At 41.1% G+C, this 72,089-nt stretch overlaps 1 protein-coding gene across 1 annotated transcript; it reads right to left on the reverse strand.

Annotated features, from left to right (window-relative positions):
- Positions 1–5,341: 5,341 nt before the first annotated feature.
- ARGLU1 (arginine and glutamate rich 1) lies at positions 5,342–35,015 on the reverse strand. Its single transcript, XM_049867375.1, has 4 exons — positions 34,442–35,015; positions 24,912–25,137; positions 22,527–22,610; positions 5,342–6,170 (listed from the first exon to the last, which is right to left on the reverse strand). The coding sequence occupies exons 1-4, from the start codon at positions 34,786–34,788 to the stop codon at positions 6,006–6,008; spliced, it is 822 nt and encodes a 273-aa protein (XP_049723332.1). The 5' UTR covers positions 34,789–35,015; the 3' UTR covers positions 5,342–6,005.
- Positions 35,016–72,089: the final 37,074 nt, after the last annotated feature.

Consider the following 72,089-nt stretch of genomic DNA (forward strand, 5'->3'; position numbering starts at 1 on the left):
ACATTTAAGGAATTCATTTGAAATGTAACCAAGTTAGCTTAATGATCTTTTGAAAGAACTGAGTATCTCAATACAGATTTGTGACCTCTTAGCTCGCTACATCCTCTCAAGTAAAAGAGGAAGTAAAGGTTATCTGCCTTGTCTGAAAATAGCCGTGGCTTCCAAAACTATAATTTTCACTAAATCAGGTAATCTCACATCCAAAGCATTTTATCTTGAGAAAAATGTAAACGTACATTTTAAAATCGCTTCCTTTTAAAAGTGTGTATTTGACCCAAAAGAATCCTACACGGTGACTCCTATTGTATAACTCCAGTGTGTGAATATGCATGACTTACTTTCAGTAAATAAGAAGGAGTAATTAGGAACCAGTGGTAGAGACTATCCGAGGGGCATTAGCAAGCAACTCAAATTTCCACTGCTGTTTAACTATTAATTTGGGTAATTAAAAGCATTATTGTACATGTATCATGCCAGGCCAAAAAAAAACCCCAAAACATCATATTGGACGTGTACAAAGGACCATGTAAAGCAGAAATTCTAAAGCACCCCAAAAGGAAGCAGCAATCACATCGGTGTAATACTCCCCAGATTTGGACTTTATTCACAATTCTAGAAGTTTGGTTACTTTTGAAAACCTGTAATTTTACCAGGATGTATTTAACCCCACATCAAAAAATATTTTACTTCAGCATAATTATTTATTCCAGTTCAGGAGCAAGTTTCTAAATGTCAAATTCATAAAAAGGTTGGAAATTTCAGATAAAGTTGATATAATGTTGAATGGGGTGGTAAATATAAAAGTTAGATAATTCTAGTTAAAGAAAAAATAGGAGGGCAATATATTTTGCATAAGAAAATGCCCGATTATGGTCCTGCCCCTTTTGAATTCCTAAGCATGTTTTGGTCTTTAGAACTTAGGGTTATGGATTCTAATATTATTCCTTGTAGTATTCCATTCTAAGGTGTTTAAGAAACATACTTAATGTAACTTCTGTAAGTTTTATCTAAATGTAAAGCTGCAGAGAAATTACTGAAATCTGATATATGTTGATTAAATGTTGTCAAAGATAATGAATGTTCTATGTGGCTATAAGCCTCTCCTAAAATCGTATTCTTTCGCTTTCTGGCACTGTAGTTGATTTCATAAGTCACTGAAGTTTTTAGAACTCTTTGGTCTATCACATTTTGCCCAAATTACTCCCGAGGGAAGACCTTTCTGACTCAAAGTAAAATAAGACTTTTTCTTAAAATTAACTTTGCTGCACACCCCTCCCCTACTTATCTGCTTTAAAATGTAGATGACACATTGAAGTATCTTTAATTGTAGCCTACATATTTATGAATTTGTCAGGAAAATTATTAGTTATTACATCAGGCTCTTGGTCAAAAGAATCCTTTTTCCTTGTAAGAACAGTGACAACGCATTACTCATGGACCATAACACCATGTTTTCCACTGGTCGTTTTAATTTTGCTCAGTCTGCCTTTTACAGCATTATCAGGTGCAAAACCAGCATGTTGGGTAAAGAATCAAGGAATGGGTTCAACTGCACCGGGCAAGAAGTCCTCTTTCCTTATTCGCAAACCAAGAGCTTTGGAGGACCAAATTCCAGTCATCCCATTCCAAGCTGAATTAGGGTGGTAGAGGTAAGCCAGCTACCTGTGCATTTTTCTGATTTTTATCACTTATTAATTCCAATACTTCAGCCTCTCTAAACATGATTCCCACCTTAAGGGCTGATACGATACAGAAATGAAATAATGTATATGAAAATAAAAATGGTTAAAGTCCTACTTGCTCTCCACATGTAAGGGCAGGCATAAGGAAATGACTTTATTCTGGGTCTATAAAACCGTTTTTTTTGCCCATTTATTGAGCTTTTATAGTAAGGTATTCACCAGCACTTAGAACCAACTGCAATTATGTATCCTTTGCTAATTCCTTATTTTGTCATTTGTTTCATCTGAAGTGAAAGCCTAGAAAATGAGGAAGGGAAAAACCATCCAAAGGTATAGAGAACAAACCCATTTTATTCTTATCCTAATAACCCAGGGTTAGTAACTGACGGTTGTACCAATCTTGGAAAGCACACACACACACACGCCCCCCCCCCCCAAGTGATTCTGAAACCGAGTCACCTGAAGATACTAAGTTTTAATTTACTAGCTTTAGACACAGAAGGAAACCCTGATGGTTAAAAGCTCGGCTGCCAGCTACAAGTTCAGTTCAGATCCACCGGGCACTCCTTGGAAACCCGTGGGGCAGTTCTAGTCTGTCCTACAGGGTCACTATGAGTCGGAATCGACTTGACAGCAGCGGGTTTGGTCATGAACTAAAATTGCAACATCCTCTGACCAAGCCCTGGAGGCTTGGAAAAATAGCAATCTTCTTTCCCAAAGTGACTGCCAATGAAGTGTTTAATTTAAAAATCCAGTAACTTCTGTGCAAGGCACATATCACACAACTGAATTTGCAGAGCATTCAGACAGATATAAAAGCCTTCTGATTTGTATTACTTTGTAAAATCAAAGTTCTGAGGAAATAACTTGGAGAGCAGAGACTAGGCTACTACACACACACACACACACACACACACAAACGGTGCTCAGCATTCCCCTCCCACTGTTCCCTAGCCCATACCACCCAGTGCTCTCAGGCAGTGCAATCTGATCACCTTAAACAAACGGCAAGTTCACCACAAAACGGGTGGTGCAGTGTATTAGCAAAGATCTTCTGTTACTGCACCATTGGTCCTCCATCATGGACAATGTTTAAAAAAGAAAAAAAATGCTAGTAATAATAAAGGCAAAAGTGCAGGAATCACCACCACTATAAAAAGGCAATTCCAAGAAGTAGGGCCTATTGCTTGGGCTTCAGCACCAACCCTAGATTTCTAGACCAACTACCCTCCTCCTCCTGCCCCTTTTTAATCTTCAGTGATGATTTAGGTCTTTTTACAGCTTAAGGGAGGCTCCTCAGTGGCACAAACGGCTTGAACCTGGCCAGAGGCTCTCAGAAGGCCTAGCAGTGATCCACTTCCAGAAGGTCACTGAAAACCCTAGGGAGTGAGGTTCTCCTCAGAAACACAGGGTGGCCCTAAGCCGGGACAGACTCTGCGGCCAATGGTTTGGTTTGTGGAACTGCTCTGAGCACTCCAGTTCTCCAGTGTTCATGAGACTCTTGGGGAAAGGGAGCATTCGGAACCTCAGAAATTAAGATAATCACGTCTTCAGAATTTCTCATGGCTAGTGATGCAAAATCGATAGGAGGTTCCGGGTGTAAAGGAAGGGAAAAAATGAAACTAAAAGCAGAAAGTCTAGTTGACAGCTTCCAAGAAAATTACTGACAAACTGAGCATCTTCAGTGTAAGATGAGGTGCCAGAAACTGTACCTAGAGTCCAGTCAGTCAGGACTCCATGCTCGTTTTACTTCAGAGAATTAAATACAAAGCCACAGAAAATTCTTATCTAAGGAAGGGTGGCAATACAAAAAAGCTGTGGACGTACACTAGGACAACAAAATGATTAAGTAGGTAAGAAGAGAACTGAATTTGCTACATCCTCATAAAGAAAATGCAAGTGATAAATCTTCAAACTACAAATCCTTTCCCCTGTGTGCAAGCAGTAAAGAGTCCTCACACCAAGCTAATTTAAAGGTTTAGTTTATACAACTGGTAATTCTGCAAACTCCACAATATAAATGGCAATGACTACATATTTTAAGTACTGTAGTAAAAATAAACAGTCATTAGAATTACTTCTATAATGCATTAAGAGTAATCTAAAAAAACAAATTATGAATAAAGGCATATTTAATAAATTAGGGAACATCTCAACTGCTAATAAACTGGGATAGAATTTGAACTTTTATAGTATGTACACAAAGGCAGTGGAAACAAAGGAAAGAAAGCCAATTACTACACATTGTTGCAGCACAGAAAAAAAAAAGACTGGGGTGTACATGAACAATTACACCCTCTTCCTGCAGCCTGGCGGAGAAGAGCAGTCAGTTCCCAAGCACAGGAACAATTTCAGTATCTGCAGTCAATCTTCAAGTAGATGCTGCAATGTCACTATGCAACTTCTGTGGTTTGACACGTATGTGGAAGTACGAAAATTAAAAAAATTAAAAGGCATACACAAGCTGATTTCAGACATTTTAAGTCCAGGCAACTTTTTTTAGATACAATGTTTAGAAAATACGTATAGCAAAACAATTTTTAAATAAACATTTTTTCAAAATTTGAATACAGAACTTCAGAATAATGAATCTGCACCAAAAAAGTTACATTAAAAAAAAAAAAGTTAAGAATCATGAAATAATTAGAGCTAACTTATATTTAGAGATAAAAAAGATTTATAGACCACTTATACTCTTTAGGAAAATAAAGTGAAGGTTTGATTTTAGAGTAATAGACATCATATTTACTAAAAGCCAGTTGTCACTACAGTTCATGCTTATTTAAAATTCTATCTTTAAAGATACTTAAACTGATCATTTTGTTCCTTACTACAGGACTCACTGAAGAGCTCAAACTAAAGCGACAGCATTTTTTCCTAGCATGCACACACAAAATCATCTACCAGTTAGTCATCTCATTAACTTGTTCTCAATTTTAAAGACTGATCAGCCAAACTGATGTCTCAAAAATACCGGGAAACATTTTCTCCACTCTGAGGACATGTTTATCATCTCTGGTAGCACTTCTATATCCATATCCTTTCCTTAAATAATGTTTTGATACCAGCAGATTTAAACACACGAGAGGATAAATGAAGCAGATTCTAATGTATAAAAAGAAAAATTCATCCATAAAATACCACATGCAAACCCTTGTAAAAAGTTTAAATGTGCCTATCCCCAAAATAAACGTGCAAGTACCCTATACTGAAGACGATTTGACTAGGCTAGCCTTCTTTAAAAGCACAAAGCTCTTTCTGACGGCCTACCCTGAAAATAATCTAAGAGTCCGTAAATTTTTAGAAGCATTTTTTTCTACTCTTTACTAAGCATCATTTATGGTGTAATACTTATAAACCCTAACACAGAGGCACAGGTTTGAGGATTTAACTCTTCTTCTCTGGGTGCTGTTAGTCTGTCTTAAAGGTAATACTGCTGTCATAATTGCTTTATCAGCATGAAGGAGTATTTGTAAAAATAGCCATTAAATTCTAATTCACAAGTATATTTAATGTACATATAAACCCTATGTTAAAAGTATAAACCAGAAGAAAGGAAACAGAGCAGAGTTCTAAGACTTCTCAATTGCTGACCATCAAAAAGGAAACCACCCTCTTTTAAGACTTAACAGAACTTTAAAAAAAATTGCTTAAACATATGAATTTAAGACTTTGACTTTATTCAGCAAAATCATTTATTTACACAATGGGGAATGCTGGTTTGATTTTGTCAATGAAATAAAAGCAAACTGAACAGAGACAATGCTGAACTGTGTATACAGATCCTGCATCGAGGTGACCAACTGTTTCCTTACCTGTATCAGGAGCAACCGTGTCACAAGGACACTGGGTTCACAATACACCACACAGGTCCAGTAATACCCTGGGAATTTTCCAATGCAATTACCAACTTTTCCTTTTTTTATAAATATATAAAAAAACAAAAAGTCAGCAAAACCAGCATTATGGTGTAATAAACAGAGTATAACTCTGAAGTCAGTGAGCCAGTAAAAACCTTATCAGACCATCTGTAGTTTACACACAGTGATCTGCTCTTCTTCAGACCACTAATACAGAATCCAAACAGGTGAAAATACCTCACTCTTCAGAAGATGACGACGATCTGATAAGGATTTGACTTAATGGAAATTAAGGGGGAAAAGGAATTGCAGAGCATAGCCCCTATTAGAACAAGCTAATTTTCCATATTTTCCAAATTAAAATAACAAAAAACAAAACAAAAAAAACCACTTCAACATGAAGCTACCATACAAAGTTTTTCCATTTTTTTTTTTTTTTTGTAAAAAGTTCAGAGTTTGAAATTTAATCCTGGGTTTTTAATGAGAAGGACAGTTTTGGCCTGGACTTCCCCTTGCCCAGGATAATTTTTTGTTCTTCCTTTTGTTGACGTTGTCGCTCTTGTTCTAGTTTCATCCTTTCCTCATGAATCTTTCTTTGTTCTTCGACAATTCTCAATTGTTCTTCAGCCTGGAAGATAAAAGTAAAAATCAGACCTTTCTATGAATTCCGTGTCTTCTACTAGTAATATTTGAGAAATCAGGTTGTAACTTACAATCAAAATATGAAATACAATATAGCACATTTCTTTAAATTGCTGAAGGTCACACAGTAAACAAAAGTATCAAAGTCTCTCAAAAGTGAAGAAATTAGGCAAAAACCATTTATTTTCATTGTTCCTGCACATTTTCTGCATTTTGGTTTTCACAAAAAATGAGTATACTGTAGGAAAAGGATATATACATTTTAAAAACAGAAAGCAATGTCCATAACTTTGAGATCAGTGTAACTTTTGTTCTACTACCTGTCTGTATCTATACCTTCAGCACATGCAGAGAACACACTGTCAATTATCAACAAGGTATGGGTTTATTCAGAGTATGTCATCTAGCACACTGTATGTATAATTAGAAGGGACTAAAAAAGCTCAGGAAAAGCCCATTAGGGCTGCACTGTAATGACCACACATAATCAAGAATCACCAAAGATCTCTTTCCCTGCACAGAAAAAATTAGGAAGCCCTCTGACGGGCTATCTCATTTCAAATGGACACGTATTGATACAATTAACTCCCTTAGTACTTTCATCTACTTCAGCCTCTAGCAAACGACTTCCTTCCCGCATTCTCCACAGGTGATTTCCTCTCTTTACCAGAAAATTCAGGCCATTCTTAGGAGCCCCTCCTTCAGGCCTCTCCCTCTTCTTCCTGCCTTCCAAAGATACCATGCCCACTTCCTCAATTCGGCAATGTGTAGAGATGATTTTAGCTGTCATAACAGGGCGAGAGGAGTGGATGGGGCGGGGGGGGGGCGGGGAGGTTGCTAATGGCATCCACTAGGAAGAATACAGGGACATCACTGGACATCCTACAACGCACAGTACAGCCTCCCATAGCTAAGATTCATCCAGCCCCAAATCTCAACAGTGCCAAGGGTGAGAAACCCTATTCTTACTCTTGCCTTTTCAACCCGTTATCACTGAATTGGCCCCACTCTCCCCTTCATTTGACCTTGATCACTTCATCCTATGAGCTGCCTTCCTGTTTCCAAAAGTCAAACTTTAAGAAGTTGTTGCTTCCATGCCCATGATTCTACTGAAATTACTTTCTAGATGGTCAAACACAAACAAATGTAGTACCTTTCTCTTTATTCATTCTCATGTTCACATAGTCTTTTTACAGTTCTCTCTCTTCCTACATATTCTCTAACACTCTAAGGTTCTCGACCTGATCAATTCTGCTTGTCTCCAATATTTTTTGGTTCAAGGAACAGTAATTCCATGTGACTGGATTACAAGCTTATGAAAGAAGGTGGGAAAGGTAATGGACCTTGGTAAGCAACACAAAAAGTTTAGATTTTATCTTGTGGACAACAAAAAGGGAAGAAAAACCCAACAATCTTTAAATAAAGATTTAAATAAAATCTTTGTTTTACTCTAAGACAGCAGTGTGGGGGTAGACTAAAAGCCTTAGAAGATGGGTGGAAGGGCAAATCCATTATCATCAAATAAGACCAGAGATAATCAAGATCAGAATTAAAAATAGTGGGAATCTGATAGGTAACTGAGGTAGAAAAGGTAATTTCAGTATCTCTAGCTCTTTATATTCCCACAAGATGGAAAATCCAGAGAGCTGAACTACATCTTTTCTCCTAAGCTATATTTCCAGCTGTCTACTGGTATCCCACCTGGGAGACGACCACCTAGGGATACTTCAAAATTGAACATGTTCAGTATTTCAATTCTTCCACCTTACCAGTCCTTTCTACCTTCTTTAAACACACACACACACACCCATTGAGTGAATGCCAAGCATTTTATAAGACACCAAATAAACAGTTCTACTTTTAAACTGTAGCTGTAGCTGGGTACCGTCGAGTCTATTCTGACTCACAGAGACCCTATGGGACACAGTAGAACTGCCCTATAGGGTTTCCAAGGCTGTAATCTTTATGGAAGCAGACTGCTACGTCTTCCCACCTACTTTCCTTACGGTCGCCTAAATTCTACAGCTTAGTGTTTGCCTTCTCCCTCTTGCTCTGACACGTTCAAAGACGTACGTAGTCACCAAGTTTGTTAATTCTTCTTTTATATTCTCTCTCCTCTAGACTTTCTTTTTCCATTTCTACTGCCACCATGCCAGTTCAGGGCCACGTTATCTCTTGCAGGCCTCAAATGATTCCCGTTTCCAGTCTCTGTCCTTCAATCTATCCTATACCATGCTGCTAATCGTTTTTGAGCACTACTATTTCCTGTCCTCAAACATGCAATCATTTCAACTGTCCAATGAATACGGCTTAACTTTGTAACTTAGCATGCTATTTATCACTTTCTATAATCTGGTGCCAAAGTGTTTCTATTACTCTCAAATTATTTTTTCTTTCTACCCTGCCTCCTCTATCCTCTGTTCATGCTATTCTTCCCTCCTACTGACATTCTACCTGTATATTAAAATCCATGTTGCATTGCCACCCTCTTCATAAGACTTTCACTGATAGCTATAACAGAAAGTTATTTTCTTCTTAATGTCAATTACTTTATACAATCATAATTAATAATCACACATTTGGGATAAGAGCTTAGTAGGTGCCACTGAATCAAAACACAGTAACGGCTTTTCAAAGGGTGTGTGCCATGTACTAAAATCATTTGGGAAGCCTTTAGCAATATCCAACACTGACTCACATTTCCTTAAGGTTCTAACTCAGCATAAAAGAATCTTGACAACATATCGTAAAGCAGAGCCTCAATCCTTAAGAGAAATCTAATTAAAATTGCGCAGATGCTATGTTTTACACCTGCCAGACTAAGAGAAATTCAAAAGTGTGAACAGCATAGGCTCTTGGCTAGTCTGAGAGGAAAAAGACACTCCCATGTACTGCTGGTTGGATGGCAAAATAGTAAAATTCCTAAGAACTTGGTAATACCTATCTAAAATTACATCTTTATAATGCTTTTACCCAGCAATTTCATTTTCTAGAATTTATTCTAGAAACATACTTAGACACATGTAGAATTGATATATTTACAAGGTTATCTATTGCAACACCATTTGTAAAAACGAAAGACTGAAAAAAACCCAAATATCCACCAATACGGGACAGGTTAAAGAAATTATGGAATATCTATAAAACAGAATACTGCCTAGTTGTTTTATTAAAAAAAAAAAAGGAAAACCAAAACAGGAACTCTCTATGTACTCAAATAGAAAAACCTCCAAGTTGTACTGTTAAATGAGAAAAGCAAAGTACCAAATACCATATACTGTAGCAAAAAGGGGAGAATAAGAATATATATATATTTGCCTGCCTGAATATACATTTAAAAAAATCCTGAAAAAATAAAAAACATAACTCAGTATACGTTCTGAAAATAGAGATAAGAACTGGGAGAACAGGGGAAAAAGGCAGAGGCGTTACTGTTTTATTTCCTAAGAAATATCTGAACCATGTGGTCACATTACTTAACCAAAGAATTAAAAACAAACAAGGTTTTTTAAGTTAAAGCATTAAATGTAGAAATACCACTAGACTTAAAAGGCAAATAAAGGGTTTCCTCTGAAAGACATGGAGCATCTCGGGAAAACGGCATGGAGAGAAAAACCCGGGAAGTTCATTTCTCTTTACCTCCCCCTCCCGCCCCCACCCGTAAATCAAGCCAAGAAAGGACATTTTAGACAAACCAGTAGTTCAAAGTATTCCATTAATAATATATGACAAGCCTAGAAAGGTACATTAAATAAAGGGGGCTGCACTTGGCTTTGAGGCTTAGAGGAAAGGTGAGAGGGAAGGAAAAGAGGCTGCTCCAAGTAAAAACCCTGACATAGGCAACAAAGTCTACTTTGGCACCTCCTACCATCCAAGCTTAAATTTAAAACTAAGTTCAAGTAAATGACAGATTTCACTCCCCCTTGCTAAGTGCCCAATTAGCAGAAAAGAGTTGTGAGCCCAAAGCAATAATAAGTGGTCGTTCAAAAACCCAGCGCCGTCGACATTACTGAATATATATTTTAAGTCTTTAAATGTACAGGAGAAGTCAGATACTAATTTCATAATATAAATATCTTACTTGTAGACCCATATTAATATGTCAACAACAAATGTTAATACTCTTCCCGATCCAGGTAATTCTTTGCCTTTCCGGATATATTCACCTTCTCTTTGTTCCCAAGTAAATATTTTCAGATAACCTCTTTTCAAATGGGAGAATCTTATTTCTGGTGCCAAAGACCGAGAGTCTTAAAAGGCTGCTTAAGGTTCATCTGATCTAAAACGGCTTAGAAAAGTACGACTGCCCTTCCCAGAGACAAACTTCCTTCACACACAGAAAGTACCAATTCTACTGCACTGAGATTACATTGGGTAAAGAACCAGGGGAAGTTTCATTTTTATTAAAGTCTAAAATATAGAAGTGATAAAGTTTACGTGTGCAGAAGGGGAAATGCAATTTCTCTGAGACTATAGCTCAACAGTGTTACCCCAGCGCTAACCACACAGTGCCTATTAGAAGTACTCGGTAACAAAATGATTTAAGAAGTGAACGGAGCAGGTGAAAACCCTGCCTTTACATACAGATACTTGTATTTCGTTCATTGTAGCTTTAAACTATACATAAATGTTATTCAACTCCATCTTGGGAAAAGCAAAAACAAAAAAAGCCTAGTCCAAGAGACACGGATCACCTTTCCTATTAATATAGTGGCTCTCAGTTGATAGTTATTTGTCCTGTTTATCTGCCTGTCGAGTGTGGTATGGCCACACACCTTCTCACTTGCTGTCTTTTTTCTAAACGCCAGCCTCCCTCTGTAGTCGCTGTTTTGGATCCCCTGCTTCCTTCCTGCTAACCCTACTAGCCAGAGAGTATCCGTCCAGCACTATTCTGCCCTCTCCCTTTTATTCTAAAGTTATGCAAAAGAAAGCATTATTGCCACGATAGTGTCTCTCTGTGCACAGAAGAACACCACTAAACTCACCACAGGGTCATGTGGTGGACAGACATGGAGGTTAGGAAGAAAGCCAACAACGCCAGGGCCATGAAGGCAGGCCCTCCTGGTGGTTATGCTCAGGACCCTGTTCCTCAGTCTCACGAAGGTGGTTTTCAGCCCTGCACCCCACCCATCCCAAAGAGTGACTGCCAAGACAGAATATAAAGACAAAACCGAAATACCATTACAGGTGAAAGACCCATTTACCCCATCACCTTACACAGAGGGCTTACCGCTTAGAAACAACAAAAAAACAATCTCTTTTCAAAGCATCCCCCCCTCCCCCCTTGCTCTTTGGCAGGTAAGGATACTGAAATCTACTAAACTCAACTTGGAATATATATGTAATTTTACAAAGAAAAAACCACTCAAAGATAGAAATACTTGTTGGGAGTGGTTATGAGAATGATAGGAAACAATGAAAAATAAAACAATTAGAAACCATGCCACTACTTAGAGAAGAAATTTGGATCTCTGCCATTCTTAACCTTTTAAGACGCACTTTACCATTTGCAATTTTAGTTCCTTGGCTCATCTTAGTAACTCATATAATGGGATGTTCCACTTTAGATAAACAATGAATATTAAAAAGAAATTTTCTGCAACTAGTCTCAACCCATAGCAAACTACATTAATAAAATTTTAAAAATGCACAAGATTAAAAACAACTTCAAAATCAAACAGGATAAAATACAGGGAGCTCTCTCTGCCCCATGGCAATGTAATTATTCTGTTACCTACTTAAGGTACATAACGTGTCACATCTTTCATTATGGAATATCCTTAGCCACCACCTAAAAGAGAATTGAGAGCGCCATCCACTCTCCCTACTCCTTTTCCCTCTCAATTAATTCCTCTTTCTGTTACCTTTATAACCTTAAATATGGTTTTGAAACTTCAACTTTAGATAGTATCTCCTGAGATTCCATATTATCTAAAAGGAAGAAAATGGCTTCAAAAAGAAACCATTAAGAGCTGAGCTTGGTATGAGATATTGGGTACACAAATCACTGCCTCCCAGAACTTTAGAAAGAATGCTCTATAATATTGCCAAAAGACAAATGTAATGCCTTCAGGATTTTCTTTATCGTTCACATTCTAAAATTTAACCAAAAACCAAACCACCCAACTAAACGTGCGCCTTTTAAAATTTCTGTGTCCTAATTATCTCTTTCCTTTAGGGTCAGTTCTTTTGGTTCTCTTTATTATTCATCCTCCTTCCTCTTTTTTAATTAAACAAACAAAAAAATTGGCTATGACAAAATATACAAAATGTACCATTTTAAGAATACTTTTCAATGGTATACATTACGTTCACAAGTTGGGTAACCATCACCACTTTTTCCAAAACTTTGTCACTACCCTCAACGGAAACTCTGGGCCCATTCATCGGTAACTCCCCCGTCCCTCCTCCCCTCAGCCTCTGCCAGCCTCTCCTCTACCTCCTGTCTCCATGAATTTGACTATCTAAAAAAAAGAAAAAAAAAATTTTTTTTTTTTTTTTAGATGGTTTATGTAAGCGGACTCTCACAGTCTGTGCCCTTCTGCAGAAGTCTGCTTTACTTCGCCTGGTGTAACATTCTCATGGGTCATCCACGTTGAGGCATGTACCAGAACTTCTATGGCTGAAAACATTCCTGTGTTTACATATCACATTTTGCCTGTTGACGGACCCTTGGGTTGTTTTCACCTTCTGGCTACTGCGAATAAAGCTGTTACGTATATTAGGGTAAAAGTATCCGTTTAAGCCCCTGTTTTCAATTCTCTCCGGGTAAAAACCCAGGAGTGGAATTGCCAGGTGGTGGTTCAGTGGTAAAATTCTTGCCTTCCATGTGGGACACCCCGGTTCGATTCCCAGGCAATGGACTCACGCTCAACCACCACCCACATATCAATGGAGACTTGCGTACTGCTCTGATGCTGGGCAGGTTTCAGCAGAGCTTGCAAACCAGGGTTGACTAGGAAGAAAGGCCTTCTGAAAAAAGCGCCAACGAAAGCCCTATGAATCACAACGGTTTGATCCGCAGCCAGTCGTGGGCAGCATTTCATCCCATCGTTCATGGGCTAGCCATGAGTTGGGGACCCCCGACGGCTGTTTTCCACAGCAGCTGCACCACTTGACATTCATACCAGCAATGAACCAGAGTTCCAATTTCTTCAAATCCTTGCCTACACTTGTTTTTGTTTTTTTTTTCAGTAACTGATGAGAGCCACCACAGCAGGTCTGAGGTAATGTCTCACTGCAGTTTTGATTTGCACTTTCCTAATGACTGATGATGTTGAACATCTTTTCATGTTCAATGGGCCATTGGTATGTCTTCTCTGGAGAAATGCCTATTCAGATACTTTGCCCATTTTTAATTGGGATTTTTGTCGTTAATTGTAGTAGTTTTTAAGATATTCTGGTTAAGCCTTTACCAGATATATGACCAGCAAACATTTTCCCCCATTCTGTAGATTCTTTTTCTCAGTAATCTCTTTGACCCACAAGTTTTTAATTTTGATGAAGTCCAATTTATCTGTTTTTTTCTTTTGCTATTTGTGCTTTTGGTGTGTTGTGCCTACGAATCCATTGCCAAATCCAATGTCATGAAAATGACCTTTATGCCTGTAGTTTTAGGATTTTAGCTCTTGTCTTTATGCCACTGATCTAATTGGAGTTAATTTTTGTATATGGTGTGAGGGTGGGGTAGGAGTCCAGCTTTTTTCTTTCAGGTGTGGAAATCAAGTTGTCTCAGCACCAATTGCTGAAAGACTATTCTTTCCCCCATAAGATGGGCTTGGCACTGCTGTTGAAAAATCAACTGGCTATAGACACGTGGGTTTATCTCTGACAATTCTATCTCATTGGTCTGTAATGTTTATCCTAAGCCAGGTAACACACTGTTTTGATTACCATAGTAGTAACTTTGTACTAAGTTTTGAGATCAGAAGGGTGAGTCATTCATTCAGCCTTTTCTTCTCTCAAAATTGTTTTGGCTACTCAGAGCCCCTTATAATTCCATATTAATTTGAAGGTCAGCTTTCCTCTTCTGCAAAAAAGGCTGTTGGAATTATGGTAGGGATTACTTTGAACCTGTACATCACTTTGGGCAGTACTGCCATTTTAGCAATATTGTCTTCCAATCCATAAACACGGCACTGTCTTTCCACTTATTTAGGTCTTTAACTTCTTTCAACAATGTTTTGTAGTTATCAGTGTATAAGTCTTTCAACCTACTACTTGGTTAAATTACTCCTAAGCACATTTTATTCTTTTAGATGTTATTGTAAATGGAGTTATTTTCTTAATTCCCTCTTCAGATTGTTCATTGCTGGTGTATAAAACACAACTGATCTTTGTGTGTTGATCTTATATTGCAACTTTGCTGAATTCATGTATCGGTTTTAGTAGCTTTCTTGCAGGCTCTGGGATCTCCTATAAGGATCACATCATCTGTGAATGGAGATAGTTTTATTTCTTCCTTTCCAATTAGAATGCCATTTAATTCTTTTTCTGGCCTAACTGCTCTGGCTAGTACCTTCAATATAACGAGAGCAGCACTTATGAAAAGCGGGCATCCTTGTCTTGTTCTTAAGGGGAAGGCTTTCTGTCTTTCACCATTAAGATGTTAACTGTGGGCTGCTCATTATCATGCTGAGAAAGTTCCTTCTGTTCCTAACTTTCTAGCAAGTATTTTTATCATGAAAGGGTGTGGGATTTGAGATGATCATGTGTTTTTTTCCTTTGTTCTATTACGTTGCTTTTCTCATGATGAACCACCCTTGCATTCCTGGAATAAATTTTACTTGGCCACGGTGTATAACCTGTTTAACATGCTGCTGGAAAGATTTTACTAGCTCAGTAAAACCTGTGAAAACCAGAACCTGTGTATGGTGGAAACCTGCCAGAGAAGGAAGATTCAAATATTTTCCACGAAAATGAGCAATTAGAAAAATGGTAAAACCTGTCAAAGGCAGACCACTTGTAAGACCCGGAAGAAACAAGGCAGTCTCGTTGAGTTTGAGCTCTTAAAGGTTTCACTGTATTTCATTCCCTTTTGTGAGCTGAAGTTTTCCTCAAATGGCTGGTGATGCTTGTTAATTCATTATGAAGGATTACACCAGAAAGGTTTTTCTTCCTTCTCCTTTTTCTCCTCTTCCTTCCTCTACGTGTTCTATCACTCACCATGTTTATCAATTTTTCATATACTCTTTCTAATGCCGCCTTACCAATTCAAGCCCCCATCTTTTGACAGGCCTTCAGTGGCTTCCTTGTTTCCAGTCTCTGTTCTTCCAGCCATTCTACACAATGCCACTACACTAATGTCCAAAATGCGTGTTTTTTAATTGTTGCCCTTCATCTTAAGGCCTGACATGAAGTCTTAAACCAACTTACCATACTGCTAACTGGGACCAAGTCTCTCATACTCTGAAAATCTTTACCTAACTTCCCCATTACTTCATTTCAAATTAAAGAATCTAGTTGACACTTCCCTTTGGTGCCATTTTTTCTTAAAATATGTGATATGTATAAATACACCACTGTCAAACTCCTAAATACTGTGCGACTTCTCTAAGTGCTACACTCTACCATAAATGCTATACTCTTCCCAACACTACTAGGCTCCTGTGGTCGCTGTAACAAATGATCACAACAGAGATTTATTCTGGAGGCCAGAAGTCTGAAATCAGTACCAATGGGCCAAAACTGAGGTGCTGGCAGGGCTGCACTCTCTTTGGAGGCTTTAGGGATTGATAAGTTCCTTGCCTCTTCCAGCTTCTGGTGGCTGCCAGCTTCACTTGGCCAGTGGCCACATCATTCCAATCTTCAAGGCCAGTATCTTTGAATCTCTCTCTGCTCTGTCTTCACATCACCTTCACTTCTATGTGTGGAGCCCGTGAGCCTTCCTTTACTTTGTCCGCTGTTCATTTTAGTCCAAGCTGGCAGTCTTCCGGCTGATGAAACATGCTCAAAAGCCCTACAGGTCTGTCAAAAAGGGGATGTCATGGGGATTCACATAATTAGACCAGACAGGCTTCTCCACAGATATTCCCTGAATACAATCTCATCTCTATTCCTGGCCGCTGCTGAGATGGCAGACAGGATTCACGAGTCGCACGTGCAACCTCTTCAGCACTCACGAATGGTCCGGACATGCAGCTGGCCTTTTCTACGGGGCAAGCTTTCATAACAGTGAATCTCCCAATTTTACAGCATCTTGTGCAATTTGGATAGGATGAAATTTTCCCCAAATCATCAAGTGACGGTTTCTTTTTGCTTTAACAGTTCTGTTTTCCATTTGTCTCTTTTTTGTCTCTCATACTTTACTATAAACAGCAAAAAGAAACGAGGTCACACCTTTAACACTCAGAAATCTCTTGTAGGACACAATTCAGCCAAGTTTTCTGCTGCTATATATAACACAAATCACCTTTCCTCCCGTTTGCAATAGCACGTCTCTCATGTCCTTCTGAGCCTTCACCAGAAACACCTTTAACATGCATATTCCGCTCAACAACTGAAGGCAATCTAGGCAATTTCTATTATATGTCTCAAAATTCTTCCGGCCTCTTACTCATTACTCAATTCCAAAGCCACTTCCACATTTTTATGTACTTGTTACAGCAGCACCCAACCTTCTGGTATCGAAATCTTCACTGATTTCCTGGGGCTGCTATAACAAAATTACCACAAACTGGGGGGCTCAAAATAGCAGACTTATTCTGGAGGTCAGGAGTCAAACATCACTATCACTGGGGTTAGCAGGATAATCCTTGAGGAGCCCTAAGGGCGCAGTGGTTAAGGCACCTGACTGCTAACTGAAAGGTCGCCAGTTCAAAACCAAGAGCTGCTCTGCAGGATAAAGATGTGGCAGTCTGCTTTTGTAGAGATTTACAGTCTTTGAAACCCTATGGTGTTACCAGGAGTCACAATCAATTCGACGGCAGTTGGTTTGGTTTAGTTTGGCAGGATAACTCAGGATAAACTTGCCATTCTAAGATTCTTACCTTAACCACATCTTCAAAGACCTTTCTGGTAGCCACATACAGTAGCACAGGTTTTAACAAACAGGATGTGGGTATCTTTCGAGGGACAATTTTTCAGCCTACTGCACCAATTCATTTTTACATTTCTCTGAGAACAGTTTTCAAAGCTACCTCTTAATTGCCAAAATGAAGTTCTGGTTTACTTTAAACTTAAGAATGTGAAACACATCCCACATATAATCAACTTTGTAGCATGGTACTCTTTTCCCTCAAGCTGGAGAGGTGCAAAGCGGGACAGCGTGATGAACACCGTAAATCTCCCCACCTGGCGGGGGGGGGGATTATTTCAATACTAAAAGGAGGAAATGGGAGTCCACGGGTGGCGTGAACTATTGAGCGCTTGGCTGCTAACTGAAAGGCTTGGAGGTTTGAGTTCATCCAGGGAGAAGGAAGGGCTATAGGACACATCTGTACCCTCACCTTTAACACTTCAGGAAGTTCATGAAACACAGAGGAATATACTATAGGTTTAGGACTCACAATTCCCGTATGTTTTTAAAACTCCAAGGAAGTCAGTTAAAATTACCTGTTCCCTCCTCTGACATGGCATGTCATTTTAAATTTTATTAGAAATGATCAGTCTGACTCCTATTATTGTTAGGTGTTTACATGCAGATCAAGAACTTTCTGTTCTTTTTTGTTTTTACACCATTTTCACCAGGAGATAGTTTTGAGTGTCACTCTTCTTACTGACACAACCTCATAGATGTTATCATTGAGCGACATCTAATTAATCTCTCCACAGTCTGCTTCCATTTCTAAATAAGACGTAAAAATTTCAGAGTATCTGGGATTCTCCCAGATACATCACAAAAGAACTGTGGAATAGAGGATTACAAAAAATTTCAAGTGACATTTAAAAAACCAAAATCCTACATTGTGACGACAGCCCCTCCAATATTTGAAGATAATCGTGCATTGTCAACACTAACTCAAAAACTAGGAACTAATCTGCCAGAAAGCCAAGTCAAGTCAACCAACGTTTAGATTAATTCTTGTTTCATACTATAAAGTATGCTGGTTAGTATTTTTTGCCTCCTCGTGGGCAGAGAAAGCCAAATTTCTTGATAAACAATTTAGAATGAAAATGAACAAGAACTACCATTCAACTAAAGCACCAAAAGTATGATTTTCTTTTATGAGTGGGCCCACCTGGCTCCGTTAATCCATTTTTTATGAAAGTCATTACTGGATCCAATCTTTGAACTTTTGTCAGAAAAGCCTCCTTAGAAGTGGGCCTGAAGTGTGACTTAAATTTACCTCTTTGCTAATTTAATTATTTTTATGTGCTTGAAAGTAATACGCATTATTGTTGAAAACAGGGAAACTGGAGAAAAGTATTGTTACACACAGTACAGCCAATTAGATATCTCGAAGCACTTTTTTCTCTTAAAACGAATAAATATACTTTTTCAAAATAGCAAAATCATACTGTGTATACGCGTTTTGTGTTTACTATTTCGCTTACATTTTATCAGCTTTTTGGCTACGGAAAAGGCAGTGTGTATGTGTTATAATTTCTCTAACATCCTTATTTTTGAACCTTCACTATTCTAAGTGATCTGGGAGAACATCTTTATACATCTGTTTGCATCTGATCCAATTTTCAGGAGAGAAATTCTTAGAAGCATAAAGTGACAGGGTACGGCCATTTTAAAGTTTTCTGATGTTTACTGTTAGGTCTTTTCTAAAATGGTTATACCCATTTAAACTCCCAGGATCACCACATTTGAAACAACAAACAAAAACCTTAATTTAGTATCAGCGAAAAAGAAAGAAGGGGGCGATTCTTTGCTTCCTGAGGTTGGGATATATTTTCAGCAATTTATTGTTACAGATACTTTTCATTCTACTTGTGTGAATAGCATCTCCTGCATCTCTCAGGCTTCTTCTTTCTATAGGGGAGTTGGTTTTCTTTATTGACTTGTAAGAGATCTTTGTATCATTCACTCACGCTTATAATGTTTAAGAAATCTCCCCCTGCACACCTCCTCCCTTCCCAGCGTACTTTCTTCTCCCTCCAACTTGTCTTTTCTCTAATCTGCTTTTAGAACCTCATCTCCCATTACTTTCCACACACTTCTCACTATACGTAAAGCTGGATTACTACAGTCACCGCTACTTTTCCTGCTACCCCGGGAGACCTCACACATTCTTGCCTTTCCTTCTTCCATTCTGCTTCCCAAAAGGTGCTAACCCTACTCCATTTCCTCTCATACTTCTGTCCTGTTCCTTAATTGAATTTTTAACTATCCATTGGAGGCTCACCTCAAGGGGTACCCTCTTCTAGGAAGGTTTCGCAGGCCACCCCAGGGCAACATAGCCTATGTCAATAACCTCATATTGCTCACATCACTCACCAAATATTTCCATATTATTAGTTAACTTCTCTTGGAGTTGCCCTTTTCTCCCAATTGATACATTAAGAGAACTGAATGCCATGTCTATTTTTATCCTCAAATTGCTCCAAAATAGGGATTATATGAAGAGTTAAGTTTGGTCACATCCTTCCCTCCCCTTCTAGGGGCTAGGGTGCTTCACATTCTTCTTGCTTTTTCTAGTATATAGAACAGTAAACTGTACATATTACTAGCATATGTATTATGTCATGAAGCAAACAGAATAGCTGCTTAAACTAGAAAAAACTACCACCACTGAAATACCCAGTAAAGTCCCAAGCCACCTGTAAGTGTGGCTCACAGATAAGGAGACAAGGCTGTCAGAGGAATATAAGGAGGCCCAAGCTGTCCCTAGGCACCCAGCCATCCACACCAGGGTCACAAACGATCAAGATCTTAGCAGGGCATACCAAGTTGAGGAGCTCTGCTCCAGAAGTCACCATCTGCCATTCCAAGCCACCCACAAACTGAATCCTGTACACCTATCTCGTTTGGTCCTAAAAAGAATGCGAGTCTAACCTGCTTGGCAATTATGCTTCACTGTTTAAAATTATCAATCATATTGGTCCTCTCTTCTGGAATGTCCATGCCTCACAAACAAGACTGTATTTACCCTTCAAAGCTCAAAACAAGATTCACTTTCCCTCTTGCCTCCTCCTACCTGCACTAAGACGCTCTCCTCACATGGAACACTAATGAAGCATTACCACATACTTAGGAACATGCATTTCACATCCTTACCGCTTTTTCTACCTAAGCAGATTGTAAAGTCTTATCAGGAAAGCAGGATTTCATCTTCTCCTCCTACTGCAGCCTTCAGAACAACCAGGACAGTGATGTTCACAAAGAACGGATCGTGCCACGTGCTCACTGAACTGCCTGGGGTACTTCCAGCATCGTCTCTAATCTGCAGCGCACTGTTTTTCAAAGACCACCCCCTAGAACCAAATGCCCCGTTTTTATCTTTCCATAATCAATTATGGGGCACATCACTCATGCTCCTCCTTTACCCGCAGCACCCCTAGCAGTATGCACCGTCAATAAATCAAATCCACTCATATCTTTTTCTGTGCATTCATGAAGCAGTTCGAAGCAGTGCCATCATGGCCGACGAAAGTGAAGCTGCAAGAGGCCCAAAGCTTTAAAACTTGGGTGATCTGGAGTGATACCAGGAACGGGAAACTTAGGGACCAAAGCCCTGGAATGAGACTCAGAAGAGGCACAGTGAGGAGTGAGACTCAAGAGAGGCGCAGTGAGACTCAGAAGAGGCGCAGTGAGCCCTTTCAGGAGCCTAATGTGTAAGGCTGCTTACTGGTGGTGAACACCACACACTCAAAGCGACGTTGTCAGCTGCCATCTCCGAGCGGGGCGCCGTTTCCGACTCTGCTCAGAATCTGAAGCGCAACACAACTGGCCGCTATGCAATGCGTTTGCTGCCCTTGCATTCTAAGAGGGAGATTAAGTGGGGCTTTGATCTGTGATTTTTCCCCTTCTAGTTCCCCAAATTTTCAAAATTCGGGTCTGTTCTGGTTTCGCTTCCTTGGCCATGATTAAACAGCGAAGAACTGGTTCGAAGTCCTGTTATAAACATAGCCACACAATTTTTTTTTTTTTTTAAAAACCACGTAAGTGGATCTTATTTACAAGTTATTTTCACAGTCCACAATAACAACTTATAGGAAATGTTTTCTTTTTTTAAAAGCTGTATTTAACACATTATTGAACACCAGTGAAAACTTTTCTAGACATCTCTCTAGAAACAACAGTCTGTCCTGGATAAAGTGTTCATTCCTGAGCACCAAGTATCACTAACTTTCTACCCAAAAAGCTTTTCCTTATAATTCTTAGCCATTCCCTTGGATTTTTTTTGCAACATTTATATCCATAGTCTAATTCTAGCTTTCATCTTCCTCATACTGAGACTGCTTCAAAGAAATCTCACATTCTTAAAGGCAAGAACCCTTCGGACTCCAAAAATGTTACGTGTGCTAATAAATACTGAGAAATACTATTATATACAAGAACTGATTTGGAAGAAAAACAAATGCACTATGGGTCAGTCCTAAACGTTACCTCAGTGTTCTTGTATTACCTTATTACAATTTAAAACTGCTCTGTATGTAACCTCTCATATCACTCTTCATCATTTTATAATTACTTCAGTCTCTGTATTCCTTGCTAGACTATAAACTAGAACTAAGAAACAGAATTTATTAAATCTGGTGCCCTTACTGTCAAAAATATACTATCTAGTTATTCTGCCCGTGGATGGCTGTTAACTGAAAGGATGAAGGTTTGAGCCCACCCAGAGGTGCCTCGAAAGAAAGGCCTGGCAATCCATTTCCAGAAGTCAGCCATTGAAGACCTATGGAGCACGGTTCTACTGACTGACACATGTGGAGTCGCCATGAGTCAGAATCGACTTGACAGCAACTGGGCTTTTTTTTTTTAACTGGTACTTTTTTCTGTCTAGTGGTTGGTAACAATTCAAGTAATGTGAAATGAAATGAAATGAAATGTTACCTATTAGCTGGTTTAAATCCGTCCTAGCTTTTGTTGTTATTGTCTCGTTTTGTTTCTGCTTTCTAGCAGAGGAGAAGTATGAACGGAGTTAAAAGAAATTTGGGATAAGGGACGAGGAAATAAGGCGTATTACAATTTCTCCTCAGGAAACCTGTTTTAAACCACAGCAAATTTTGGCTTTCTCTCTGGATTAGAGATAAGGAAATTTCTGGATGCCCCCCAAGTAGACTTTTCCGGTAGGCAGCAGCTAAAACCCATTCAACTACTCCTCCTCTTGCCCCAAGCCTTTAAAGTAGCCCTGAAAATTAAGTTAAATTACAGAGCACAAAATCATCCCAGAAAATCTAAAAAAGAATAAAGCCAGCAGAAAATACTTTTGGACTTGACACTTACCAGTCTGGCTTGAGCTTCTGCGATTTTGCGGTTATTCTCTTCCAGTATTCGCTCCAGCTCCTCACGTTTTGCACGTTCTTCCTCCTAAAGGGGAGGACATGTTAAGATGTTAGAAAAATAAAATGTTTATTTTTATTCATAAATATTAACTAATCTTCCTCTGAACTTTTTTGATCTGACTTACAGGGTAGCTTTATAGCTACCTCTGTCTGACAAATGATAAACTGTGCAGCCACTAAAATTGGTTTCTAGGACTAAATTTAAATCATCCCTCCCAGTCCAAACAGCAACCAACTAAACCCTCCCTAATGATAGTTTCCTGGCAATTATTACTAATACTTTAATATCACACAAATCAACAAGGACAACTACAAAACTGGATAGTATTTACCAAATTAAAAAAATAATACATAAAATATAAATAAAGTGAATATTTGTCTCACCAATTATGTATACCTACGTATTCTTTACCTATACTCCTTTAATCAGCATTAAAAGTTGAATATTTACTGTCTTGTCCAGTGTCCTGCAGAGTGTGCTCCTCGGCTGCCATACGCGCCAGCTTCCTCTTTAAAATGATTTGTACTGTTAGCTTGGCAATACCTGCATCAGCAGCTCAACCATTTATAAAGAAACAACATACAAGGAAGGCTGAGCTGAGGAATGCAGATGTTTATGGTAAGAAGGAACAAAAAAATGTAATTCATCATTCCTAAGGCAAACAATTAATAAGAAAAATACATTTACTGTTAGTGAAAAATACAAATGGTAATCCATACTTCATGGAACTAAGGGCTTCTTCCATGGGGAAAATGGACTTAACATTCAGATGTTGACAATTTCAATTTCTAAAGGCAGCTTATATTGTCATCTACAGTCTGAACTGAAATTCAGGAATCCAGGGGACGCATAGGTCAGGAAATAAAATTCTGTAATTTATTTTTTCTTGGAGAATTTAATGAGGTTTTATAATGCAAACTACATGAAGACTGCGTGCTGGTTTGGGCAGTGTTCAGATCACAGCATACAAGTTCAAATGATTTTAGTATTTGGAAAGACTGTCAGAGGGCTGTGTCCGTGTTAAAAAAAAATTGTTAATATGAAACAAAAAGCAAACCAAGAGAAAAAAATCTTACTATGATTAATAACTCGCTACAAGACAGCACCATTACTCCAAAAATATCTTCATTATTAAGCACTGATATAAATAAAAATTTCACACATTCAATTTTACAGAGCCTGTGAAATCCACTATAAACAAAGACATGTATATCTAGTTAGAGACAGCACAAGGAAAAATGCATTTTAAAAGCTAAGCTTACTGGAAAGCAAAGAGATTTAATATTATATCAACTTGTCCACAACAATGCCAAGGTTAAAAATGACAATGAGTCATATATTTTGAGTCAAAATATTTAAGCTCAAGAACACGTAACTATAGGATTTCCTACAGCACACACCAATAGAATTCATATTCACTTATGCCAACTATGCTGAGGGACACTCAGTGCTGTAAAATAATTTGCCTTGAGTGTTTCAATGACTTTCAGCAAGTTTTAGGATCCTGGAGTAATTAGTGCAAATAAGCCATAAAGCTTCAGTAGCAAATTACTGTCTCACAGAAAGACATTTTCAACTTCTGCTCCAGCTGCTGATAAAACAAATCATGTGTTTAGCTTGACTCCAGACAAGGACAACCTGTTCCTTCAAAACTCTCTAGAGAAAAAAAGGAGTTGTTAGTAGATACTAAAAAACTGGATAAATAATCTGGACATTTTTCCTAAAAAGATTTTTTGAAACACATTAGGAAAATTGAGGGCCTTGGTCAGAGTGCTAGAATTAGTCCATTGTGTTGAAGCAGGATTTAAGGAAGGAGGTGAGGGATAAAAGGAAAAAAAGAAGAGTAAGAAAACCTATTTATCAAAGGCAGGTGCTGTCACTCAGTGTTAGGCCCTGCTCTTTTTAATCTGACTGAAGGCAAAGAGCCTCTCACAGTCTAAGTAACAGAGTGATAAACAGAAAAGAATACATAACCACAGGTGGATTTTAACTGGTCCCCTTGACCACTCCCTGTCTCCCCCACCCTCCCAAAAAAGAAATGTAAGTCCTGCAGCCATGGCAAAAGTTTCAAACACTTCTCAAATATGTAGGCCAGTTCCATTAAATCAAAGTGTTCCTTGAATATGTTTTATGAAAATAACTTTTAAGCATCAGCCAGCACTTCTGAATAGGCTAGAAAATTAACTTTCGCAGCAACGTAAGTTTAGATGAGAAAGGAATTAGATAGTCTGTATTCCATCTCTTTCTGAACTGAGCAGGAGGCACAACCCGACACTGAAAGTTTTGCCATGGACTGTCTCTACTTTCCAAACGACCGAGCGTTACCTCTCTAGCTTTTTGTGCTGCAAGCTCAGCTTGTCTCTGTCGCTCGAGTTCTTCGAGCAACTGCTTTTCCATGATGCGCTTGGCTTCCTCCACCCTCCGGAGAACTTCGCGCTCAATTTCATCCTTCCTTTTCTCCAATTCTTCCTCTACCCTCTTTGCCACCAATTCTTCCACTCTTCGTGCTGTCTCTTCCTCGATGAGTTTTTCTTCTATCTCCTGCTGCCGACTGGCAAATGAAGTTAAAAAAAAAAAAATAGCTTAGATACTACAGAAAATAAATCTAAGAATTCAACCAAAACTAGTTATAAGTTTATAAAATCACTGAGCCTACAAAACCACTGATTATACATTTTAATGATTCTAGAATTCATATTCATACAACGTTTTAAGGAGATAATAGATACGAAAATGTAAGTGACACAAAAATTCAAATAAATATGAACTCGTGTTTCTTTTTTATCTATTGTTTTCTAAACATACGAAGAGCTTGATTCTAAAGTTCTGATTTAGAAACTGTAGGTAAATCTAAAATAGAAAATCTACTCGTTATTAATTTCATGAGAGGTTAAGCTGTTAAAATACGTGATTTGCTCATGTGCCACTCCGCTCAATCTAAAAGTTGAGCTGCAGAGCAGTCAGACATTATCAAAAAGCAGGCAGTTCAGACTAGCTACACTTAGGTTTTTTCTCCCCCTGAAGCAATGATGTAGACCTGGTGATGCGGTGGTTAAGAACGTGGCTGCTAACCAAAAGATTAGCAGTCCAAATCCACCAGCTGCTCCCCAGAAACCCTATGGGGCAGTTCTATGCTATCCTATAGGGTCTTTATGAGTTTGAACTGACACAACGGCAACAGGTTAAGCAATGCTATGACAGTCACAGTAGACTTGGAGAGATTCAGACTGCTTTTAGTGAAAACACAGACCAACTCACTCAAGCTCTGAACCCTATACCCTTTGCTATACCTTCTTTTCCTTCTGTTAATTGATTTTCATTTAAACTCTCCTCCAGAGATAAGAAACTGGGTGAAAAAAAAATTTTTTTTATTACCAGTTCTATTATAAAACTCAATGAAATGTGGTACTATTAATTTGATTATGACTCACTTGACATACACATATATGAGACAGTCACCTATCTATCTATTTAGTAAAGACTACATAGTTCCTAAACCTTGGTGACGTAGTGGTTAAGTGCTACAGCTGCTAACCAAAAGATCGGCAGTTCGAGTCCACCAGGCACCCCTTAGAAACTCTACGGGGCAGTTCTACGCAGTCCTATAGGGTTGCTATGAGTCAGAATCAACTTGATGGCAACGGGTAATAGTTTCTAAGTGACCTTTAAATACTCCATTTCAGCTCAACTCTATTTTTTGGGGTGGGATCCAATTCCAACAACTGCATTCATTCTCAACTCCTGTTACCCACATTTTGATTCATTTCGGTTTCTACATTTATCCTGTCTATACTCTCCTGTCAAGTACAGTAGCTTCTTGACAAAGCCTATTTTCATCACTCTTTCGGGCTCATGGGTACCCCTAGGGTCCAAGTACCTTTTCTGCCTCTGAACGTTTATTGGCAAGTTGCTGCATCAGTGACAGTGTGTGCTCCTGCAAGGCATGGGGGCCTTTATAACTCCTGAACCCAAATAAATAGGTGTGTGCTGCAAATTATTGTTTTTACAGGGTACTGTACAAGGTGTCTGAGTTTTTGGTAGGAAAAACAAATTCTGAAAATTTTTACTTGTTACACATACATACCAACAGACCCATACTTCACATGTACCACTTAACACGGTAGGCTTGTGGGAGGAGCAAGGAAAAAAAAAAAACCCGTACTACCTACCAAAAATTCTGACACACTCAATGATTCAGCACGCTACCATTAATGAGAACACATGGTACAAACAAAAAATTTAGAGCAGAAAATACTTGATTCACAAAAGACTATAGAGAACTTTACAGAAAGTTTTATATAGTTCCAATATCCATTCTAAGGATCCTACTGCTTGTTCCTTAAATATTTCTTCGATTCATTAATGATTTTTATTTAAAAAAAAAAAAGGAGGGGGGATCTGAAACCCTAAATTTACTCTAAATGTGCTCCTTTTCCTTTTCAACTTCTAGTCAAATATAGTATTAAAGTAGTTTCAAGAAGCCTTTATCTATAGACCAAAAACCAAACCCAAATCTGCTGCCCTTGGGTCACTCTGGACTCACAGTGTCCAACAGGACAGAGAAGAACTGTTCCATAGGGTTTCCAAGGCTGTAAATCCTAACACAAGCAGAATGCCCATCTTTCTCCCATGGAGGACTGGTGGGCTGGAACCGCCAACTTTTCATTTAGCAACCAAGTGCTTAACCACCGCACCACCCGGGTTCCTTTTACATACAGCAGCCGTTATTTATAGGAGCCCTGTAAGAGCAGATACTCACCCCAACACTAAAGGTAAATCACCAAGATTACATCTAAAGGAAATCAAGCAGCAATTTCAATGGAAATTAAACTACAGGTCTAATGAACATTTAAAATGTAAAAATGCTGCTTCTCACTAGGGTCACATAGCAACGTGTGTATAAATTTTTGTATGTGAAACTAACGTAATGGTAAACTTTCACTTAAAGCACAATAAAAAATAAACAAACAAATAAATAAAAATGTTGCTTCTTGGCTTAGCCCCAAGAGAAAAGTGACAGCTGAAATAAGTAAGGCCAAGTTTGGTTGATGAGTATGTAAGGACTTCTTATAGTGCTCTCTCTATACTTTTGTAGGAAACCCTGATGGTATAGTGGTTAAGAGTTTGGCTGCTAACCAAATGGTGGGCAGTTCGAATTCACCAGGCATTACTTGGGAACCCTATGGAGCAGTTCTACTCTGTCCTATAGGGTCGCTATGAGTTGGAACCGACTCAACAGCAATGGATTTTTTTTTGGTTTTCTACTTTCGTATGTGTTGGAAGGTTTTCATAATAAAAAAAATTTTAGAGTATACATACACACCCCCTACATACTTCTGCTAGTTGGTTTTCATGGAATCAGTAAATATAGAGAAGCCTAAGAAGAAACTAAAATTTTCTAAAACAGTACAATTCAACTCTTATCAATGCTAAGTGGAGCACAGTACTGACTATTCAAAAAGAGGAGAATGTGAAACAATTCCAATTAAAAATTTCCACATAAAATGGAAAAAGGAGGGTAAAGATTGGGATAAAGCCTTAGGTTAGCTTATCAGTAGAAAAGCTGCCAAATTAACTCAAGAATCTGTTAAAGGTAGAAGTTTTTGTCAAGCAGTCCCTAAGCACCATCAACAGCGGACCAGCTAGCAGGACCACAGGTATCATCATCACAGCCGTTATCACACTTCCGTAAGATCTGGTCAGTAAGGAGACAAGTCTACATGAATTCATAGCTTCTAGCTTACAGCACCAGCCAGGTCCGCATGGTGTCAGCTCCCTGTGTCCCCAGTCCCACAGACCACCACCAAACCACAGGGGTCAGGTGACATGCAGCCTAGGCAGTGAGGTGCTCTACTAAGGAGCCAATTCTAACTGCAGCTCAGAGCTTTTATAGCCCAAAGGGGAGGCAGGTAGAAAACCCCATGCTCAAATGAAAATAGGAAAAATGAGAAATGGCCTCATGGAGTTTCTCACAAGGCTACTTATCTCCCTTCGTTCCTGGAGGAACCAGAGAGCATCCCACCGTGACTCCTGCCAGACTGCAATTAAGCCTTGCTGATGTGTCCTATGTGGAGACACACAAGGTCAGGGCGGTACGACAGATCTCCTCCCCTACAAGGACAAGCAAGAATGTAATATTGTCATTGCTGCTACTCTCGGCAAGGTTAAAAACTGCTACTCCATTTTTAAAGCCAGTGCTCAAAAGTCAAAGCTCATTACTACCACTCTACCACGTGTATACCTTGGAAGAACAGTGGGCAACACGTACAGCAGAATTAAGAATGAGTTCATCTTCACAGACAACCTCTCATCATAATCAACGATAAAGCAACTGTTAGGCTAACTGCTGTAAGATGCATTGAAACTTCCTCGAGAAAAGAAAAAGCTTCGGGTCACTGCTGTTGTACAAAAGACCTATCACCTCATATTGTTGTCTCTCCGCTCCTTAAAACGACCGTAAGACCTGCCACCCTCATAACGTTCTTTTATTTCTCTGATATTTTCCTCAGGCTCCTTTGCCAAGAATCTGTAGTACCGTTAAAAGGGTTGACTGAAAATCTTCAAGTTTTTCAATGAAAACAGTGTAACACTATTAGTGGCTGTTGAGTCAATTCTGACTCGTGGTGACCCTATTTGTGTCAGAGTAGAACTGCACTCTAGAGTTTTCAACGGGTGTTTTCAGAAGCAGAGTGCCAGCTCTGTCTTCCAAGCCACCTCTGAGTGGACTTGAACCACCAACCTTTTGGTTAGCGACGAGCACTTAACTGTTTTCAACACTGAGGGACTCTGGTTTAACAGTTGTTGTTAGGTGCCGTCAAGTCTGTTCTGACTCATAATGACCCTATAGGTCAGAGTAGAACTGTCCCCTAGGGTTTCCAGGGAGCAACTGGTGGGTTCCAACCGCCAACATTTTTGGTTAGCAGCTGTAGCTCGCCTTGGTTCTCAACTACTATGCCACCAGGGCTCCCTGGTGTAGCAGCAGGACCCATTTTCTCCCTGCTCCCAGGTATTTTTAGTAACACATAAATCTTAACTTTAAAAATGGTGACTACTAAAATGAAACAGCAAAGGTATGACACTACATCATTGCTAATTGAGAATACGACTTGGTACGGGGCAATTGCTGATTAATTTTAATCTCTTAAAAATGTACAAACTCTTAATCCCAAGGACTTCTAGGAGTCACTTAATAACACTAGCAAACGACATTCACATAGTTAAGAGCTCAGCTGCTAACCAAAAGGTTGGCAGTTCGAAACCACCAGCTGCTACTCAGTAACCCTATGGGGCAGTTCTTCTGTCCTATAGCGTCGCCAAGAGTCAGAATCAACTCGATGGCAAAGTTTTTTTTTTGGTTGTTGCGTGCCAGTATTGTTGTTGTGTGCCCTCAGGTCGATTCCAACTCACAGCAACCCTCCTGGACAGAGCAGAACTGCCCCACAGGGTTTCCAAGGCCGTAATCTTTGCAGATCGCTTGGTCTTTTCTCCTGTGGAGTCACTGGTAGGTCCAAACCATTGACCTTTCAGTTAGCAACAAAGCACTTAACCACTGTACCACCAGGGCTCCTCTGTACCACTCCTGTGGAGTCACTGGTAGGTCCAAACCACTGACCTTTCAGTTAGCAACAAAGCACTTAACCCTGTACCACCAGGGCTCCTTTCAGTTAGCAACAAAGCACTTAACCACTGTACCACCAGGGCTCCTCTGCATAGTATTACTAGTTACAAATACTATGCCATGAGTATATTACATCTCATTTAAATCTCAGGACAGTCTTACAAGGTGAGTATTAATATGCTCACTTTTAATGAAGAAACTGGGTTCAAGCCTAGTGCATACTGCTGAGGTTTGACTCGGAATTCAGATAAACTCAAAAGCTAAGATTTTAAGTACTACGCTACCCAACACTGTTTCTCCATGACAAACGTGTGAGGCAGAAGACAGGCACAAAGGTTTAACTACAAAAATAATTATTTAAAAATACATAAAATTATGATTTAGTGTCAGCTAGGATCTTATGCCCCAGTGCTGTCTCAAAGCCATAACCTACAAAAAGTAGTTTAATACACTGAATTTGCTCAGAAAAGCTCCTTTGCCCACAATGAGTTCTTCAAGTATTACTGAAGAATCACTCATATAGATGCCGCAGACACTGTAATTTAGTTATTTAGATAGCTACAGCACTGCTCCCTTTGTAGCTTTAGAAGGCTCTCAATCTGTCATGTGACTGAACACAAAGGATAATAGTTACTCTGCCATTAACATTTTTCTGATTTGCCTCCTCACAAGTCATTTTCAGCTGACCATTTTCTCAAAAGTTAACACAACATGTACACAGCATCTCAGAAGTATACTTAAGAAAAAGATAACACTCGTGACAGGAGCCACTAGTATTAAGAGAAAGACTTTTTACAAAGGCATGTCTCTTAATGCATTACTGTAATATCTCATAGGGCCACTTCTTAAAGTCACTAGGCTCAGTCTGGCTGTACTATATAAATTATACCAAATAACATTACTTAATGAGACCCAATACGTGTCAAGCACCTTGTAGGTACTTTAAGTGCACAATCTCTAACCCTCACAATAAACAATACAGGCATGATCTCCATTTCAGACAAGAAAATAAGCTCAGAGGTAGGTAAATTATTCAAGGCCTCAAAATCACCAAGTGGCAAAGCAATCTGGTTTCTGATTTTGCCAGATTTCCTAAATGGTTAAATCCAATAAGTGATTCTTGTTTCACTGCCTCTCCACCTAACACTGGGTTTCCTGAAACGACATGCGGCACTCTGCATTCTTCTAATACCACTTGTCTACTTCCACCCTGGGCTTTTCTTCCTTCTCTCAATTATGCACATAGACGCTCCATAAGAGTTAGATCCTTAAACTCAACTGCTCTTCTTTCACCTCGCCCTGGGTCATTCCATCTATTCTCAAGGTTTCACTGACACACATTAAGACTGCCCTCCCCTAGCCTTCAATCCCCCGTATCAACTCTGGATAAACTCAGTATATACCCAAAACTAGCACCAACAGTGGAAGTGCCAAGTGGAAACTCCCTTTGATTTCTCTCTCTCCCTTATCCACTACTTATTAAGTTTCTAACATTTTAACCAGCTTAACACACAGTAGTTACTTAAACATCTGGTGGGTGAGCTGCTATAGTCACACTACATAAATACTACAGTCAACATCAATGCTTTCTTTGCCCTAATGTCCCAAGTCCCATTTAATTTACCCTATTTCTTAAATCTGTCTCCCCTTTCCATTCCAACAACTGCCCTTACTACTCTTAGAGATTTACTGCACATGTGTCTTAGTTTCTATCCTGTATACAGCAGGGAGCTGTTTAAAAAAAAAAAAAAAAAAAAAAAGCTGCCATGCCATTTACTTCCTTAAAATCTTTCCCTGCTTTTATAACACCAGAGGATGAAATCCAAGCTTAATATGGCACACAAGCCAGTCCAGTACTTCCAACCTCTATGTACCTCTCCAGTCACCATGTGACTTTAGTACTTTAGAGCTCCATGTGCCAGTCCACTTTCCCCCTCTCCTTTATTCTGGTGGAGCTAAAGAGAAAAGAAAGACTTTAGTCCACAGTGGTCAAGAGCTACAGCTGCTAACCAAGAAGTCAGCAGTTCAAATCCACATGGCACTCCTTGAAAACTTTATGCGGCAGTTCTACTCTGTCCTATAGGATCATGATTCAGAATCAACTTGATGGCAATGATTTTTTATATCTAGCCTGATGGTCTCATATTCTTATATGCTGCACTTATTTTTCATGACAACTAAGTTATTTACTCATCCAGGATGCTTTCTTTATCCAATCACATCACTACCGATGGATTTACTATACTGTATTATTACCTACCTAATTACCTGTCTTTAAGCTAGCTACCTCAAGGGCCCAAACATCTTTATATTAACAGCACCTAGCACCTGTATTGCACTAATACCTGCTGACTGGATGAACTAACCAACAGAAAGACCGACAACTACTTCACCCCAACCTATCCCCATGGCTCCAAAGCCTATCTTTTCCCTTGTTCTCCCCCTGCCCCAATTATTCCAAGGCATTAGAATATGTTAAGGGCACAAAAAAATTCACCTTACAGGTGGCTACTAGCCCTTCCCCCACCAAGGTATGAATGCTAATGACCATGTGCTTCTCCCACCCTAACTGTATTGTGTTCTATTTCCCATAATTTCATCCCTGGATTTCTTCTCTTGCTGTTCATGTGTAGCTTGCTACACGCTTCTAATTGTTCTTTGCATAGTAAGTTTCCTCTTCTACACATCGCCACTTTCTAGCGACAAGCAGAATCCGCTGGAGGGCTTTGTTGTTTCCACATGGAAAAGTTACCTCAGAGATGTGTTAGGTAATTTTTCAAATGTTTTTCTCTTGATAGTTATTTGAGAGCTGCATTTTTACACTTGAGCTTCTTGTTCCAGACCAAAAAGCTGGATTCTGCAATCAACGTTAACTGAGAAACAATTACGTGTACTTGTTTAAATACACATTACTGCCAGTTCTCCGAAGTACAACAAACATGAATGAGGAGCGCGTTTTAAAATCATACAACGTCAGCAAAAATATCGCTGGGTAATGATTCTTCTATATTATTTGTGTTCCAGTCCTCCACTTCTTAATACTTTTCCTTTTAGAAACAAGTTGTGCTGGAAATTCTACATAACACAAATCACACTGCAGAAAAATTTAAACCCCCCCAAAATTCAATACACATGAATTCCTTCCAGGAAAACCCTAAATTCAGTTAACTTCCCGGCCTCAAGAGGAGTTTCTAAAAATGCACTGAAGAAACCAACAAGGCTGGCTGGTTCAACTGGGAGAGCTAGCACATCTGCCTAACTCTTCTTTTCAGTCTGGCTTTTGGGAGATGAATATCCAGAGCATCACGGTACCATGTCCTTAAAGTTTAGAGCCAAACCAAACCCTGCGTTTGAAAACCAAAAGTCGGTTTATTTGGGGATCATCCAGATACTTGAAAGTTGACTCTTTTTTAGAAATACATTTCTTTTTTACACCCAAACAAGAGAACCTTACTGCCACTCTAATTCTAGTTCTATGCATGAAAAACCAGGTGCCGTCGAGAGCAACGCAAAAATTAAAAGCAAATACTGAAGTGTCTTTTAAACAAGCATACTGAACAGGGCGGACACGAACACGCAGGGCTGCACATAAACCTGCTACAGAGAAGTACGAGGCAAAATAAAAAAAAGAAGGGCTGTGCTTTGATTGGCATGGTGCTTACGCGGGAGACACTAAGTGTCAAAACTCACTTCAGCTTCGTACACCCTGTTTTTAAATCTCAAAAAAAGAAAAAAAAAACAGGGGGGGCCACGGGTAAGCCAGAGCAGAGTAACCTCCCACACTTTTTAACAACACGAATACACCAAAGTAAAAAGTTGTTTTCTGTGTGTGTGTGTGCCAACTGTTGGGCCACAGAAAAGCGTTGTCTTCCAGCATATTAAGTCCTGCCCCAAATTTAAACTTTCAGGTGAGGATGCTGCTGGTCGCCCGGAGCTCCCGCCGGCTAGCTGAGCGGTACCTCCTTTCTGCTATCCCCCCGCGGGGTCTGCACGGCGCTCGGCGCCCACACCTCGAGGCTGGCCCGTCCCCGGCCTTTCCCCGCCGACGGGGCTCCCCGACCTCACGCTGAACCCCACCCCCCGCCACTTCCTGCTCTCGCCGCCTCGCGCGCCAAAACCGCCCTCTCCCCGGGCGCCCGGTCCTGCTCGCGCCCCGCCGCGTGGGCCCCCCGCGACCCCCAGGGCCCCCCGGCCTCCCCGGAGCCCCCCGGCCTCCCCGCCGCCGGCACGCGCTCACATTTTTCGCTGTCGCTCGAACTCGGCTTTCTTCTCCTCCTCCTCGCGTTTCTGCTTCTCGTCCAGGCTGCTCCGCTTGCTGACCGTGCGCCCGAAGATGTCGATGCGGTCGGGCGGGGACGAGGCGCGCTCCCGGTCCCGCTCGCGCCGAGACACGGCCGTGTTGGTGGAGCGCGAGCGGGACCGCGACTCCCGCCGCCGGTTCCGCTTACTCTCCCGGGACTTGGAACGCTTCCGGACTCGCTCCTTGTCCCGGGACCGCGACCGCGACCGGCTGCGCTTCTTGTTGTGTTTGCTGCTCTTGGTGTGTTTGGAGCGGGACGAACTCCGGCTCCGAGACCGGCCCATCCTTCCAGGCGACGCTGGCTCCGGCCTCCAAACGCTCCCGGCTTCGCTCGCCTCAGCCTTCGAGCGTGCGCTGACCGTTCTGTCGGGCCCCGAGGAAGAAGAGCCACCGGTCAGATGCCTTTTTACCGTCGTCTTCGGTCGACGGACGCCACGAAGGCCGCCTCAAGCGAGAAGGCCGCAGCGAGAGACTTCCCTAAAATGGCAGCTGTGGCCGCACCGGCTACCTTTCCCACAATGCCCAGCGTGAACGTGCCGTCGCGCGGGCCCCGCCCCCTGACGATTGTTGCCGAAGACGCAGCGAGGATTTCCGAGCCCCTTCGGCTCTTTCCGCGTGTCCTGGCGGAAGCCTAAGAGGCCACGCTCAGAAACTCACATCTTTGCTTTAGCGTATTTATGTTTTTTGGTAAAATTCTTGTAGAATGAATTAATCATGTTTTGGCGCGAGTTAAATCATTCCTTGGTGTGAATTAAATTTCGCCTGGTGGCACAGTGGTTAAGAACTTGGCTGCTAACTAAAAGGTCGTCAGTTCGAATCCACCAGCTGCTCTTTCGAAAACCTATGGGGCGGTTCTACTCTGTCCTATAGGGTCTCTGTGAGTCAGAATGACTCAAAGGCAATGGGTTTGGTATGAACTGATTAATTGCGTTATTTTCTAGGAGATGGCTTTGTCATACAGCCCTGAATTGTATCAGAGTGACCCTGGGCAGATGACTTGCTTCCCTGAGCTTAGTCTCCTTGTTCGTGGACTGTAGATAACCACATTTCCTAAAGTGGTTGTGAGACTGAGGGCGGTATGTATTCAGCGGGTTTTCATAAACGAATGCTGATGCTTAATGGAGGGTTTAATGTGCCTGCCAGGGCACTGTACTAAATGTTTTGCGTTTATCAACTAGTGTTTAATTCGTACAACGGTCCCCGAGGCTAGTAAGTGGGGATGTGTACTGAGGTAAACGCATAACCAGTAAGCCAACCACCCCCACCCCAAGCCCTAAAAAAAAAAAGAAGCCCTAGCCAAGGTTAAGCAAGTTTCTGGATTTTACAATAAATGTGTCACTGTTGAGTCCCAATTAGAAAAGGCAAAATTATTATTTACGGATGATAGGACACCTTGAAAATCCATGTGCCTGAATTTTAAAACTGAGTTCTAGATAGCTAGACAAATTAAAAAATGAGCAATTTTCCTTTGAATATGCAATTACCTATTAAAAATGAAATAAAAAGATTTTCTCCACCAAAGAAATAAAACCTGTAAAATATGTAGTAATAATTTTTAAAAGTTACAAAATCTTAATGGTGAAATCCTTAAACCTTTGTTGGAAGGCAGAAACCAGACCTGAATAAATGGAAAACATATACCATATTTTTGAATAGGAAGTCAATATCAAAATACATGCCAGTTCTTCTGAAGTCAAATTACAAAATTAATGCAATTCCCATCAGAATTCCAAATTCACCTGGGGCTGTGTAGGTTAGAACTAGATACTTTTAAAATCTTATATGGAAGTCACATAGCTGGGAATTACCGAGAAAACCTTGAAAGAGAACAATAGTGTTTGCCCTATCAAAAATTAAAATGAAACAAACACCAAGATATTAGGAAAATAATCAGATACATTCAAATAGAATAGTATTTTAGTATTAAAGATAGTTTTTCTTTTTTTAAAATTAGCTGGTGTATTAGTTTCCTAGGGCTGTGTGATAGTTAAGGTTGTGTGTCAACTTGGCTGGGCCACGATTCTCAGTGATTTGAGAGTTATGATCTAGTTTGGCAGCTATATACTGATGTAATCACCTCCATAATGAGATCTGATATACCGTAATCACCTCCATAATGAGATCTGATATACTGTAATCACCTCCATAATGAGATCTGATATAATATAATCACCTCCATGATGAGATCTGCTGTGAGTAGCCAGTCAGTTGAAAGGGAGTTTCCTTGGGGCTGTGGCCTGCATCCATTATAGGTGGACTTTCTGGAAAGGCTCTCAGGCTTTTGCGTGATCTAGATCCTGCATCTGGCTACTGTTCATCTGACGTCTGGTTCTTGGGACTTGAGCTAGCAGCTTACCTGTCAATCTTAGGATTTGTCAGCCTCCATAGTCTGTGAGCCAGTGGCCTGCCATCTTACCTGAGGATCTTGGATTCGTCAGCCCCTGAAGCCACTTGACTCAGGAGAAGCCTCCAGCCTAACCCACAGACTTGGTACTTTTCAGCCTCTACAACCGTGTGAGCCATTTCCTTGATATAAATCTCTCTCTCTATATATATATTCATGCTTCAATTGTTTTGCTTCTCTAGAGGACCCAGCCTAAGACAGGCTGCCACAATAAATTACTACACACTGGTGGCTTAAAACAACGAATTAATTCACTCACAGTTCTGGAGGCCAGAAGTCCAAAATCAAGGGTTGGTTCCCTCTGAAGACTTTGAGGGAGAATCTGTTCTGAGCCTCCCTTTTAGCTTTTGGTAGTGGATGGCAATCCTTGGTGTTCGTTGGCTTGGCTTCTTAGAAGGACAATAGTGATAGGATTTAGGGCCTAACATAATCCAGTATGAGCTCATCTTACCTTAATTATATCTGCAAAGACCTTATTTCCAAATTCACATTCTGACTTTCCAGGTGGCCATGAATATTGAGGGGAACATTATTCAACCCACTACAGCTGGATTTTTAAATTTATTTTGTATTTTTCTGCATGTCGTGAATTCTTTATAATGATTATATGATATTTTACAGAAAGAATAAAGGAATGTTTCTTTTTACAAGGCACAAGAATATGACTCCACAATCTAATATATGATAAGGGTGAGGCTTTAGTGGATAAAGAATGGTTTATTTAATAACTGATGTTGAGATAATTAAAATAAAGGCATTAAAAATAAAAGAGTTAATATTAGACCTCTGTATTATAACAGGAACAAAAATAAATTTTAGATGGGTTGAAATGTAAATATGTTCAAAACCATATAAATCATTAAAGAGACTATGAAACGATGGTTCTGCCGCCTTAAAATTGTATTTTAAATGCACAATCCTCGTTCTTGCCTCCAGAAGTATTACATACAGTGTGGGATTCCAGAACCTCCATTTTTAACAAGCATCCCACATGATTTTGTTGTAGGTATTTCATCAACTATACTTTGAGAAACACTGATATAAGTGAATAGGGTAACATACTTGTCTACATACATAAAAAACAAGAATCTGGGAAAAATGTTTGCAATATTTGGCAAGCAAGGCATTAATATCTCTAGTATACAAAGAGCTCCTGCTAATCAATAAGAGAAAGCCAACTCAATATAAAAATGAGCAAACAGTACAAACAGGCAATTCAGAGAGTAAATACAACTGATTAAAATAATGACGTTGTTGTTGTTAGGTGCCGTCGAGTTGGTTCTGACTCAGTGAAATCCTGGACAACTTCAACATTTTCTCCATTTATCATGTCTTTCTGCTGCTGATTGAAGATCAAACCTTTTTTCTGCTGCTAACTGAAAATCAAACCTGGAAAAAAGTGCATCGAAATTCCCCAGATTACTGGGATTATCTTTGTGGGTGCAGTGAAGGAATGAAGGGCACACACATTTCACACTTTATAGTCTAATTATCAGAATCTTGGACCTTCATACTCCCCTGAACATATCTTGTGCTCTTGTGTATTTACTTATTTTCAGCTATCTTCTGCCACTGGAATCCAAATTCTAGGGGCCTTGACTACTTTGGGTTCACTGAAACTTCATAGTCTGGCACGCTGACCTCAATAAATGTACACTGAATACATGTTAAGTGAATAAGATGTGAGTGACTCTGACTTTGAGCGTGAGTTTGGTTTTTTTTGTTTGTTTTTTAGACTCTCTATTTCCAGTTGTCTCCCCTCCTCCATTCCTTCTCCCGATAAAAACGTTTCCTCAATTCAGCTTTGTTAATTAAAATAAAAATTAAAAAAAAAAAAAAGTTGCCAGGGAGTCAATTCCAACTCATGGCAACCCAGTGTGTGTGTGTCAGAGTAGAACTGTGCTCTGTAAGGTTTTCAGGGGCTGATTTTCAGAAGTAGATCACCAGGCCTTCTTTCCAAGTCAACTCTAGGTGGTCTTAAACCTCCAACCTTTAGGCTAGCAGCCAAGTGCTATAACCGTTTTCACCACCCAGACTAAATAGCCAAATATAAATATCAGATCGTTCAAAAACAGATCATTCTAAAAAGCGATCTTCAAAAACAAAAATTAAATGCCAGAGAAATGTGCCACCAGGGCTTCTCAGCTAGTCAGTAATTTAAATCCAAGTTCTTCAGATTACAAAACAAATAATATAACGGCTGTCCACTCTTAATTGTCGTTTCTTCCCCACGAGCATAGCCTATTAATTTGATCTTTATTTAGGGCACTGTCTTAGTCATCTAGTGCTGCTATAACAAAAGTACCGCAAGTGGATGGCTTAAACAACAGAAAGAAATTTGTTCTCTCACAGTCTAGTAGACTAGAAGTCCTAATTCAGGGCATCAGCTCCAGGGCAAGGCTTTCTCTTCTCGGCTTTGGAGGAAGGTCCTTGTCATCAATCTTCCCCTGGTCGAGGAGCTTCTCAGCGTCCAAAGGACCTGAGTTCCTGCTCTTCATTCTTGGTGGTATGAGGTCCTCTGTCTCTCTGCTTGCTTCGCTCTTTTATATCTCAAAAGAGATTAGCTTAAGACACTGTCTAATCTTGTAGATCTCATCAATGTAACTGCCACTAATCTACCTATTACTATCATGGCAATAGGATCTAAAACATGTAGGGAAATCATATCAGGTGACAAAATGGTAGATAAACATACAATACTGGGAATCATGACCTAGCCAAGTTGATGGATATTTTGGGGGGACACAATTCAATCCATGATGATGTCCCATACTGTCTGGCACGGGGATAGTGACAGGCCAGGACAGACCCTTATAGGCACCCAGTGGCCCTGCCCTGTCACACAACTCAGCTGTGGTGCTCTGGTTGAGGGCTGGAAACGGAGGCATAGAGAGGAGGGGGCAGAGGGGGCACCCGCCCCTCCCCTTCCCTGCTTAAGTTCAAGAGTGTGCCAGACATGGCCAGAGTACCATTCCAAGGTGCCACAAATATGAAAGGCACCTGATTGAGGCAGCTGGACAAGAGGCAAGAATGCCTGTCTGCTGACTAGTCGTCGCTATCAATGTCTATTCATCTGGAAATGGGGGGGGGGGGCGCAATTTAGAGTCTGCCCTGGGTGCTCAAACTGGGAGGGGGGGCATAATTTAGAGATCGCCCCTGGCGCTATCACCCTTGCTTGCCCCTGCCTAGAAGCCTGAATGGGGTCTCACCACCATGGAGAGTCATCAGCGGAAAACGCCACGCTGCTAGCTGGAGCTGGGGCTGGGGCTGGGGCTGGGATGGCCACCCCTGTGGCCTACCTGAAAATGCTGCAGAGTGCACCTGCCTGACCCCAACCCTCTTTGGCCCGTGCCCAGGCCACTGCTGAGGGTGGAGGGCAGGAGGATTGCTGGGCAGGGCTGGAGAACCAGGGGACGGGTGGGGCCCAGCCATACTGACAAAGGGCAGGGGAGGCAGGCACTGAGCTGAGAATCTGTAGTGGGGAGTCGGTGAGGGGGCAGGATGTGGCCTCTCCACTTCTCCACCAATGCATGCTCTATTTCCCATCAAACTTCACTTATGAGCCACAGATTCAAACATAAAATTTATTAAGAATTTCAAGAGTGTCCCAGCAGAGCTGTAAATCAAACGGCGGTTCCTTCTGAGCACAGGCGACTGCACTTGTCTCATGTCTGTGAATCTGGCCCTGGTCCTCCTCATTCTTTCTTCAAAAGGTTTTTCTCATTTATTTTTCTCAGCACCCTCCTAGTCTTCATCCACACCCATGACGTCATTTCTCCTTTCTGAAACTGTCAATGGCACCCATGCTTCTACCACTTTGGATCCCAGCTTGTCAACCTGACATAAAGTGACCTTCCTAATCGGGATTCATGTACCTGTCCAGACTCACCCAACGTGTCCAGAACGATCTTACTATGCTCCCATCTCTCCTTCATCAGGGTGAAGTGCTCTCTATTCTACAAACATACCCAGTGCCCTGCTCTTGCTTGACTTCATTGTGCTTGCCTCAACTCCCTCATTCCTTGGGTGGGACAGTCCCCAGGTATGCCCTACACTATTTCCCAGAGTTGCCCCTGCAGTATTAAGCTGAAGTTGCCCAGAGTGGTAGCAGGCTCGATAGTGTACCACTTATTGGTTGCTTTCTCTTCTGTTCCTCACTTCTCATCTACCAGGCTACTCCCCAACATCGGCTTACACTTGGATCCTTCTTTTAGGGCTTTATTTTGCTGTACATATACACATGACCCAATGCCACCTGGCTTGGGACCACTTTGTCTTTGCATATTCGTATGTGTGCCCACGCTCCCAAGAAGTTAAGTGTTGGACAGTTTTAATTTAGACAAACCTCACAATTAGCCCACGGGCAAGCAACCCCTGATCATTGTCACCACAGAAATTTGAGGACTTTATTTCCATTTTTGCTTTGCGCTGTTAATGTATGTATCAATGGCATGTGCCATGTTAAAATCCGGAGGGAAAAAAGGATACAAAAATATTACATGGACCTGAGACTATGCGAGGATTATGAGGACAAGATTTGAGGTAGCAATACAAGCGTCCGGCTCTCCTACAGCCTTCCTCCCCGCTCAATGTCACAGATTACTGACATGGGGTAGCGACCACGGGGCCATGTTTTTTAGGTCTCCTCCCACCCGCAGTGGAGCAAGTATTGAGTGTGGAGGACAACCATTGCTGTTCTACTCTTCTCGCCAGTGATTGGTTTAGGAGTGATCATGTGACATAATTCTGGCCAATGAAATGTGAGGGGGAATTTTGGCTGGAGGCTTCCGAGGCGATTTGTCTGACTCTGTGTGAAGGCCGTCTTGTTCTTGGACGTGCTGCAGCCATCTTGCAACTGTAATGGGATGAGCGTGACGATGAAAGCTAGCATGCTGCAGAAGGCAGAGGAGAAAGAGAAATAAACTGTGACCTTGCTCATGTCGTTGACTCACCGAACTAACCGCTGAATTACCAGCGTGGGGGTGCCCTGCTTCCTGGTTTCTTATTACGTAGGATAATACATTTCTATATTGTTTGAAGCATTTTGATTTGGGTCACCGGTTACCTGTAGCCAAAACTTTCTGGACTCAGGATGTTCAACAAGAACAAAAAAAAAAAAAGAAAGAAAGTGAGGTATCGAGGCAGCTGCAGTACGCTGGCTCGCTTTTGTGTTGACTCTCTTTCCAAGATTTTGTAACTTCCACCCAAGTGATTGGCTGGAGCTGTGCAAGTAAGGAAGGGGTGGCCCACCAAGGAGATGGATCCGTTTTTGCCACCCCGCTAGGCTTCAAATGAGCCACCCAAGAGGCGGGAAGAGAGTAAGTCCCACCACCAAGGAGGAGGACCCAGGAGTGGAATGCATCCTTTGGCCCCAGGATCCCTGCGCTCAGAAGCTCCTGGAACCAGGAGACAGAGAGAGAGAGCTGTAACACCAAAGAGGGCGAGAAACGACATCAGGAGAGACTGGCAGGAGATGGTGTGGTGGCCTTCCCGGCCCACAGAGCAGGAAAGCTGAGTGCCTTTGGGCAGTGGGCTTGCTGGCGCAGTAGAGTGCCTCTGGGCACTTATCAGCAGAGCTGGAAGAGCTTTGTAACACTTGAGGAGCAGGGCAGAGGCGGAGGTCCGTGGAGAAGGGTGCGTGTGGTGCAGCTGGGAGGAGGCTATCCTGACAGAAGACTTGCATTCCCAGTGTTCCAGAACCTGAACCTGCTTCTTCCCTATGAAGCCCCATAACCGTGAGTATTGACTGTGAGTTCTGTGTGGCCACTGCAGTGAATTATGGAACCCAACAGAGAAGTAAAGGGAGCCGTGGGCAGGACGGTTGGTGTCCAATTGGTAAAGATGGCGGAGAGAAGAGGCATGTTGTCCGCCTCATATGAATTGGCCTTGGGCTTTTGATGTTGATTCTCCTACCCCCTGGTGAAGTCAGAGGAGGTCAGATGACACCACCATGCCATTTTTATAGCAGAGAAGGCAGATCTTTCTAGATACTATAATTAAATGCTACGCTTGTTCTTACTGGATCACAGGCTGAACAAAACACCTCTAAGGGACACCTTGGGGATACTTGGGGACACTTGGATATGAACTGAGTATTTGGTAATGTTGAGGAATTTTCAGTTTTGTTACATGTGGCCATTATATTGTAATTATGTATGACAATGTCCTTAGCTTTTAATGGTGGATTTGAAATGCTTAGGGATGGAATTTCATAGTGTGTTCTTACAGACATAATGACAAAATAGGATGAAAATATGGCAAAAATGTTAACAATAATTACCTCTAAGCAATGGGCACAGGGGCAATCCTCAAGTCACTCTATTCACTGTTTTGTATGTTTGAAACTTTATATAATTAAAAAGGAACAGAAAAAAAATTCTGCAGTTTACATTTGGTAGAAATTAATATGGTTTCATGATGCCCAGCTGTTATGCAAAAACAACAACAACAAAAAGCCAGGTTCCTCTCTGAGAAACATTATCACAGAGAAACACATGGAAAATGGCTTTTAAAACCATGGCTATAGGCACAGTTCTACTTGTTATGGAAGTGCAGCTAACTCACTATGTGTTTGTCAAACTGGTGTTCCTGTCAAGTGAGAAACCATGACCTGGCTAGAGCCAACATCAAGGGAATCCATGATCTGAATAAGAGAGGACAGATTTACTTCTTTTCACTTTGGGGTGGCCACTGTAAGGGTGCCCATGACTTCCCAGAGGGGAGCCATCATATTCTACTGGGAAGTGAATGTCTACTAGTATCCCCAGAGAAATGGCAACCATAATAAACAAATGCCGCTCCTAAAATACTAAGGGGATTGTTATGGATTGAATTGTATCCCCCCAAAACTATGTGTTGTAAACCTTAACCCCTGTACCTGTGGTTATAATGTCATTTGGGAATAGATTTTCTTTGTTATGTTAATGAGGCAGTATTAGTGTAGGGTATATCTTAAATCAATCTCTTTTGAGATATAAAGAGCAGATTAAGCAAGCAAGGACAATTGGAGGGGAAGCTACAGACCATATGATTGCCAAGGAACCTAGGGATAGGAGCTGAAAAGAGACAAGGACCTTCCCCCAGAGCAGACAAAAAGAGAGAGAGAGAGAGCCTTCTCCTAGAGCTGCCCGTGCTCTGAATTTAGACTAGTAGCCTCCTAAGCTGTGAAAAAACAAACCCGTTAAAGCCACCCACTTGTGGTATTTTTGTTATAGCAGCACTAGATAACTGAGACCAGGATCTAGGACAGGACCTTGCTTCCAAAAGACCCAAGGTAAAAAAAGGTAGGAACAGGTTAACAAGGCTCCATAGGCATCAGGTAAGTACTGGATAGAGATTGGAAGGATTTCATAGCCTCTTGAAAAGCAGTACCAATTTTTAGACTGCAAAGCTTCACTTGAAAACAAGTATTAGAACCATTATCAGCAAAGTGATAGGGATGTTAGGAACAGAAATGGATGTGTCTTATCAATATTAAAAGCAGTCAGAGGAAAGAAAGAGGTGGGGCGACTCTCTTAAAAAGTGAGAGCTGACACTAAGTCATTCAGTACAGGAAAATGCAGAGAGCGGAATGGGGCGAGCCTGCTTTTAGATAGATGGATAGATGATAGGCAGGTAGGTGGGTAGGTAGATAGAGCTATCTCTCCCTCATCCAGCTATCCTCTACCTACCTACCTACCTACCTACCTACCTACCTACCTACCTACCTACCTACCTACCTACCTATCTATCTATCTATCTATCTATCTATCTATCTGCCATCTATCTGTCATCTATCTGTCATCTATCTATCTATCTATCTGTCATCTATCTATCTCTCTGTCATCTATCTATCTATCATCTATCTATCAATCATCAATCAAACAACACAGAGAAAATAGCTTTTGTTTACTGCAGCTCCAAAAGAATGCACAAGAAGTTAGGGTGGAGTTTGTTTTAAACCCTGGCCAAACAGGTAACTAGAGCCCTGGTGGCGCAGTGGTTAAGAGCTACAGCGAACTATGGCTGCCAACTAAAAGGTTGGCAGTTCAAATCTACCAGCCACTCCTTGGAAACAAGATGAGGCATTTTTTTTCTGTCCTATGGGATAGCTATGAGTTGGAATCGAACAGATATACACGGGAAGAGCTGTTTTTGGAAATGCCATCTCTAGCCACTAGATCAGACTCCTCACCTTCCCAGACTTATCAAAACATCCCAGTCTCCCTGGTTTTGTGGAACGTGTGGGAAGAGCATTTTCAGAACTCAGCCCAGGGGGATGATAAACTACCCCATAGTGGTTATTTTCTCCCAATTCGACGTGACTGTGGGTGACGATCTCACTGGCCACAATGATGTCTGCACCTTTTACATAGTTTAATTGATTTTGAACCCCATTATGGTGAAATGACCCTGGTCACATTAGTTACAGGAGTTAGAGGTGCATTTGATAAACAGTTTACAGAGACACACCTAATACCATGACGAGAGACTGGGGAAGAAAAGATCTGCTTAGTGAACTCTTCTCAGGGAACTGCGGGGAGCTGGAAACCTGACTTCGTTGGCACTGCGCACGGTGACGTTATTTTTTCAAAAAGTAAAAGCTGTTGCTATAATGATGTAGTTCTCAAAATTAAGCCAAAAATATCAAGGATGCCTTTCGCTTGATGGCTTGTTGACCATTCCAGACATTTAATTGTATATTGGAATTGCCAGAGTAAATACAGGCTGCCTTGTTAAATTTGAATTTCAGATAAACAGCAAAGAAGTACATCTCAAATATTGCATGGGACACACACACACACACACACACACGAAATTGTTGTTTATCTGAAATTCTAATTTAACTAGGGGGTCTTATGTTTTTATTTGCTACATTTCACAGCCCTGATGGTGTGTCAGAGCCCCGGTGGTGAAGTGGTTAAGGGCTATGGCTGCTAACCAAAAGATCAACAGTTGGAATCCACCAGCTGCTCCTTGGAAGCCTTATGGACAGTTCTACTCTGTCCTAAAGGGTCTCTGTGAATTGGAATAAACTTGATGGCAACGGGTTTGGTTGTTTTGGTTTAATGCCATATCATTTCAGTTTTTCTTTCTCTCAGGAAAGTTCTTGTTGGCATCTACTAATTATACTTCACAGATAAGCCTAAAAACTCCAAGGCTTTGCCAGATTGGTCTTTTCCATTTAGTGCACCATTTTGCACTCCTATCGCAGTGCCAATTTTCCCACAGCCTCTCCAGTAGACTATGTTGTAAAACTTGGGGTTTTTTGCTAACTTGATCAGTGACAAACTGTGAGGAGAAGTGTGTCAGCTTTAAATCGCATCTCCGACTCCCAACAATCGGTGGATTTACTCTATCTCCCACCTTTTTCCCCTCCCAGTGTCTGTTAGTTGTATCGTTTCTACATCATTAGGGCATACGGCATTTACTTTCTTCTTCTTTGACCTTAGTCACCATGTTGGTTTTAGATTCAGTACTTTTGTGGTTTCAGCTGACTTAAAGTTCATCTTCTGATAGTTCTTCAAGAATATCTCATGGGAGTAGTGGTCCTTGAGTTCTTGAGCAATTTCAAAATTCTCTCTGCAGCCTTTATATATGAAAGATAGATTTTCTGGTTGGATATGAAATCCTTGGGCCATAGTGATTTTTTTTTTTTTAATCTTAGTTACTGCTTCATTGTTTTCTGGCCTTGAATATTGCTGTGAAGGAATCAGATAACAGACTGATCTTTTTGCCTGCTTGTCCAAAGGAATTTGTCTTTATCTTTAAGGTGGTTAACCTCAAGGTATTTTTAAAAGGCTTTTTTTCCTTATCAGATTTTTTAAAAAAATGAGACCGTTTCTTATAAACCGAGATCAAATAATCTCCAAAATATATTTTAAATGAAAAAAGCAACCGATAGAACCATGTGCTACCAATTGTGTAAAAATGGGGAAGAGAAAGGAGAAATAGAAATATTTGCATATGCATAAAATATTTCTGGAAGAATATTCAAGAAATGATATCAGAGTTTGCATCCAAATGGGGGAAATAAATGTCCGAGGGACACTAGTAAAAGGAAGATTTTTCATGGTGTGCCTTTCTTAACTTTTGAGTTTTGAACAATATGAATGCATTATCACTTCGAAGGAAATTAAAATAAGATACTAAAAACTTAGGGTCAGCTGGAAAGATCTATGTGTTAAAATATTCAAGATGAATTTTTAAAATAAAGATTAAAAATAATGTTAGCCAGATGTCCCTTGCTTTATCAGACATTAAAATGTTCCATTGGGCCCAGATCTTATCCTCTCTTGTTCTTACCTTTATCTCCTCTGACTTGCATGATTAATTTTTTTTTTCTCCTAGGTTATTTCATCACTGTACAAATATGATGGAATAGCTCCCATTTAAACAACTACAAAAAAACCAAGCTTAAAAAAAAAAAAAAAAACTAGTTTTTTTTTCCTTTGGTTCTACATACTTCTCTAAACAGTTCTCTGTACACCTGTCTGTATTCACTGTTCCTGCTTTTTCATTCCGCTCTCTCTTCCGGTTTATATTCTTCAGAGGTGAGCCCTACACCTGCATTACAACAGCCCTTGTCAATGTGGCCTAACACCTCCAGCTCACCAAACCCAGTGGCAATTTCCAGTCCTCATTTTACTCCACCCTTCAGCAGATTCAGAAAACCCAGTGGTTAAGTGCTACAGCTGCTAACCAAAAGGTCAAAAGTGTAAATCTACCAGGCACTGCTTGGAAACTCTTCTCTGTCCTATAGGGTTGCTATGAGTTGAAATCAACTCCATGGCAACGGGTTTGGTACCCCCCACCCCCCAGCAGCGGATTGGACAGAGCAGATCTTTCCTTTCTTCTTAAAACACTTTGTTCTCTTGGTTTCAGGGCACCACATCCTTTCCAGCCTGAATGGTAATTCCTCTGCATTCCCCTCTTCCCCTGGGCCTTCTTAAAAAACAACCAAACCCCTTGCTCTCCTTGGGACTTCTTATCACCTCTATTTACAGGCCTTCCGTAGGCCTCCAGGCCCACCTGTATATCACCTGAAGGCAGATGACTCTCCGAAAGTGTACTTCCTGCTCTGACTTTTCCCCTGAGGTCCAAACTTATATATCCAGCCACCTATTTAATATCTCTACTTGGATATGTGGAAAGAATTCCAACTAGCATGTTCAAAATAAAATTCTTGATGCTTCTTCTGGAACTTTCTGCTTCCCCAGTTTTTCCTGCTTCAGCATTCAAGCTATCTCAAATTCCTTCATGTCCAATAAATCAGCAAGTCTTGTCAGTTCCAGCTTAAATACATAGCTTGAGTCTGATCACTTTTCACCATTTCAATAATTCTTACCTTAGACTCTCTTGTTGTTCATTGCTGTCGAGTTGATTTGGGTTTATGGTGACCCCATGTGTGAAGAGTAGAACTGCTCCATAAGGTTTTCAAGACTGTGGCCTTTCTGAATCTGATTGCGAGGTCTGTCTTCTGAGGTGCCTCTGGGTGGGTTCAAACCATCAACCTTTCAGCTAGTACTTGAGAGGTTAAGCGTTTGTGCTACCCCGGGACTCCTGGTCTCTTTAGACTGCTCTGTGTGCTTCCTAACTGGCCTCCCTAGATGTGTCCTGTCTCACTAGGGTCAATTCTACTCACAGAAACAAAGGTGCTCTTTGAAGCAGTACAAATCAGACCACACTCCATAGCTAAGGAGGTAAAGAATCTTCATTAGCCTCCTACCAAATGTAGAATAGAATTCAAATTCTATTCCATGACCTGCAAAGACCCCAGTTTATCTCTCTGAACTTTTGCTCGTTTGTTTCAGACCAGTCACGCTGGCCCTTCTGCTGTTCCCCTAAAATACTAAACTTCTCTCTGCCCCAGGGTCTTTGCACTTGCTATTATTTCTCTACCCCTAGACTTTCACAAGCTTACTTCCTCACAACATTTGGAACTCCGCTGCATTATTCAAGTTCCTTTTGCCTTTTGGCTCTAATATCATTCTTCAGAGAGGCCTACCCTGACCACTGTTGCTAAAACAGCTCTCCCCCGTCCTCCTCCCTCTACTGTCACCCTACTCCAGTGCCTTGCATTGTTTCTCTTCTTCCCGTTATCACAGTTTATTCATTGCCTGAGTCCCCAAGTAGAACCTAAACTACAAAAAAAAAGGGCCGGTATCTTGTCTGTCTCATTCAGTGCTATATCCTTTGTGCCTAAAACAGTGCCTAGAACATAGTATTTGTTCAAAAAAGATTGTTTGAATGAATGAGTGAAGTTCAAAAGCAAATCCAAGTTTATGTAAAAATTTAGTGTATAATAGAATGGTATTACAAATGAGTGGATATACAACTGAGTATTTATTTATTGGCATTGGGATAACTAGCTAACTAACCAGTTGGGGAAAAAAATTAAATTTCATTCCTATCTAACTCACCAAAAGTTTGTCAAAAATAAATAAATAAGTTCCAAGTGAATTAAAGTTTTATATTTATGTTTAAATTCATGTTTTTGTATTTCACGAACCCTGGTACACATTTTCTTATTCATATCTTAAATATTTAAATGTAAAAATAAAACTACAGCAGTTCTTTAAGAATCTATCGTACATATATGTACATATGTGTGTATGTTGTTGTTGTCGTTAGGTGCTTTTGAGTTGGTTCTGACTCATAGTGACCCCAGGTACAACAGAACAAAATGCTGCCCAGTCCTCTGCCATCCTCACAATCATTGTCAGGCCTGAGTCCATCGTTGTAGCCACTGTGTCAATCCGTCTCATTGGGGGTCTTCCTGTTTTTCCCTGACCCTCTATCAAGCATGATGTCCTTCTCCAGGGACTGGTTCCTTCTAATAACATGTCCAAAGTATGTGAGACAAAATCTTGCCTTCCTTGCTTCTAAGGAGCATTCTGGCTGTACTTCTTCCAAGACAAATTCATTTGTTCTTCTGGCAGTCCAAGCTGTATTCAATATTCTTCACCAACACCATAATTCAAAGATGTCAATTCTTCTTCGGTCTTCCTTATTCATTGTCCAGCTTTCACACGTATGTGAGATGATTGAAAATACCATGGCTTGGGTCAGGCGCACCTTAGTCTTCAAGGTGGCATCTTTGCTTTTCAACACTTTAAAGAGGTCTCTTGTAGCAGATTTGCCCAACACAATACACCTCTTGATTTCTTAACTGCTGCTTCCATGGGTGTTGATTGTGGATCCAAGTAAAATGAAATCCTTGACAACTTCAGTCTTTTCTCTCTTTATCATGATGTTGCTTATTGGTCTAGTTGTGAGAATTTTTGTTTCCTTTATCTTGAGGTACAATCCGTACTGAAGGCTTTTCTTTATAAAATGTTATGTGAATTGAGCTTGATGTCCTTCCACACCATGGTCTCCAGCCCTCAGCCTGGCAACTCGGTCTTTTAGGGAGTTTGGATGTGTCTATGAAGCTTTTGTGACCTTGCCTTGGTCAAGTCATGCTGACTTTCCCAGTATTGTGTACTGTTTTAGTCTTCACCAGATTTAACTCATTTTTGTAATGCTATATAATATTCCGGAGTACATGTAAAGGGTTTTTATTGAACTGTTTTCCTTCAAGAAGTCTATTTACTCATCCAACAAAAAATATTTTCAGGCACTCTGCTAGATCCCATCAAAACAATGATAAAATAGACAGAATAGAGGCCTCCAGAATCTTTTCTTCTTGTGGATCTTTCATTTTGGGGCTAAATAGAGGAGCTAAGAATCCTTGTTCAGGTTTACCCTCTTTTCAAATAAAGTGTTTTTTTGTTTGTTTGTTTTAACTCCAACCTCCTGGATTAAAAAAAAATTTTTTTTTTCCTGGATAATATCTTACACAAATTTTGCCTTTAAAAAAAAAAAGCCTTTAAATTTCCTGTTATCGTTCTTGTTGTTAGGTGCCTTCGAGTGGACTCCAACTGATAGCGACCCTATAGGACAGAGTAGAATGGCCCCATAGGGCTTCCAAGGAGTGGCTGGTAGATTTGAACTGCCGACCTTTTGGTTAGCTGCTGAGCTCTTAACCACTGTACCACCAGGGTTGCAAATTTCCTGTTAGCACTGCTAAAACTACTGAGCCATCAACACTATTTCTAATATTGTCTAGTGGCCTAGGCCGTGTGTGTGTTTGTGGCGGGATGGAGGTTGGGGTTGGGGCAAGGTAAGAGAGAAAGAGGCAGAAAGTATCTGCATCAACAGCCTTTGCAAGCTAAAAATCTTTCCCTTGAAAGCTCGGTGCGTGATTGGAAATACTGCTTTAAAGGCTCACCTGCATGCTGTCTGAAGGCTGGAGCAAAACCAGATGCTACCTAGAAAATTAAGATCATGACTTTCTTATTTGTTTGGATGAATAGAGAGAGACTCCAGTTTATTTTTAATTAACTGTTCCATCGCTTAAGTTTGTTTCAGAAAGGTTTGTTCCGTCTGATAGTGGACAGGATTGGAATGCAAAGTCATGCATGCTCATGGTCAATTTATATCTTCAGGGACAGTTATTATTATTTTTGCCTCAACAGGCTATATATCATGCTGGGCACTTCTACTGCCAAAAGTCCAAGAACATTTTATTTTAAATGTGGTGCTGCTCGGTCCCAGAAGCTTTGCAGTGTGTGTGGCGGCGGGGGGGGGGGGGTGGTCGGGGGGAGTCATAGGAGTGGGAGTGTGCTCATATCTGCTTTTGTGAATATTTATTCTGAAAAAAATTTGGATTAAAACAAAACTTTATCTCAGATGAGAGGGATTAAGGTTACTAATTTTCCACAATTAGAACTTAGTATAAAACCAAAAAAAAAAAAACCAAACCCAGTGCCATCGAGTCGATTCCGACTCATAGCAGCCCTGTAGGACAGAGTAGAACTGCCCCATAGAGCTTCCAAGGAGCACCTGGTGGATTTGAACTGCCGACCGTTTGGTTAGCAGCCGTAGCACTTAACCACTGCACCACTTAGTATAAAGGGACCTTCATTTAAACACAGATGATTTGAACATATGTGATTAATAATCTATACACTCTCCCCAAGCAAGCCCCAACAGAATGACATAAAAGTAATTTTTTAGAAAAGGTATTAAACCAGTTGCTATTTTTTTTTTAATTGAGTAGCTTCCGACTCATGGTGACCCCGTATGTTGCAGAGTTGAACTGCTCTGTAGGGTTTTCATGGCTACGACCTTTTGGAAGCAGATCTCTGGGACTGTCTTCTGAGTCACATCTGGGTGGGTTGCAACTGCCAGCCTTTCCACTGGTAGTCAAGCGCTTAACCATTTGTACCACCCAGGGACTCTTAAAAAAAAAAAAAAAGTATAAAGCACACAAAAACAAAAAGGAGTAGAAGAGACCAGCTCAGATAAGTGAAATCAAAGCATTTTTAGAAGGCAAAATGGAAGCAAAAATAGCAACTAGATGACTTAGGAGAGGAGAGGGATATGAAATCTAAATATGTCTGAAAGGGGATTCCAAGAAGTGAGCCAGTCAAAATTCCTTTTTACTGTGGAAAGCAGGGACAGCCCTGGGCTGAAGAGTGGAGGATTGGTTGAAAAACTGTGTATAGAGCAGTTACGTCACTGTACCTCCTATATCATGTCCACCCAGCTGGTCAGCCCCCCAAGATGTCTGCAGGAGGCATGACCTCCTCATCTGAATGGAAGGACTCTGGACCCCAGAACGCAAAGCACAGTGCAAGGAGGAGTGAGGGTGGAAACCACAGGAATTAACATGGAAGACAGAAACAAATATTTCTATGAAAGAAATATAAACAAATTAAGTTATATTGCAACCGAATATAATTTTGTATATAACATCACTTTCTTTGGATCAAGGAATTAGGTGTTTACTCTCATTTTATGCCCATGATGTGTGCGTGTGTAAGCATGTTCTAAACTTTGCCAACCTTATCTCTCACCATCTACCCACTGCTGTCGAGTTGATTCCACTCATAGCGACCCCATACGGTTTCCAAGGCTGTAGAGCAGACTGCCACACCTTTCTCCCATGGAGCTGCTGGTGGTTTCAAACTGCTGACCTTATGGTTAGCAGTTGGGCGCTTTAACCACTGTGCCACCAGGGCTCCTCTTAGCTCTCACAGTTCTCCTAAAAGAGCATTCTTGTCACTTCAATTGCTCTTCCAAATTTTCCTAAACACACTACCCACAATTTCATTCTGTTAGTATATATCCTGATTGACATATTTTCTTTCTCTTATTCACCTGTCATTTAACATCAGACTCAAGTCTGCCCTCTCTGAGAAGTCCTCTTTGACCGCCTCACCCCTTCATCTTCTGAGCCTTTAGCCTGTACTTCTCTGGTGCTTAGTGTCTATTGCCTTGGATTGTTGCTTCCTTTAAGTAAATGTATTTTCTTTCTAACTGGAACTTGTGTCCTACTTTTTATTTCAAAAATAAATACTCGAACAGTGAGGCATGTTTATATTATCTGAGTTTACAATATCCTGATTAAGAAAGAGGGCTGGAGGCAGTCATCACTATCCTGTAGTAGACGGGGGCTGACCGCAAATTATAGGTATTGCAGTTTTACATTCATCTTACCTTTTATGGGCTCAGATTGTGCTGTAAATCCAAACCGAACCTGTGACCATTGAGTCGATTCCGGCTCACAGCGACCCTACAGGACAGAGTAGAACTGCCCCATGGGGTTTCCAAGGAGTGGCTGATGGATTTGAATTGTTGACCTCTTGCTTAGCAGCTGAGCTCTTAACCACTGTACCACCAGGGCTCCAAAAGGATACCATAGTGACCTCCATATTTTTGGTGTCGCTCCAGCATTTAGCTTCATGGAGTTCATATGTTTTTTAGCAAACAGAACTCCTCGGAGGATCACTTTTTTTTTTCTTTCAGTATTTGCATTTTGAAATAATTTTAGATTTACAGAAGAATTGAAAAGATAATATAGAGAGTTCCTGTGTAACCCTGACTCAGCTTCCCCTAATGTTAACATCTTACATAACCGTAGGACATTTATAAAAATGAATAAATTAGCATTGGTGCAATACTGTTAACTAACTACAATCTTTATTTGGATTCCCCCAGTTTTTCCACCAGTGCTCGTTTTCAGTTCCAGGATCCATGTCTCCTTATTTTTCTCCAATCTGTGAGAGTTTTTCTTTATCTGTCATGACCTCGTCTTCCCTTATCTTTCATGACGTTGACACTTTGAGTAATACTCATTCTCTGCTTTGTGCTTCCACCCCTCTTTGTTCTGCCAGCCAAGTTTGTAACCACTCCCAGGGTAAATCACAGGATCGAAGGGTAACAGGTGCTGGAAGTTTTTTGTGTGCTTTGAAACCATAGTTTAGTGCTTGCTAAGCTTTGCAGATATTTAAAAAAAAAAAAAAAAAAGTTTTTTTTTTTTTTTTTTTTAAGGCCTTCCCAAATTAATCGATACCCTTATCCTACACCTGGAAAAATATAAGGATTTAGAAGACTCAATCATTCTTTGAACTATTCTTTCAACTGTCATTACTGTTGTCCTCTCACATTGCCACTATTCCTGTCTTACATGATACATGTAAACTGGGCTTACAAAAATGCTTTCGTTGTTATACGAACTATGGGGATATTTTTAGACGTCATTTTGATGTCACCCCCTCTGACAGGGTTACCTGGTGCAGTTCACAACCCGCCCACACATCCCTAGTGATGCCATTGAGCCTTGGAAACTCTATGGAGCGGTTCTGCTCTGCATACATGGGGTTGCCATGAGTTGGAATTGACTCAAGGGCAACTAACAACAACAAAACAGCCAGGTGATCGTCATGCCATGTGTTCTAAGTTAAAAATCTTAGCTAACAATGAAATCCTTAATGTTCTACTTATATGGACAAGCACTGCGATTTGTTTATGGAACCTAAATGTTTTCCTGAAACTGTATAATCTCTTTCAAATGTATGTTATTAATACCCTTCGAAATAGCTTTTAAAAAATGTGTGTTAACTTGGGGCTAGAGCTGCCCTTCCTTCTCTGCTGAGCATGTGGATGTCCCTTCTTCTGTACTGGATGAGGTCCTTCCTCCCTGCTGACCACAAAGGATATCTTGGAGGGGACTCTTAATCTGTGGTCTCTTTCCCACAATGGTATAAAGAATGAGAATGAGGGACATACTTTTAATTGAAGTGGATAACATGTCAAGACAAGTTACAGACTCATACTGTTAAAAGTAAAAAAAAAAAAAAAGAGCAAGTATGCTAATCTTGTAAATAAGCTGAGTCTATTTGTTATTTATAAGTGTAGGGACAAAATAATTTTATATGTTCTTAAATGGACAGGGTGCTAATGGGGCATCATAGAAAACAAATCTCCTCTTTGTAATCACACCTTGTAATAGAGCATACGTTCAGCCTTTTAATTTTGGATGGAATATACGAAAATTGTGCAGGACACAGGGCTATGTTCTCTTTGCAGACTGCCCTGCACATGGCAAGATATCTGGCAGCCCTGGCCCCTGCCTACTAAATGCCAATTAAAAAAAATAAAACAAAACACAAACCCATTGCCATCAACTCGATTCCTACTCATAGCGACCCATAGGACAAAGTAGAACTGCCCCATAGGGTTTCCAAGGAGCACCTGGCAGATTCGAACTGCCATCCTTTTGGTTAGCAGCCGTGGCTGTTAACCGGTACATCACCAGGGTTTCCACTAAATGCCAATAGTAACCTTTTAATGATTATGACAATCAGAATACTCCCAGAAATTTTCAAACCCCCTTCTGACAGGTGGCACTCTCATTGAAAATCACTATTCTATTATTTCTTGAAAACTCACCATCACATCTTGTCGACTGACTCTACTGTCAAAACAAATCCTGGCATTCATGCTTGCTTAGTCCATGTCCTGAGCAGGACTCCCTTAGCTCAGGAAAGGAGTAAAGACCTGGTCCTACGCCAGTCAGTGCATTGTATTCATCTGGTGGCAATGGTTGGCTTGGGGATGGGCACATGACCCAATCAGAGCAACGACAAATGGAGCTTTGCTTGATATCTTGGGAAAGAGACTCTGGGTCACCCCAGCCAACCTGAATGATGGATATTGTGCCTGGAGATGCTACAGCCATTTTGCATCTTGTAGAGCCTGAAGTAAAAGCCGAGTAAATATAATGGCTAGTTGGCACTGGGTTCTCTATATGTGGTAGTTTCTGTGCAATAAGTCCTGTCTCAAGAACCGGAGGTCAGGAGATGAGAAGATTTCAGGGTTGAGAAAGAGAGCAAGCTCCGCCAGAACATCCATTTATATACTGGAGGCAGGCCACACCCCCAAGGAAACTCCCCTTTCAACTGATTGGCTGCTCACATCAGATCCCAAAATAGACAGTGGTTACATAGTATCTGTCAATCCACTGAGAATCGCAGCCTAGCCAAGTTGACACATAACATTAACCATCACAGTCTCTTTTCCTGGGTTGTTACCAGAGGAAGGTTGATAAGATGAACTACAGACTCTGCTGCTGCAGCTGATCTTGAAGCCACAACTAATAGTCATCACCTCCCTTGTCTACAGCCCCTTTTTTCACTCCCTTTATCCTCAGTTGTCACCTCTGCTGGTATAGATGGCTTAACTGGTGAAATGATCTGGACCTTATTTCTCAGAGGTGCAAGCCCCTGGTCATAATGTCCTTATTAGGCTGTGTCTGCTGCATTTGTTCATTTATCTTTAAAACTGGGCATGAGAAGTCCAAGAGACAACCATATTCTTCTTTGTCCCCAGTGCATAAAAGCAGATCTACCTCCTACGATAAGGGTCAATTCCCCTCCCAGGATGATTGCTCCTTGCCTCTCCTGATGGACTTAAGGCGTGTGGACATTGAAGTAACCAGGTAGCAGCCGTAGCTTAAAATTTAATGTGTTTCCTGCTATGCCCCCGTATTAGCAGTATTTCTTCTCAGAGAACGACCCCAACTCATAGCGACCCTGTAGGGCAGAGTAGAACTGCCCCATAGGATTTCCAAGGCCATAGATCTATACAGAAGCAGACAGCTACGTCTTTATCCTGCGGAGAGGCTGGTGGGTTCGAACCGCCGACCTTTTGGATCGCAGAGGAGCACTTAACCACTGCACTTCCAGGGCTCCTCTCAGGGAACCAGGCCCTTTAAAACCAGAGTCCAGAGTTGTGGGGATGGGAAGAACAAATTCTCTAAGAGGTACAGTTTGGAATGATGGTAATTGGGGCCACTCCTGCTTCTACTTCTTGGTTCTTAAACTCATGTATTTCTCTATTGGCGCCACAATACCATATGATATTGTTGTTTTGGTGTGTATACTGTAGCCTAGAGGATGACAGCCATGCTCACAAAATCTTATCTCCAGGCTGAGATCTCACTGCACCTTCAAAAGCCCATTCTAACAGGCTGTTGGCTTCTGTGTGTGATAGGACAGGGGACCCTATGCTCATGCACCTATTGCTATAAGGTTGTTTCCTGGTGTAATGTGATGTGAGAATTCAATGTCATTGGCTCAAACTCTGTGGAAGGCAAATGCATATCTAGAATATGTGAATTCTACTTATGGTTCTCTCTGCCCCTTCCAGGGTGGAGGGGGCCCACTGTATTGAACTTGTCAACAAAAAGCTAGTTGATCTCTTTGAGGATGGTACAATATTGGAGGCTCAGGGTGGGTTTCTGCTGCTGACAGCTTGAATAGTCAGCAGCAAGAGTAGCTATCTCAGTGTTCATGAGTAGGAACCCATCCTCTGAACTCAATTGTAGTCTCCATTCCTGCCACAATGGCAGCACTGGTCATGGGCTAATTGTGCAGAGGACAGCTGATGTCAACTGGCTGAGTCATTCCATTTACTAGGTTTTTAAATGCCTTTTCTGTGGCAGATGCTCTCTGATGTTATTTACATCAATATAAAGATCTTCACACTTTGTTCCCACTCCCATATGTCTCTTCGCTTGCTTCTTCCTCAGACATCTGTATCTCTGGACTTTGGATCTTCCTTATTCCAGGTCCTTAACCAACCAACCAAATATTTTACTGTGCTCATGAATCCATATATATCCTTACCATGGACGACATTTTTTTTCCCCCATAACAAAATAGATTATCGGGTATATGACCCAAAGAACTGCCCATTGGGAAAATTTCTTCTTACTGCTGTTTTTTAGGGCCAGGCCTTCAGCAGACGTCCATTTTCTTTTTTTTTTAATTAATTTTTATTGTGCTTTAAGTGAAAGTTTACAAATCAGGTCAGTCTCTCATACAAAAATTTACATACACCTTGCTATACATTCCTCATTGCTCTCCCCCTAATGAGACAGCACAGTCCTTCCCTCCACTCTCTGTCCTCATGTCCATTCGGGCAGCTTTTGGCTCCCTCTGCCCTCTCATCTCCCCTCCAGATGGGAGATGCCAACATAGTCTTATGTGTCTACTTGATCCAAGAAGCTCATTGTTTACCAGTATCATTTTCAATCCCATATTCCAGTCCAATCTCTGCCTGAAGAGTTGGCTTCGGGAATGGTTCCTGTCTTGGGCTAAGAGAAGGCCTGGGGACCATGGCCTCTGGGGTCCTTCTAGTCCCAGTCTGACCATTAAGTCTGGTCTTTTTATGAGAATTTGGGGTTTGCATCCTACTGCTCTCCTGCTCCCTCAGGGGTTCTTTATTGTGTTCCCTGTCAGGGCAGCCATTGGTTGTGGCTGGGCACCATCTAGTTCTTCTGGTCTCAGGCTGATGTAGTCTCTGGTTTATGTGGTCCTTTCTGTTTCTTAGGCTCATAGTTACCTTGTGTCTTTGGTGTTCTTCATTCTTCCTTGCTCCAGGTGGGTTGAGACCAATTGATGCATCTTAGATGGCAGCTTGCTAGCATTTAAGACCTCAGACGCAACTCTCCAAAGTGGGATGCAGAATGTTTTCTTACTAGATTTTATTATGCCAATTGACTTAGATGTCCCCTGAAACCATGGTCCCCAAACCCCTGCCCCTGTTATGCTGGCCTTCTAAGCATTCAGTTTATTCAGGAAACTTCTTTGCTTTTGGTTTAGTCTGGTTGTGTTGAGATGTCCGTTTTTATCTTACACACCCATACCAAGCTGACCCATTCACCAACAATGCTTAGCCTTTTTCCCCCTCTGTCAGATGTTTATACAGGACTTCCCTCCATGCAGCCGTTAGGATGAGCTGAGGGAGTGACACAAGTGAGCAGTGATAGATAACATGGAATCTGGGCCACCTGCTTTTATAACTTATTTGTGCCCTTTAGCCCTGTTCATGATTGATCCTAGATGTACCACTTTCATCTTACTGTGGATTACTTCTGGGGATATTTGACCTTATGACTTGGTGAATTTGATACCAATTCGTAATGTGCAATTCTGGTTGCATGGTCACTTGATGTCCCATGATTGGAGCTATATCTCCAAATGTGGAATATGCTATCTTTAGAACCTGAAGAAGCTTACTTCTTAATGGTGGAAAGTGCAAGAAGCAGTAATTTGTTCCCTGCCTTGGAATAAATGTCCCAGCCTCTCCAATGACTCAACAAAAGCCATCTGACTCCATTATTCCATTATTCTCCTAAGTCGTACCTTATCTGAATCTCTCAAAAGCCTGAGACTTTGCATCTACCAAGGCATTCTCATCTACTGGTATCTTATTCCAGCTCATCACTTACGGAAATTTTAACAATCGCACTTCTGCAGCATGCCAGGGACTATCAGTGCTTTACCTACCACCAGGGATGGGGTCTTCACTTCTAGCTCACAGGTGGATACTCTAGGTCCAAAATTCCATGCTAGAGCCTGTTTCCTTGGATCACTCCTGGCACCAACTATCTTAGGTTAGGTTCTCTGGGAGACAGAGATGAAGACTTGAATGGAAGAAGCTTATATTGGGGAGTGACCTTGTTATCTATATCTTTAGAGGAGTAAAGGAAGTAACATTGGGCAGAGGGAGAAACTGAATTTTGTTGCAGTCTCAACAAGGGCCTTAATAAATCCCACTGGGAATTCTGAGCTGGGGAGGCCCCTGAGAATTCTTCTACTATGAGTCTAGGGGTGGGGCCTCTATATCCCACCTTTGTTGATTAGATATTGTATGTAGGGTGCTGCTGGAGAGACACCATGAAATTGAGCAAGGTGGCTCTTTTCAGTTGAGGACATGTTCTAGAAAGGGACTCAGCCGAGATCCCTGACCAACCAACACTCCCACAGCTGAGGGACTGAGGCTCCAGTGCTGAGAGTGGGATCTGGGCAAGGCACCAGAGGAGCCACTGCAGTCTCTTCTTGCAAACTCCTCTTGATCCTTCTTTCCTTTATTAGACACAGATTCTCCCGAGTTTGCATTCTCAGGCTTTTTCTTCTTTGACACATAATTTGGAGGGGAGAGAGAGGAAGGGGCAATGCAGGTAACTTCCTTGGCTTTCTTCCCTGTCCTTTGATCACCATAATTTCCCTCCCACTGGTTTATACTGTAAACCTAGCCTCTCTGGACCATCCACCTGTTTGTATCACCTGCTCCACTTTCTGAGTTTCCCTCTGCACAGACTGAGTTACGTTCCCCCAACACATCTGTCAAGTTGGCTATGCCACGATTTCTAGTAGTGTGTGATTGTCCACCATTTTGTCATCTGATGTGATTTTCCTATGTGTTGTGTAAATCCTATCTCTATGATGTTGATGAGATGGGATTAGTGGCATTTATGTTAATGAGGCAGGACTCAATTTACAAGATTGGATTGTGTCTTGAGCCAATCTCATTTGAGGTATAAAAGAGAGAAGTGAGCAGAGAGACAGAGGGACCTCATACCACCAAGAAAGAAACACCAGGAGCAGAGTGTGTCCTTTGGACCAGGGGTCCCTGTGCTGAGAAGCTCCTAGTCCTAGGACTTTCCTCCAGAGCTGACAGAGACAGAAAGCCTTCCCCTGGAACTGGAGCCCTAAATTCAGACTTCTAGCCTACTAGACTGTGAGAGAATAAATTTCTCTTTGTTAAAGCCACCCACTTGTGGTACTTCTGATATAGCAGCACTAGCAGCACTAGTTGACTAAGACACCCTCGAAATACTACTTCTATGTTAGCACCTTACCTGCCTCCCCGCTTCACACTCCATAGAATGTGGGGAAATGATGCTTGACCCAGGCTTCTGTCGTTCTGTCTCCCAGCATGATCACAACCTGTCTGGGAGTGGAAATGGGAGGTATTACTGAAACGGTTTCCTAGTTTTTGTTTCTGGGTCCAGTTTTGCCCTCTCCTTCCAGCCCCTTTGCTCACCTTCATCCATCATGCACACCACCACTGGGGCAAGCTTTTTAAAACGAAAATTTTCTTTCTTTCAAAAATGTTTCTTGAACACCTACAATGTCTCACCTAGACTCTATTCTAGGCATGGAGTGGTAAGCAATACAATGAAGTCCCTGCTCTCATGGAGCTTATGTTTTAATGGGGAGAGACAGGCAATTTAAATACGTGCATAATACATAAATATCAGATAGTGATAAATGCTATGCTGAGAATTACAATGATATGATGGCGTGGCTACTTGATATTAAAATCTGTTTTAATAATCTGATTAACGTCTGTCAAATTTTTCCCACTGTCTTTAGAATGAAGTTCAGACTCTAGCTAGAAACAAAGGCTCACACGGAGACAAATTCTGGGCTCTGCCATGGATTAGACTGGAATTCTTTGTGGCCCCCTTGTGTTTGGTAATTTGGGCAGCAGACTTTTCCTGGAGGGGCCAGGCCTTCTGCCCCAGTTACCTTCTTCTCAGGTCTCCTCCCTTCCCTTATCCTCCTGAAGACCTCACTTGCTTGAACAATGTTGCTTATGAGCCAAAGGGACACAGCTGGCTGCAGCAGGTTTATTCTTATCAGTGACCGAATCCAAATACAATTAACAATCAATTTCAACGGTGACATTTGCCACTATTTTTGGGAAATGCAGGAAAGGATATGATTGTTGGGAGGAGACTTTTTTTTTTTTTTTAAACAGGGAGATGTAGTGCTCATTTGTCAAGCCCTCACACTGGGGCTTGATTTGCCACGTTGCAATACCCATACTTAACATTGATTCCTCCCAGCCCAGTCCTCTTACCCACCACACCAGCAAACAGGGGTCGTGGAAGGAGATTTTGTTAAGTAAGAAAGCAAAACAAAATGAAACAAAGCGTGTTATTTGTAGGTTACTTGTTGAGGCTGATAATTCCTGAGAAATCCCAGTTATTATCGGGTCCCGTGATGTGCACAGCTTCACTGCGCTCATAGCTATGAACATCGATGAAAGAGGGAGCAGAAATCCCCTTTCTCTGAAAACGGAAACTCCTCACAATCTGACTTTGGTATTCCCCTCCAAACTGCCATCGCGTACTCATCAGGGCAGAGAATCATTCATCTGAAGACGCTGGGGACTGATTCCCTAAATACCCTGGTGTCCAGCAGGAGCTGCCCTCCCTGGCTCGCCCTATTACCTTGCCTCTCTTTTTTTCTTTATTTGGGGCATTGGTGGCATAGTAGTTAAGAGCTCAGCTGCCAACCAAGAGGTGGGCAGTTCAAATCCACCAGCCTCTCCTTGGAAACCCTATGGGACCGTTTTACTCTGCCCTATAGGTTTGCTGTGAGTTGGAATCAACTCGACAGCAGTGGGTTTGGGGCATTGTCTTCAAGACCTTTCTGCACTTCCCTTTCTCCCTTCTTTACTCTTTGCAGACTTGGGTTATTAATCTTAGCTCGATCTCCCCCTAGCGGCAAGTAGAGCAAATCACCCACTGGATTGTGGGTTAAAAATAGCTTCACGTGCTGAGATAGGCTGAAAAGATGTTAAAACCGAGAGAAGATAAACATTTATCACTCAGAGAAGGTTAAGCTTTTTTAAAACCATGACAGATGGTCCAGTCAAAAATTGTAAGATATTTGTCCTTTATGATCTGATTATAACATACACATGAAAAATTTTAACTATATAAATCATATTTCATAACTTATACATCAAGCCTCCTAGGGCTCTTTCTGTTACAGCATACCAAATATCATTGATCAAAATTAAACACATTTTTTTCAGATTTACATCAGAATTGGATTGGTCACATTCACTGCCCTTTTGAGTGAAATCAACTTGTTTCACTGAAAAAACTGTGTAATATTCTAGTTATTCTTGTATTTCTGGCTGACATAAGTGTTAAGAAGGGTAGGGTGAGCCAGATGGAAAGAGGACTGGGAAGACCCTCCTGTGGCTAAGATTTTACCCTGTGTCGTATGTCCTGAAATGATAACAGTTACCTTGGGCTAAAGTCAAATATTTCATACTGACAGGAAGATGTTATTATTATTAGAGTCAATCAATTTTCCAGCTCTTTCTCCTTTCCCCTGTCAAAGTCCTAAAAGCTAACTCTCAGGTGGTGGAAAAAGGGTGAAAAATAGGACTACATGGAGTTTGGGTTAATTTTCATTACAGTTGGAAGCTAAGAAACAGAGTGAGAAGTTGGAACAGAGAGTGGGGAGTGTTCTAGTAGGTAGAAGAAGCACGTGAGCTGGGATCTCACAGCTTTAACACCACCAATTCTTGGGCATGGCTTTTTAAAGTATGTATTTCATGAGTCCTTATAAAAATTCTTCTTCCTAAAATGGCAGTGGTACAGATCTGGGACTGAAAGTAAGGCTTCATTAGTTATTTTACATTGTGGTTAGGTGCCATTGAGTCGGCTCTGACTCATAGTGACCCTATGTACAATAGAATGAAACACTACCCGTCCTGCGCCATCATCACAATTGTTGCTATGTTTGAGCCCATTGCTGCAGCTACTGAGTCAATCCATCTTGTTGAAGGTCTTCCTCTCTTTCACTGATGATCTACTTTACCAAGCATGTCCTTCACCAGGGACTGGTCCCCTCTGATAACATGGCCAAAGTATTATTTTACATACTAAATGTTAACTCATTAAATCCTCCCAACAACGTTATGAGGTAAAACCAAAACCAACCCACTGCCATCCAGTTGATTCCAACTCATAGCAACCCTATAGGACAGAGTAGAACTGCCCCATAGGGTTTCCAAGGAGTGGCTGGTGGATTCGAACTGCTGATCTTTTGGTTAGCAGCCGATCTAGTGCCACCAGGGTTCCATTATGAGGTACATGCTATTATAGCATTCGTTGTACAGACAAATATTATAATATTCATTGTATAGCTGTGGGAGCATTGTTGCTCAGTCCTCTCGGCTGAGTCCCTCCCTAGGACTTGCCCTCAGTTGAAGAGAGCCATCTTACTCAAGTTCATGGTGTCTCTCCAGTAGCATACAATAACTAATCAATGAAAGCAGGATATAGAAGCACAGAAAAGGCAAGCAACTTGCCCAGAATCACTTACCAGGTAAGTGGGAGGAGGATGATTCCACCTGGCATTCTGGCCAGCACACACGTGTGTTTGCACACACTTGGGAGCTTCTCTTCCAGCTGAAGGAGCTTGTGGCTGGGGTTTGGAAGCATCAACTTTTCTGATCATATGACATTAAGCCAGGTGGCTCAAACACATTTCGGCGCTCACCCTTCTGGTCTACCAGGAGGCAACACTGATACATTATCAGAGCAGTTCAGCCTGAAAGAGGACAGTCTTTGCTGAAGCTTAATTTAGCACACAGAATTATATATCATCCTTCAGGAATCTACACTGAATCCTGTGCCAGTGAGTCGGAGTTCAGCCCATGGGGAATCCATGTGGCCTCAATCTCTATGGGCTTACATAGTAGAGACGTTTTCCCCTAATTGACACCATTTTCGCAGATTACTTCTTGTACAACAAAGACAATATGATTTCTTCAACGAAGTCTTCTCATGTGGTTTTAGTGCTTTAAAAATGATCAATTTAAAATGTTCACAATGGCAGGAGCAGGCATAACTCAGACTATATGGCCATAGGAAAGATGGCGAAGGAAACAGCTCCATGACTAAAGCGCAAACTGACTTTGTACACACAGGCAATAAATTGAATTGAAGGAACAGTTAAAGAAAGATCAAATTCACTCTCATTATAGTGACTTATTGTGCTTGTTTTTAAAACTGCGATTTTATCTAGTATGTTAGTATACACCCATGTGGTTAAAACTGTTACCAAAGAGCCCCAAACTCACTGCTGTTGAGTCGATTCTGGCTCTTAGCAGCCCTGTAAGAGTAGAACTGCCCCACAGGGTTTCCAAGGCCGTAAATCTTTAGGGAAGCAGACTGCAACATCTTTCTCCCAAGGAGGGGCTGGTGGGTTCAAACTGCTGACCTTTCGGTTAGCAGCCGAGTGCCTAACCACTGTGCCACCTGGGTTTCTGAGTACCCAGGAGCAGGAGATATGATTTCCAGGTCGACGAGGGAAAGCCAGATAGTTTTAACCACCAACATCTGCAACAGCTAAACCAGAACCGTATTGCAGCCGTTATGCAGGGTTTCCTACTGTATTTTTGAAAATGTGCTCGATTGTCACACAGTAAAAAGTTAAATGTTGGGTTGGTTCCCGGGGACAGTGGTGCTCTCAAAAAAGTGATCCCAGTTCTTATGTTCTTTAAAAACAATTTAAGTAAGTTTTTTTTTTATATATTAAATAGGATTCCAAGCCTTTCACCTCTTAGTACTGATCTGTCTAAAATTCTCTCCATTTGGAATGGATAAGGAGGTGGACGATATCCTTGGAAAGAATATAAGTCTAGACTAGGGGGCAGGTCAGTTTTATATTTTTACGGAGCAAAAGCTTTTCGCTTACAGAGCCAGATGGTAGACAGAATTGCTCCACTTGATGCTGGAAGCTGTTCACGAAAGATCGTGCGCTGGATACACGGAGGGAGATTAATGCTTTGGAAGGTACTTCATGGAAAACAGAAACTTGATTTATGATTGAGGAGGGTGTGTTCGTTCCCCGAGGGACCGGTCTTCAAGAATGGCTTTGAGAAAAGTGCAAATTGCGAAGAAAATATGAAATCATGATATAAGCAGCATCTTCCTGTATACATAGATGTTTGGGCGTCTGATTCATTTCTGGTCATTTGGCAGGACTGTTAGAACAGTAAATCACAATCTGAAATAAACCTCTTCTATACAGTGTTATACAGTGTGTGTGCTAAAATGCATCTGCTGAGCACCCAAGGATTAGATTTTTGCCTAAACTTGTCACAAGGATTAGCTAAGATTTATACTGCAAAGAGAAAACCAAGGGAGCTGGAATATCACCTTTGTGAACATTCCAGAATAACATTATGCTTAAAAATTAGCCAGTGTAGGGTTAGCATTTTGCCTTATGTGTTCACTAACAGAAGTTCATGTATACAACATCTCTCTTTCTAAAAGTAATTAGGGGATTCAGGTAAAACCAATTATTTGTGAACACTTTGTTATATAAAAGAAGTCCCTGTACTGGCTCATGTACTGGGAGATGGTAAATCAATAGTTCCTTCCAGTGTATGTTATGTTTGATTACATTTATAGTCTATAATCTTTTGCCGTTTTCATTTTGTGCTCATATTTTCAGTGGTTTATGAAGTAATAGCTTCTAGATTTCACTCCAAATGGAAAGTTGGCATGAAACTTCTCAATCCAATTATTTTTGTACACATTTTGAAACAAATCATTTTGGCCTTTTTGAAAATTTTACAGGAGGTGATAAAAATGGGAAATTTCAGGTTTCAGATGTTTTATTGCATTCTTGTAACGTAATAGCTTCATTAAAAATAATTCCACAACACAATGTGAACTCTGTGAGTTGTTTGAAACACTGAAGCTTTGTATGCAGGAAAGTTGTTTTATTTTATTTTTCTGAGGCTTTTTAATATATTTAGTGACTACTCGCAAATGCATAATCGTAAGAGCTAACCCAAACCAAAAAAAAAAAAAAACAAAAAAAAAACCTCCATTGCTGTCAAGTTGATTTCCAACTCACAGTTGACCCTATAGGACAGGGTAGAACTGCCCCATAGGGTTTCTAAGGAGTGGCTGCTGGATTTAAACTGCTGAACTTTTGGTTAGCAGCTCTGTTCTTAACCACTGTGCCACCAGGGCTCCCACAGGGACTAAACTGCTGCCATGAGTCCTGCTCTTCACGGTGAGGACTCAGGACACTTTCAAGCCAAGATCACACCCTAGTTCTGAATGCTAAGATGCTAGAATCCGTTGTTGACCCTATCTCAACCAGAGGTAAGAATCCTAAGTTTACATGACGGGCCAGAGATGGACTTGGGGGAAGCAGGCTTCCAGAGCACTCAACTATTACAGAGATTTTTGCTCAGTTATTAGAGGAGAGATGAGGGAGAAAGTAACAGTGACCCTCCCTTCTCTGAATCAGGGAAATGGTTGTTTCTCAGACTGAACCAATTTTAGGGGGGTTGAAAGGAACCTTAGAAGTCATGGAAGGCAGGTTTACTTTTGCTGCTTAATTTTCCTTTCCAAACCACCCCCCGTTTCAAACAATGCTGAAATATATCCAGGCATGAGGAATTTACTGTCTGCAAAGGCAGCGCCTTCCGTCCGTGAACGACTCCCGCACTGCAGAGTTGTTCCTGCTATCAAGCTGAAATCTGTCTTCCTGTGACTTCCACTCATTGTTCCTAGCTGTATGCCTCAGACCCAGAAGAAACTGGACTATTTTCCACTCTGAACAGCAAATCAGCTCTCAGAAGGGAAGCAGTGTGGTGGAGTGGAAAGGACTGTGGGCTCTGTGGGCAGACAGGCCATACTTTCTTTGAACCTCCGTTTTCTCATCTGTAAAATGGCAATTACAAAGTCTGAGTTACAGGTTTGTTGTGAAGAGTTGAGGAAATGTGTGTAAGGTACTACCACAATTGAAAATTGTAATTAAATACATTATCGAAAGTAGCCCAGTAATTTTCCCTGAAGTTTTCTTGTCATTAGACTAGTTAGCCTCCATTTGAAGGACATCATGCCTGGTAAAGTAGAGGGTCAGCAAAATAGAAGGCCCTCAACAACATGAATTGACACAGTGGCTGCAACAATGGGCTTAAGCATAACAATTGTGAGGATGGAGCAGGACCGGGCAGTGTTTCATTGTATTGTATATAGGGTCACTATTTGTTGGAACTCACTCCATGGCACATAACAACAACGACGGCAACAACAACAACAACAACACATCTTCCCAGTCATTCTAGTCTTGTCCAGCACATTTTACTCATTCTTTATGCACGGTGCCCATTGGATAACAGGAAGTAGAGACCTTCCCCAGGAGTTGTGTTAGTTGTATTTGAAACTGTTGGTACCCTCATGTGGTGCTCCATTCGGAGACTAAATGCTCAGCAGATGCCTGTTGAGTGGATGGTAGGCATTTCACAGAATAGGAAAAATAAGGAATTTTGAGTCTAAAATCCACACTTTTAAATATTGTATTATTGAATTACAGAGGGCTGCTTTTGTGGCATCTTTGATCAGATACCTACATATTTATTATCTTGCTTACTTCTCAGATCAGCCCTGTGATGTAGATATAGTCTCTCTTTTAGTGTTGAGGAGACGGAAGTTCAGAGAATTTAAGCAATCCATTTAAAGTAATGCCGTATTCCGGATTTGAATTTTGGTCATCTTTGTTCTCACCTGGACCTTCCCTTTGTAGTTCATGGAGAGAGTCCACCGTTTCACCTGATGGAGTGGAAGCTCTGGATTGCTTTTCATCCTCACAATCCGGTATTTCAGCCTCCTTCTTCCTGTTGTCCTCCTTCTCTCTCTGACTTGGAAGAAAGTGTCAGGGATGAAGGTGAAGGCTTCGTTGCCTCCTTAGCTCAATATAGGGCCAAATGGTACTGGTATGTTTGAGATAACTGTATCAGTGAGCAAGGTAGTATCAATCTCTTGAAAACCGATGAGGGAAAAATTGCATTAGTTATTTTTGTGGCAACTCTGACATGAACCCAATTCAATCAGCACAAAAAACAATGAAGTAAAAATGTTTTGCCGGTGGTGGGAAATCAATGCGCTTGGTGCTCAGAAAGCTGACTTGCATAAATCTTTTCTGGAGAACCGAAGACTCCAGAGGGGAACTGAGCATTTCCTCTCTTATCTCTGCTGTGTCCGCTACCAGTAGACCTTGCCCATTGAGAGATTAACGGGGAAAAGCAAAATGAACCACCACATTCAAACAGAGGTCACAGTTACCTCAGGCTGCCCAAGCTCATTTCTGACTCCCAACACTACTCATGTGTGGGTAGCTTCCCACTGCCGTGGAGTCAGTTCCGCCTTATCCCCACATCGCTCCAAGCTCCTGCTTTGCATCTGATTGTTACATTGATTCTGTTGTGTATCTCCCCAATATGGCACATAGAGAAACCCTGATGGCGTACTGGTTAAGTGCCACGGCTGCTAACCAAAAGGTCCACAGTTCAAATCCTCCAGGTGCTCCTTGGAAACTCTACGGGGCAGTTCTACTCTGTCGTATAGGGTTGCTATGAGTCGGAATTGACTTGACGGCAGTGGGTTTGGCTTTTTTTTTTTTTTTTTTTTTTATAGCACATAGCTCCCCAGTCCCAAATGTACTGTTATAAATTGAACTGTGTCCCTACAAAAATGTGTTGAATTTCCTAGTCCATGTATTTGTGGTTGTGATCCTGTTTGGAAATAGGGTTTTTCTTTTATTATGTTATTTTTTGTTTTGTTATGAAATCATATCAGTGTAGGGTGGATCTGAAGACTAATCACTTCTGAGTTATGGAAGGACCATGACAGACACAGAGACACATACACTGGGAAGACAGAGGATTATGTATAAGCTAAGGAAACAACACCCATGGAAGCAGCAAGTCAAGAAATCAAACGATGCATCGAACTGGGCAAATATGCTGTAAAAGACCTCTTTAAAGTGTTAAAAAGCAAAGATGTTACCTTGAAGACTGAAGTGTGACTGACCCAAGTCATGGTGTTTTTAATCACCTCATATGCATGCAAACCTGGGCAATAAATAAGGAAGACCAAAGAAGAATCGATGCCTTTGAGTTGTTCTGTTGGCGAAGAATATTGAATATACTATGGACTGCCAAAAGAACAAACAAATCTGTCTTGGAAGACATACAGCCAGAACGCTCCTTAGGAGCAAGGTGGTGAGACTACATCTCACATACTTTGGACATGTTATCAGGTGGGACCAGTCCCTGGAGAAGGACATCATATTTGGTAAAGTAGAGGGTCAGAGAAAAAGAAGAAGACCCTCAATGAGATGGATTGACACAGTGGCTGCAATAATGGGCTCAAGCATAGCAATGATTGTGAGGATGGTGCAGGACCAGGCAGTGTTTTGTTCTGTTGTACATAGGGTCACCATGAGTCAGAACCGGCTTGACAGCACGTAACATCAACTACAAGGAATGCCAAGGAACCAAGGAACACCTGGGGCTGCGGACAAGGAAGTAATCTATACAGCCAAGACCCTGATTTGGACTTTTAGGCTCCAGAACTGTGAGAAAATACATTTCTGTTCTTTAAAGCCATCCACTTGTGGTATTTATGTTACAAATAACCCAGGTAACTAAGATATTTCATAAGACAAAACTGAATTACTCTTCCTGGGGTAAGACTACCATAATTTTAGTATCCGTGGGCCCTTTTAACATTGCTATAAATGAAAATTTTGAAATCATTTGAGAAGCATTAAAATTTAAAAATGCAGTGGAATCTCAATAAAGGTTAAATGTTTAATAATATATACAAGGCAAGTGGTTATAAAGGAAAAACTATGCCTGTAACCAATGACCTATATAAAACAGGCTCTAAAACAATAAGCCCTAAACGTTAGCCTGGAAAGCCTAGGATAGAGGTTGTCTGGCTCATAATAAAATTCATCTTCTTTTCCTGTTGTTTCTTTTCCAGGTCATATGAAAACAAGTTTAATAATGTATTTTGCCTATAGGCACCAAGACTTGCATTGTTCACTTCCAGATTACTTTTCTTTATTGTGTTCGGAAACAAAAGCCTAGCTACGGCATGAGGAGGAGAGTGTTGGTTGGAGACAGAACAAGAGAGAGGAGCTGGTTGCAGAAACACCGTCACACAGGAGCTTAAAACATTCAGTAGTTTAACGGAACTACCATAATGCCCTTCCTTTGCCCTACTAGTGTCTAGCCCTTTCAGTCACGCAGCTCTATGCTTGCAGAAGTCCTTGTGTCAGTCAATGTCCCAACAGGAAACCGCTGACATCTCAAAGTAGCAGGATTCAAGGAGTGTTTAATAAAGCTGCTGTTTACAAAGGTGTGGGCAGGTTGTTGGGAAACCCCAAGGAACAGTGGAATAACCCAAAGCTGACAAAAACAGAGCTGTAACCACCCCTGATCCCAAAGGGACAAAGGGAGGGAGTGGTTACTGGAACCTGGAACAATCATGTGGAGAGGGCTACTTTTAGAGGGTCAGTGACCTTCAGATGGAGGGATATAGTCAGCTCAGAGTGACCTCACACGGAGAGCAGGGAAACCGAATATTCCAAACTTTGCCTCCAATCTTTTTTTTTTTTTTTTTTATAATAACTTTTATTAAGCTTCAAGTGAACGTTTACAAATCCAATCAGTCTGTCACATATAAGTTTACATACATCTCACTCCCTACTCCCACTTACTCTCCCCGTCTTGAGTCAGCCCTTTCAGTCTCTCCTTTCTTGACAATTTTGCCGGCTTCCCTCTCTCTCTATCCTCCCATCCCCCCTCCAGACAAGAGTTGCCAACACAATCTCAAGTGTACACCTGATATAATTAGCTCACTCTTCATCAGCGTCTCTCTCCCACCCGCTGACCAGTCCCTTTCATGTCTGATGAGTTGTCTTCAGGGATGGTTCCTGTCCTGTGTCAACAGAAGGTCTGGAGAGCATGACCGCCGGGATTCCTCCAGTCTCAGTCAGACCATTAAGTTTGGTCTGTTTATGAGAATTTGGGGTCTGCATCCCACTGCTCTCCTGCTCCCTCAGGGGTCCTCTGCTGAGCTCCCTGTCAGGGCAGTCATCGATTGTGGCCGGGCACCAACTAGTTCTTCTGGTCTCAGGATGATGTAGGTCTCTGGTTCATGTGGCCCTTTCTGTCTCTTGGGCTCTTAGTTGTCATGTGGGCTTGGTGTTCTTCATTTTCCTTTGCTCCAGGTGGGTTGAGACCAATTGCTGCATCTTAGATGGCTGCTTGTTAGCATTTAAGACCCCAGACGCCACATTTCAAAGTGGGATGCAGAATGATTTCATAATAGAATTATTTTGCCAATTGACTTAGAAGTCCCCGCAAACCATGTTCCCCAGACCCCCGCGCTTGCTC

This window comes from Elephas maximus, chromosome 23, assembly GCF_024166365.1.
Source record: "Elephas maximus indicus isolate mEleMax1 chromosome 23, mEleMax1 primary haplotype, whole genome shotgun sequence".
NCBI lineage: Eukaryota > Metazoa > Chordata > Mammalia > Proboscidea > Elephantidae > Elephas > Elephas maximus.

Excerpts from the sequence above, each read along its gene's own strand:
- ARGLU1 (XM_049867375.1), bottom strand. The coding sequence starts at position 34,788 with ATGGGCCGGTCTCGGAGCCGGAGTTCGTCCCGCTCCAAACACACCAAG. Across the intron at positions 22,611-24,911 it reads CAGCACAAAAAGCTAGAGAG|GAGGAAGAACGTGCAAAACG; the intron begins GTAACGCTCGGT and ends CCTCCCCTTTAG. Across the intron at positions 6,171-22,526 it reads CAGAAGCTCAAGCCAGACTG|GCTGAAGAACAATTGAGAAT; the intron begins GTAAGTGTCAAG and ends TTTATCTTCCAG.